This window comes from Homo sapiens, chromosome 13, assembly GCF_000001405.40.
Source record: "Homo sapiens chromosome 13, GRCh38.p14 Primary Assembly".
NCBI classification, from domain to species: domain Eukaryota; kingdom Metazoa; phylum Chordata; class Mammalia; order Primates; family Hominidae; genus Homo; species Homo sapiens.
In genome coordinates, this window is record NC_000013.11 from 67,355,625 (window position 1) to 67,427,713 (window position 72,089).

Sequence of the window (72,089 nt, forward strand, 5' to 3'; positions counted from 1 at the left end):
AAAAGAAAACCCCTGACCTAAACTTAATAAATTATTTTAACCTATTATTTTTATATTGGTGTTTATTATAATGTTGGAGTTAGTGGAAATCATGTCTGCTTTATTCTGGAAACAGGAATATATAGAGATAGGGATACATACAGAAGAAAGAGAAAGCTAGAAGAAAAAAGTAAAAAGTACTGGTTTTTAGCAATGATGAAAAGCATGTTTTAGGTGACAAAATGAGATGCATGTAAATGACAAGAAGGCTCTCTGTATCCTGAAAACATTCAATTCAGAGTGACCTGTGGCCATAAATTACCAGAACGAAGCTTCAGATCCCAGTCTTGTAATTTCATCAAGGCCAACAAGATGCAATCTTGAAAACCGTTTGCATGGTGTGAGGACGAATTGATGCCCTTGTTCTTTCAGACGGCTGAGCTTGATGCACAGAGTCTGACTACTTTTGTGTCTCTGTGTAGCCGTATATGGTCATTGTAAATAATTAAGTAGAAATTTGTTACCCTTTTGTCAAATGTATTTCTGATGTTGCTCTTCCTAGCTTCCATTAAGAAATCCCTTGATTAAATTTTAAAGTCTTAAACAATTTGAGCGTCTGAGAGCACTGGATACAAACTACAATTTAAATGTTTTGCAGGGGAAAGTCATATTCTCTTTGGGAGTAGGGGAAATAATGTTAGGTATTTAGTATGCAGCCCCATGATTCCTTTTCAAGACACAATATTACAGATTTGATTACCAACCCTGTAGCTGGTCCTTGTAGGTCATTTATTTTCTCAACTACTGTCTTGTAGATTTTAAAAATATGTTGCTTAAAATATTTGAGAATATTTTAAGTTAAGCAAAATATGCTTGTAACTAGAAATTTAAATTCTTAGTCACTCCAGCTCTTACATAACATGATAATAAGAAAATATGGAACAAATGTGTTTTTTTTTTGTAATTTACAACCGTAATTCTTTTTTACATGTTTATTTACAGTATTCTAAAATAATTTTTAGACAAGGAAACAAAACAAAAAGAAAAGGAACTAAATAGTGAAATACAATTTTCCTTATGCTTTAGAAAATGAGTAACTGTTTAAATTTTAATTATATTCTTCCTCAAATGCATGAATTCAAAACAGATTGGTATGAATATGTGACACTTGTTGTGGTTTTATACCATATTTATTATCTATATTTTGGAAAAAAATAAAACAGCCTTTAAACCTAGAATACATATAATTCAAAAAAACAAAATATGGCATTTAGTTTTCTATTCTAATTAATAAAGAAACAGAACACATTTTGTATTGTGAGGTGATATTCCACAGCAACATAATTAAAAGTTTTCTGGGGATTTTTCACTTTCTTTTACGTGGGTGAATGCTACAAGTCTTTATTCCTTCTCTCTGCATGTCATTTTTCCTTTGCCTCAATAAAATGGATGAAAATGAAATTTATATTTATAGTATTTGGAACTACGCTCCTCAGGGACTTTATTTTCATGGTGATGCATTCCCTTAATAACTCGTCTTCTATTTTGACCACTGTAGTCATGACATTTACATAGTGTATGTGTCTCTTTCATTTTGGGATAAGAAAATTAGAAACCTCGTGATTTCCTTTTTATTCAGTAATTCTATCCGGGTTTTGAATTATGCTTTGCATATTATAAACCCTGGCTCTAAATAGAAAGTGCTAAAAAATTAAATTTGTACCACTTCACTCATACTGCCTCATCCTCACTCCCAAACTTTGCCTTTCATGAACTCTAAAGTGTTCATGTTCATGCTCCATTATTTTTATATTTCAGTGCCCGCTAGTCTTTGACTACTGAAACCTGACAGTGCAAACCAAATTTAAATGTAAGGGTTGTTGATCCAGAGACAGATGCTGGCCATAGCAGGCCGCCACCTCTACTGTTTCTTTTAGGGGAATGCTCTCCACAGGCTGGCTATGGTCACAGCCCCTGCTCAAGCCTATCCCATAGAAATGCTCTCTTGTAACATTACCTCCTGCTCTGAAAGAGAAAGAGGTGGATAGCCTCAGATTTATAGCTGGAATCTCTAATTTAATCAATCATCACAACGTAAGTTTTTTTTTTTTTTTTTTTTTGAGACGGAGTCTTGCTCTGTCACCCAGGCTGGAGTGTAGTGGCGGGATCTCGGCTCACTGCAAGCTCCGCCTCCCGGGTTCACGTCATTCTCCTGCCTCAGCCTCCGAAATAGCTGGGACTACAGGAGCCCGCCACTACGCCAGGCTAATTTTTGTTTTGTATTTTTTTGTATTTTTGTATTTTTTTAGGGGTTTCACAGTGTTAGCCAGGATGGTGTCGATCTCCTGACCTCGTGATCCGCCCGCCTCGGCTTCCCAAAGTGCTGGGATTACAGGCGTGAGCCACCGCGCCCGGCCTGTTTCTTTATTAAAATAAAAAAAGAAGACTAATTTGTGCTTGTACAGTTGCATTAAGGATTGAGATTATATATATGTAAATGAACGTGATCCTGATAAACACTAGGCTTCCAGTAAGTGGTTAACATCTTTTGTTACATCTGTTAAAATCCTAGTCCCAGATCCTTGGATAAGAGAGGTGCTATGGTTTTGATTTGGTTATTAAGTCAACACATCTATTTTAAAGGTGTTAAGCAGGAAAAGAGTTTTGATTACAACATTAAAATCACAGGCATGGAGAAGGGGAGCTTTGAAAAATATCGATGTGTGGGTCTCACCTCCACAGATTCTGATATAATTGAGCTGGGTGCTGTGTTGGGCGTTGGGAATATTAAGAGCCCCCTGAATTATCCTAACGTGCAGCCAAAACTGAGAGCCACTGGTGTAGTGTCCCATGCATTCGTGGTGTTATTTTTAATTTAACAAGTCCTTCATGAGATACAAAGTCTTGCAGTAGTTCTCCAGCTGGGAGGTATCATCCACTTGGGGGTATTTATAAATGTTTATAGGCAGTTTTGTTTTTTATAGTGACTGATGTCACTGGTGGAGGCAGAGAGAATCATTGCTCCTAACCCACGGCCAGTAGTCCTCCTCTTCCCCAAACACATTGAGATTACAAAGGCATGTTTCTCTAATTATCTCTCTTCCTTCCTTCTTCTCTTTCCCCCTTCCTTCCTTCCATTTTTAAAATCTTTCTTTTAATTTAATATTTTTTTCTTTCACATTTGTTTTAACGATCTCATGGTATTATTAGAGAAAATAAAATAAGAGCTTGAATTTGCCTGTGTCCCCTGGAGACAGGCTAGGATTACTTCAGACAAGAGATGTTCAGGGAAATGTGGTAATTTCTAGAGTATGGGATAGACATTTTGGGCAAGCTGTTCTGAAAGTACTCTTTCACCACTCCAGGTAAGTAGGTATCTGTTCTATTTACTCCTTGCCATCCTTACCCTGAGAAGATAAAAAAGCAATCCATTAATGCAATTTGTAATTTCTTTTCATTGATTACACAATGTTCCAAGGCCACCTTAGAGTACCAAAGCAGCAGCAATAATTAGTACTTATTGAACACCCATTGGGTTCGACACTAGCTCTACATAGTAGACCACTGTGTGAATCTTTAATAATTCTGCTACTGCAAAGTTCAATGGAAAATAGACAGACAAACAGCACGTTTATATCAGGTGGGAATTTATCTTTTCAAGTATATAGTCATAATTTAATTCGAATTTACAATTTTCCCTGTGCTGATTAAATTTACAAGGATTTATTCTTTCTGTCTCTCTGTTTCTGTCTTTTTCACTTGGTTCCCTCAGTTACCTACTTATTCTTGGTAACTATAATTGCCAAATGAAAAACAGCTGCAACTTCTTTTGGCATAATTATATAACTAGTAAAAAATAAGACCAATGTTGATGTACAACACTTGGTTTTGACTATGACATTGTTCAATGTTTCTCTGAACTTCTTTTCTTAGAGTCTAATCACTGATATGTAGAACATATATACTAGAAAACCCTTGTTTCACACCCACCGAGAGGGGAAACATGCAGACACATCAAATGTTAAAGAAGCGTGAGAAGCATGCTATTGAACTATTTTCTATCACTGGATTTTGGGTTTGCTTTATTCCTTTTAATGTAAACTGTTCTAAAGTCAATTATTAAAATCCAAGTTAAGTTGAGAAGGTGTGAGAAAGGGGTATTGGGTTGATAAGCAAGTCAATGACTTAAGTATGGCACCTTGTGATTTTTCTTACTCCTTATCCCTGATATCCCTGGATGCAAATAGTGACAATCCATGTCTTCCTAACAAATAAATCCGGCTATGAAACAGTTAATTTTGCCAATGATTTGTATTAATATGAGTATTTGACTGTTATAGATGAATAAGTAAATAAATAACAGTGAAATAATGAACTTGTTCAGAATTTTGTAAGAATTAAAATGATTCAATGCTTTTCTTTATGCTTTGATGTCTTTTAAGTAATTAATATCATAATATATTGTTGCAAGTACAAAAAGCTTGCATTTCCTAGAACACTGCTATTGAAGAGATCTTTTTGATCTTCATTCATTTTTAATTACTAGAGTTGTGTTGATTTTCAGTTTTTGCAATGGAATATCACACAAAGCACACTAGTGCATAAAGGAATGGGTAAAGATCCCAGTGCACTCTTCTTCTGATTTTACAATTGATATTTTTAAGTACTATGTTAGATAAAATACTAAAGCCTCCAGCAGGAGAGTGAATTTACCAAAATAATTCTATATAAAGATATTGATTAAAATTTTTAATAGAGAGTATAAGGCATCAGAACATTTGAGTATTTTATTTAAAGATCCATAGCCAAATAAGTAGAACTTATTTTTATAACTTTATGGCCTTTAATAACAGTATAACTATTTAACTATGAAAACCTGTTCACCTGCCCAGCATGAATGCTATCCTTTCTGCCATAAGCATCTTCCCTTTCCAAAGTTTACACATTTATTCTTTTAAAGTGATTTCTCTTATCTATTATATAATGAGATAAAATCACCTTTGACCTTATTTGGGAGATAAGGAAAAAGAGCATATTCATCTGGTTGCATATGAAGAAATTAATTATGAAGTAGTTACGCCCTGTGCTATATTGCTGATATGTTTAGTGTTTTAACAAAAATATTCCATTTTAGATTCGATTTTTTAAAAACGAAAAAGATGTAAAGATCCATTAAGAAGATTCAAGTGAAATAATTCATTGAAAATATGCAATTATATTAAAATCTAGTATACTATTCTAGCAACCTATTAAAATACTGAAAGTAACACTAACCACAATTCTATTAGGTATGCATAATATAGATAATACTGTAGTCATAATGTATATATATATCTCAATAAGGGGGGACTTTATATTATGATTTCTTTATGTGGTGATATCATATCAATGATCTAGGAAAATACTTATATTTTTATTAACTACAATAAGCTGTTGACTTAAAATGACTTATTAATGTGGCATGCTAATATGTTTTAATATATATCCATATTTAGAAATGGTATATATCTGAGCAGGCTCCCAAGTCATAGAGTTACACTTAATTTAATGAGATGTGTAGCCCATCCTGCCAGAAATTAGTATTAGTATGATCCTTTTATCTAATAGCTACTACTAACCTGCACACCAGAAATATTTTTTAATATTAAGTGACAGTTCATCAGGAATAGAATTTATATGTAATAATACCCTGAGGAATTCTAAAAATTGAGATTTTTGAAAGACAAAAATGTCTTAGAGAACCAGTAAACATATAATAAACCAAAGAGACAATAAGTGAATATGAAATAGGTTATATAGAAGTTTCTGTATGGATGCCAATGACGTTATCACAAAGAAGTCTTCTCATGACCTCAGAAACAAGTTGGGTGGCATATAGAGCAACCATAAGCAAATAAACCTATACAGGTTATGAATCACATCTCAGAGAGCATTTAGGATCAAAAGCTTGAAAGTAGTCCAAAGTGGGCAGATCACCTGAGGTCAGGAGTTTGAGATCAGCCTGGCCAACATGGCGAAACCCCCTCTCTACTAAAAATACAAAAAAATTAGCAGGGCATGGTGGTGTGCACCTATAATCTCAGCTACTTGGGAGGCTGAGGCAGGAGAATTGCTTGAACCAGGGAGGCAGAGGTTGCAGTGAGCCAAGGTTGTGCCACTGCACTCCAGCCTGGGCGACAGAGCGGAACTCAGTCTCAAAAATAAAATAAAATAAAATAAAGCTAAATAACATAAGTCACATTTACATTTGTAACCAAAATACACTGGATTTTTACTAGGCATTATTCTTCCTTCCATTTCATAACATTAACATTTGATTAAATCCAGTATAAAAAATATGATTCCAAAAGTGCTGAAGACATTCAGCTAAAATTTTTGGGTCGATGGAAACTGGATAACATCACATATAACACAACATACGCCTTTTAAAATCTGTCTCTCTGCCCAAAGTTCCGCGCCCAAATAGCAAATTCCTTGTCAGCATATCCATTTATATGATTCCACTTACCTTTCCTATACCTCCTTTCTAAAAGTCTACCTAGGGTCCTATAGGAGTTGGCAAGACTAAAGCTATTTAAGCCCAACTGACGGTTGCTCCTTGAGAATACCTGAAGTCTTTCATTTTACTTCAGTACACAGAGATTAGATGAAGTAATATGAAATCAGTCTGTGATGTGGTAAGTAGAATAATTCTTCCCCCACCCCCAAAATGTCAAAGTCCTAATCACTAGAATTGTCTCAGTTGTTTTGCAATCTTAATTTCTTTTTGACATGTAAGGTATCATATTAACAGGTCCTGGTAATTAGGTTCCACAGGCTGTACAAGAAGCATGATGCTGACATCAACTTGGCTTCTGAGAGGTCTCAGGAAACTTACAATCACAGAGAAAGGTGAATGGGGAGGCCAGCACTTCACATAGCCAGAGCAGGAGGGAGAGGGGGCGAGGTGCCACACACTTTTAAACAACCAGATCTCATGATACCTCTATCATGAGAACAGCACCAAAGGGATGGTGCTAAGCCATTCATGAAGGATCTACCCTCAGCATCCAATCACCTCCCAGCAGGCCCCACCTCCAACACTGGGGATTAAAATTTGACATAAGATTTGGGTGGGGACACAGATCCAAACCATATCAGATACTATCATCTTTGGGTTATTGTGTTAGTCAGGGTTCTCTAAAGGGATAGAACTAATGGGATATATATATAGAATGTGTGTGTGTGTGTGTGTGTGTATATATATATCCCGTTAGTTCTATCCCTTTAGAGATGTATATATATCATTATATGTATGTGTGTGTGTATATATATATATATATATATATATATAGGAGTTTATTAAGAAGCATTAACTCATGTGATCACAAGGTGAGGATCCACTATAGGCAAGCTGAGGAGCAAGGAAGCCAGTTCGAGTCCCAAAATCTCAAAAGTCAGGAAGCTGACATTGCAGCCTTCAGTCTGTGGTCAAAGGTCCAAGAGTCCCAAAGCTGAAGAACTTGGAGTTTAATGTTCGAGGACAGGAAGCATTCAGCACTGGGGGAGAAAGATGGAGGCTAGAAGACTCAGCTAGTCTAGTCTTTCCACGTTCTTCTGCCTGCTTTTATTCTGGCCATGCTGACAGCTGATTAGATTGTGCCCACCCAGATTGAGGGTGGGTCTGCCTTTCCCAGTCCACTGACTCAAATGTTAATATCCTTTGGCAACACCCTCACAGACACACCCAGGAACAATACTTTGCATCCTTCAATCCAATCAGTTGACACTCAATATTAACCATCACAGCTATCTTCTTAATTTTCTACCCTTTCACTAAGAGGCTTCAAGATTCTGCCTCCCTAGCCTGCTCTTATGCATTCTGCTGCTATTCCTTGAGGTTCTACCTTTGACCCAATCTTCTAGTTTGACTTCTAATAGCTGAGTGATCTCATCGATAACCAGCATTCATTCATTCTTATATAAAGATGTTTTTCAGATACATATTTTCTACTCAGATATCTATCCTAAGTTTCAAAACTGCATATTTCACTGTCGGGCATGAACCTACATTGCAAGTTGTTAATCAAGCTCATTATATCAACAGTCTTAATCCCTCCTCTTTGAATCAAGCTGACACTCTTTTGTTCCTTAAGTTGTGATATACAAATTTCTGTCTTACCAATCTTTCTTCTATCTGCCTTGCCTCAATTCCTACAATAGACCAAAGATATTTATAATTACTTAAATACATTAGACTATTTCATATCTCCTTTCTCTGGTTGCAGTCATCGTTCTACCTGGGATCCATTTATTCTTATGACACTTCCTAAGTTCACTCTAGCTGGATGAAGTGCCCCTTATCTGTGCCCCCTTCAGACCATGCACAGTCTTTTTTCTTTCTGTTTTAGCGTTCATCAAATGTTATTGATTTTTTATTTTAGCACACATCTCTAACAGCCAGCATGAGCAATGCTTTTCAGAAGAAAGAATTATCTCATTTTGTTTCCCATTGCCCAACCATGTGATAGGCACTGATCAAAATAGGCAATGAATAAGTATTTGTTGAATGAAAGTGAATTGAAGATGTACAGAAGCCTATTAATACAATTGCCATACTTTCTCCAGTAAGGCTTCAAATCCTCAGCCAGAATTAAATAAAATATATAATGGACTTACTCAGGTTTGGCCATCAGTAAATGTGCACAAAAGATATCAAGCAATATCTCTTAGTGTGAATATATTATGGGTTTGGGCTTTATAAGATGACAAATCACATTAGAATTATGTTGGAAAATTATGATAATGGCTGGGCATTGGGAAATAATTAAATACTATAATGGGGAGAAAGAGTAAAGGACATTAGGAGTTGACACAGGGAGTTATACTAAAAGAAAAAATGCATGTTTGTCATCCAACCAGAATGTAAAATCTTGGAAGTACCAAGTGATAGTAGTAGTTCACCTATAACTTTTAATCTAAATAATATATTATTACCTAACTGAAAAGTATATATTAAATGCTCTTTAAGGACTATTTGTTAAGACTTACACGTTTAATTACTCATATTATAGCAAATTGAATTCTGAACATGTTATCTTTGCAACAAAATTTGAACTATAAGACGTATTTTCTCTTTCCAGTTTCTGTATTCTGAGTAACAGACTTTCCTGGGCGGCCTTGTATAACAGCTCCTTGAAAATGCCTGGATGAATTTTCTATAGTACATGATGACCTCAAAATAATTTCTTTTTAAATCCTGAAGGCCGGGTGTGGTGACTCACTCCTGTAATCCCAGCACTTTGGGAGGCTGAGGTGGGCAGATCACCTGAGATCAGGAGTTCGAGACCAGCCTGGCCAACATGGAGAAACCCCGTCTCTACTAAAAATACAAAATTAGCCAAGTGTGGTGGTGCATGCCTGTAATCCCAGCTACTCGGGAGGCTGAGGCAGGAGAATCACTTGAACCTGGGAGGCGGAGGTTGCGGTGAGCCAAGATTGCACCATTGCACTCCAGCCTGGGCAACAACAGTGAAGCTCCATCTAAAAAAAAAAAAAAAAATCCTGGAACAGTAATGAAGTAAATGGTGATAGTAATAATAGTAATATTGATAAGTTATTGCTATCTCCCTCTTTGATATGGCATTTAAGTCCCATGTGGTATTACAGAATACATTTCTTGTTGAATGGAAGAGGAATGGACAGAGAAGATATTTGCTAGAGCAGAAAGAAAGAGGGTCTGGGATCAAGGGCTTCCTCTGGCCTAAGAGGAGTGATATATGAAGAGACAGCTATGTATTAGAATTGAGAGTAGTATGTGTTGACAGGTGTTGGGTTTGTCTGGAGTAAGAAAATTGTGAAAATCACGTCTAATGATTTTAGGCTTACCAGAGAATGAAGAAGCAATGTCACCCGCTAAATGAGACAAGCAGAGATAATATTGAAAGCAGAAGGAGATCTGGAAACTTGGAAAGACCTGCCATAAGGCAGCCTAAGTGAATCCACAAAATAATAAAATAAAATGATTGATAAGTAAAAATAAGGGTTTGATACAAATTATGGTTTGATAGCAAAGATTATAGTGACCCATTCAGTAGAACCTTATGATTTTGTCCAACACTGCTTTAAAGTGCAGAAGCAAATTAGAGGAAATGAGATTAAAATGTTGACCAAAGGCTGCAAATGGCATGGCAAGTAGCGAGGAATGTCAAGAGAGAAAATATTTCAGGATGTGATGGATAATAATGAAAAAACTTGAGAATAACTACATATCTATGATGCAAGGTGTTGTTTATGAATTACTGTAGGTCAAGATAAGTATGGATAATTTTAGAATTTGTTCTGTCCCATTGGGATTTATTACAGTAGAAGTTTATGTGAAGTAGAACGTATATTCTTTCTTAGATGTTTAGCTTTCAATTATAATTAATATCTGTTAATTCTAATTCAAACAATCTATATATTAGAATAGAAAAAGGTATTCTATGAGTAAATGTTATGAATTAGATTCTTAGATTCTTAGCTAAATTTTACACAGTGTAGGTAGAAAAAGTGAACTCAGAGTCATTTTAGCAAACTATTAGAAATGGGACTGAAGTGATACACAGAAGCTTATGGGTGGATATACAGTTTCTCAGTTCCAGAGTGCCTTGGGTTCCAATGAGGTGAATTAAAAATGAAGCCTATAGATAGCAAACTTTTGAGATCACTGATTTTTTTTTTTAACTATACTTGGTGCTAAAGAAAAGAATCAAGCATGTATGTTATCACCTAATGGAATGGGAGTCAACATAAAGAAGCCAACTCTCCATAAAATTGATCCAGCCTGGTGGTTAAGGACCAGGATGTATGGATCCCTCTAAGGCAGACCTGTTGGAGAAGTAAATTTCCTAAAGGAATGAATTAGAAAAATATATGAAGTCACCCATTATTAACATATAAGAATGGAATAATATGCTATGCATACTAGTTGATAGTATCCTTGGGAATGGCTGGACACTTCCTCAGTGTGGTCTTATTTCCAACCTAAAATAGACAGCAAAGGAAAGTTCTATTCAGTGATTTCTCATTTGAACTAAGCAAGAAATAAGAATTATATATCTTTTATCAGCTGACTGTGTGCATGTTTTCAGAGCCCTCTACTTGTAAAAGCAGTAACTGCATGTATACTTGGCCATGCTCCAACTGTATCTAATTTACCACCTTTTTGCACAGTATGAACTTTAAGCCATCCAATCAAAAACTTTTCATTTATAGCCTATGAAATATGAATGCAAATTTTCATAATATATTTTAAAACTTATTGTTAACTGTTTTTTGGAGTTACTATTTCTGAAATGCTTATATATACCATTTAATCCTATCTATTTCTTTTCTGACTGTGTGTGCACAGATGTGCATAACTTTATGAAATGGATACTTCTTTCTTGGAGAGCAGATTTAAAATATATTAAGTAATTATTCTAAATCCTTTAAGACATTTTGATAATAGAGCAGACAGTATAATTTTGAGTACTGAAATCAGAAGCATTTTTTAAAGAATGTATACTCTAGAGGGAAATACTTAATATTGTTTCTTCCCGTTAAATCAAGTAATTTTTAAATAAAATTCCAAGATATCTTTGTAAATTAATGTGCATGGTAATTCTTAATATTTTTCTTTTATTCTTCTTTCTTTCTTTCTATTGCATCATTTTTAAAAATGTGATCAGCTTAATCTGTCTCAAGGCATAATTTAAAAATGAGAAAGGCTTTGATTTTTCTATTTTTTTTCCTTTCCCTTTTTATTGTTAATTTCAGCAACAGTGAGTGCCATGCAGACTCTTAGGAGAAGTGTTAGGGACAATAGTTTTAAGAATGATCAAATCTTGCCATGTTATTGAAGATATTTTAAAGCTGATTCTATTGCCCTTCTTATTCTCTCACTAAGAATTGAAGAGAAGCACTTTGGGCAGCCCCTTATGATGCTATGTGCATTTCTGGTTACCAGGACGACAGATTATGGTCATCTTCTCCCATTGCCATAGAAACAAGGCTACAACAAATGTAAATTGCCTATAATTTTCTCATTCTCATAATTTGCATTCACATTTACATGAGCAGAGATGTACAAAAGCAGGTGTGATTCATAGCTCTTTACAGAGATGTTAAGCCTTAAATCACTATTATTTTCAATGTAAAATCAATTTAAAATGGAAAAACTCTAAAAGATTAATTGCAAGTTGTTTTAAAATATTTCTGAGTATTAAGGAAGGTTGAATCTGATATAGAAACTTTCAAACTAATTTTACACCTTCTAAATTAAACAAAATTGAACAAAGTTCTACATCCTATATTACACTTACTATTTTCCTCATATTCTTGATGTCATCAGAAAAAATAAAAAAATAAATCAATTAAGTACTATTTTATGTAAAATTCAATCCACAATACTATTAACTTTCTCTCATACAGTGCCAGCTACCACAAAACTATTAATGCACTATATTTTGTTCTGTATTATTCCAACAATTGTTACTTTTTGCAAAACAATTGTAACTAACAAAAATGTCAAATTTCCATTTATGAATAGATTACTAATGTATTCTTTCATTCACTCACTAAAAAATATTGTATGCAAACCACCCAGTGGTTTGTGTTCCTGGGTTTACAAAACAAACCACAAAGAACATGAGAAGCAAGCAACATAATGTGAAGTTAAACAATGGGCTTTTAATTTAATAATGTTTAATAAAATATAGAATGGAATAAGTCATTTTTATCACTTTGAGTCTCAAGTTATCACCATATAAATGGGGATAGCAATAACACCTGCTTCATCAATTTTTTCTAAGTCAAATGAAATAATGCAATTGAAATTATTTTGCACTTGGTCAAATTTTATAAATATAAATATTATAATATTTTATAAATATTATTATAACTTTCAGAAAGTTCATAATATATTAGAAGAAGTTAGACAAGTATATACAGTCTGGCCTCTGTATCTGTGGTTCCATATCTGCTAATTCAACCAACCATGGATAAAAAATATTTGGAAAAAAATAAATTCCACAAAGTTCTAAAAGCAGAACTTTAATTTGCAATGCACTTATGACTACATTAAATCCACGCAAATTAAGTGGTGGATTAATTGGCATGGATTTATTGTATTAGGATATTATAAGAAATCTAAACATAATTTAAAGTATATGGGAGGATGTGCATAGGTTGTATGCAAATATTATGCACCTGAAATATTTCCCCTTTATTTAGTTTCTATTGTTGCACTGAAGTCACAATGTGGAGCTGGATCTTATCTACACAAAGAACAGTGATGCAGCTTTGATTTGCCTTGTTCTTTGTAATAACCTCTCTTTCTCTCAGACTCTGGCATTTGATTGAATGGAGTTAGATCAGGAGATAATCTGAGAGGCTATCCAATCAACATGCTTATAGTGTTCCTTCATCTCTCCACACAAAGACTGAAGTGTTCTCGGTCAAGGAGCTGGCTGTGGAGCCACATTGTCACCTCAGTTTTCCTTTCTTACTCGAATGTACTTTGTGCAAATCAAGGAGAGGTGGCAAACTGGTCAAATCTGCTGGCCAAATCCTTTTATTGTCCATGGCCCTAATATGTAACAATGGTCTGTGGCCTACCATGATGATCTTATTTTTCCAAATGACTCCATTTTCAGAAAATAATCACAGGCATTACCTTCTGGGAAGGCATGAGGTAGGCTTACCTGCTTTGTATAATAAATGTAAACATGGATTAAATTATTACCTTACATCTTTTAGAAATGTTCAAAGGAATTTTTTTTTAATTTTGGATATGATTATAAAATGAATGAATTATCCGGGAAGCACTAAACACTCAGTACAGAGAAAAAACATATTCTGGTTTATAGCAGTAAAAGTTTACATAGAATTTAAATGTATTTAGTGTAATATTAATTATCATTATCATTCCCCCACCCAATCATAGTATTGATTAAGTCTCTATTCAGGACTTAGTACTTCTACCCTGATTTTGTTCTCGTGTTCTTTTTTGTGTTAAATTCCTAGCTACGTTCCTTTCAATTAGGTTGACAGCCCCTAAATATCAGGACAAAACATAAATTGTAGAGTATAATCAGTCAGTTAGAAATGTCTGTAAAATGCAATACTTTTTTCATAGCTACCCACTTTATCAACTGTATTTCTGTTTATCTTTTCATCTCAAAGTCTATTCAAAATTATGATTGTAAAAATCTATACAATATGGGAATTGCAAAGCAAACAGCATTTGAGAGAAATGTGTAATGTCATTTCAATATATAAACAAACTCAGCTTTTTACAGGAGAGGAGTTTTTGTGTAAGTTCATATATTCAAGAGGTTACAGAACACTTCGTAAGTGAATAATCTCTCTAGCATCACTACCATTACTAAAAAATTCTTTGTCTCCGGGCTCTTTCCTATCTCACACTAGAAAAATACCACTGAAAGGGAACAGCTTGTCCCTGTGGCTTTTGAACTTAGCGTAGTCAGATGAGTAAGTACATTTTATGCATGCAGTTAGAGGTTAGTAAAAATAAAGATGTGATGAAATCATGCTGGAATTCCAACCTCTTGAATTTCCATCCTAGCACTTCTTCGAGTTTATAAGGAAGATATATGAAGAGCGTTTATAGTTTATTTCTATAGGGATTTGGCTACAATCTCCTACACAAAGTCGTTAATGATGAAAAGCTAGAATGTACCATTATGGACCTAAGTTTTCTTTTGTAGTCCTGGTTTAGAATCAAAGCACTCTTCTGCTCTTTTTATTCTAGGCCATGCCATTCTTTTACTTGAATAGAAAAAAAAACCATATTTTTTCACTTATCACCAGGTGAAATTTAACACTTCCTTCAATTATGACTATGCACAAAAAAACCCACAGCTGTATCAGCAAATCTGTCTATATTTACAAATAGATATTATATATTTTTTCCAGTTGTTATAGATATCCCAAAATATCATTTATCACCATTTTGATGTCATGGTTGATATTAAACCAGCAACTATATCTTATTATTTAATATGTTAAAGAAACAAATACATACCATAATTTAAAAATTATTTTGATAAGTATATTTTAATATAACTGGCTTCCTTTTTAATCCTGCGTATTTTATTTTATGGATTTAAATGGAAAATTCTAAGAGGTTTATAGGCTGCTCTGAACTCTTGAAGGGGTTTACAGAACAAAGAAGTTTAAAAACTCCTGTTCTACTTTCACGTCCTAATCTTGGTCCACATGGGAGAATAAACTCAAAAAGGGATAAAGGCCAATAAAAATTACCTAGGTATGATTGAAAGATATTCTCAGAAAGAGGTTACCGACTGAAAATTTGAACAAAAAATTGCAATATCATCCCACATCACACAAAGAAAAATCCATAACATCATAAATTTGGCTCTGTCAAAGTAAACATTGGCCTAGCCTAAATTAGGCAGGCTTTATTCTTTATTTTCCCATTGCAATAGGGGAGAGAGACAGAAAACCCCACCAAAACAAATGTGGGAAAGGTTTTAAGAGCTGGAATGGAGGAGGAATTTTAGGACAACTATTTTTGCTAATTGGCCTTACCTAAAGAAAAAGCAAGCTTTCTCCTATCTTCGTGAGGGGAGGTAATTTTACAACTTAAAGCAAGGCCACTTACTGACGTTAAGCTTCTGCTCGCTCACAGAAACTGGGAGATGGGAGCGCTTTCTTCCTTTTTTTTCTTTGTTTTCTTTTCTTTTTTTTTTTTTTTTTTGAGACGGAGTCTCGCTCTGTCACCCAGGCTGGAGTGCAGTGGCGCGATCTCGGCTCACTGCAAGCTCCGCCTCCCGGGTTCACGCCATTCTTCTGTCTCAGCCTCCTGAGTAGCTGGGACTACAGGCGCCCGCCACCACGCCCGGCTAATTTCGTTTTTGTATTTTTAGTAGAGACGGGTTTCACTGCGTTAGCCAGGATGGTCTCGATCTCCTGGCCTCATGATCCGCCTGCCTCGGCCTCCCAAAGTGCTGGGATTACAGGCTTGAGCCACAGCGCCCAGCCTCTTTCTTCCTTGATGAATATATTTCAAAGGGATGGCTCCCAGGTCTTTGAGAAAGACATCCCTGGGTTGTAAATCCTGTGAGAGGCTTTTTTTTTTTTTTTTACTTACATCTCAAAGGGGAAAATGAATTTTCAATTCCAAGTTTTCTAACATTAAATGCCCTTAAAAATGGAGAACAGGACCTAGGTTCAGGAAGAAGCTTATCTAATGTTTAGTCAAGCTGAGGGAACTATTATGGCCATCCTTGCTATCTTTATCAGTTCCTCGTAGTGTTACTCTTCATAAAATAGAATGAGGAGAAAGAATTCAGCTCCTTCAAGAGAGACTATTTCTGAGCATAGGTGTGTGTGAAAGAGAAAGTGTGTTTGTGTGTGTTTGTGTGTGTGTGTAAGTGTATGTGTGGCATTTTGCAGTAATGCACAATGCTGTCAAATAAATATAAATTGGAATTTCATATGAACAACAGAAAAACAAAACCAAGAGCAAGTGGATAAAGAGTTCTTGGGATAAGAAAGACTCAATAAAATGTTGCTTTTTGTTTACCAAATTTGATCAAATAAATTACTAAATAAAATAATATGGCTTTGTCAACACATATAGGGTTTTCTGGCAGTCCTTTTTAAGAAAATAATTCCCATTTCTTTTTCAGTCTGTCTTCAAAAGAAAAGATACGCCATCTAATCTCGATGTAAGCTCTTAATGTACCACAAAAAGCAAATAAATCCAATGTCATTCTTGATTAAATAATCACCTTTTCAGGGCAAAGCCAAGAAGTGATTTTCCCCCCTCCCTGCCACGGGAACTGTGACCTAATTCTCATTCCTAATCACAGAATCAAAGGTTAGTATTTGAACAACCTGACACTCACTTTAAGTCTTTGTACTTTTCTGCCAAAACTTCAACTTCGTTGACATTCCTTGATTATCCACATTAATGACTGAATCAGCTATTTTTGCCCTTGGATATTTCTTGTTCTTTATATTCTGCGCTACATTTTTTCACACAATAGTAATCCCTGATCACAATGTTAGAATTAATAATAAGTTAACAACTGATACAGACTGAATGTTTTTTATTTTTCTTGTAAACTTATTTAACCTTATAATCCCATTATTGTTATAATGGCAATTATTTGATTCCAAGAAGTAATACATTTATGATGGCTGATGACAAGCAAGTTTAAACTTGAACTTCTTTGAACAAAGACCTTTTTTTCTCCTTTTGTCCAAAAACTAAAATTATATACACTTTCCCAAGTCTTCCCTTTGCATAACAAAACACAGAAGTTTCCTTGAAACTGAAATTTGGCATCATAGTTAATTTTTTCTGTACTTTGAGAATTGCCCTCTGGATAACTTAAGAGAGAAGAGGGTGGGGAAAGAGAGCCATTATGTTTTGTGTCTCCTCAGTGTAAATTAAGTTGCTGGTTTTGGGTCTAAAGGGGGCATGCATTTCCATGATAAAGGGAGAGATCTGTTTCGATTCAGGAATACAAATGGTTAAAAACAAGATAAAGCTATTACCTACTCTAGGACTCTACTTCTGCAGAGAAAACTCCTGGGTACTTCTAATAAGAAAGATACACTGGAGCTTCCTGACAGGAACAGAGTGAGCCTTTGTTAGTCCTGGACTTTTCTGTCACTCACTTATAGATAATATCAAGCACTGTGGCAGAGACAAGGTATATATGACTGCTACTTAGACAGTGGGAATGCTAAGCCTCTAATTGAATTTCTCTCTGAGAAAAAGACATTTTCTTGGGGGAAAAGTAACATTTTGTCAAGTAAAAATGATCTGCTAATTGTTGTAGAAAATTTCTCAGTTTTTATATAATTGATCTTAGTTTTATACTTAAGTCTCATTACCCTCTCCACATTATCCATTTGCAGCTTCTTTACAGTATGTTTGTGCTTGCTAGAGTAACAGTAGACTTTTTTTTTTTTTTTTTTTTTTTTTTTAGTTTCTAGAATCTTATTCATGGAAAATCTTCATCTAAGTGGTGGAGTTTTCACATTTAAAATGCCACCTAACAAAATGTTACAAGTATTGTTTTACTGCTGTCTTCCTAATTATTCATGTATGTCTATGTGTATAGAATCACAATCACTTATACTTGTTAATGTCAGGTATAAAATGTTGAAATTCTATATTGTCACTCTAGATGCACAGTCAAATGCACTATTTTCAAGGCACACTGAATACACGTAGCTTTTCTTTTCCCTGGAGGCATAGAAGGTACACAGTTTCTTCATCATCTGTTTAACTCCAAACCTTTTCTGAAAATTGAAACTTTCTACTTTGCATATGTGTCTTTATTTCCCTCCTTCTGTTTATTGATATGATTGATTTTACATTCCGGTTACGTTACTTTACAGGAAAATATAGACAGATAAAAATTGCGACTCCCTTGTGTTTGAAGATCGGTTCATCACAGAAGGAATAATGGCTTCTGTTTTGTGTGAAAACTCATGTAAAGGCATCTTGTGCGAGTTTAATATCAGTAAGGGTGGATGAGTCATTTTGTTATATTTGTGTATGAGATAAACACTATTAGGATTTAAGATTAGTGGAAATTGTGAAAGTACAGCAAATAAGCAAGGATTTCTTTTTTCTTATTTTTTTCAAATATTTTATGTTTTGAACAGAGTTACTGAAAAGAGACAAATCCAAATGCCTGTAAAAGTGAGAATTTTCCACATGTTCTCCCAAGATATGGTGACAAAAAATAAACATCCATTAATAGCTAAAGCTTAATTTTATTTTTTCCTCTAGATAGAATACAATGAAGATGATGATTTATAAATGAATATATCTACCATTAATTTTATATGACTATAAAGAAAATTACTAGTTAAATTTAGTACTAGTTGTTTTAAACTCATCTCTCTTTGCAGCCCCAGAAAATGACATCTACTTTTTCTAGCTCTAGTGTGTGTACGAGAATCTGTCAATCATTTTGCAAGATGTTTTATATTTAAGTGTATCTGTCAGGAAGTCCTATTCAAGATCCATTGGAGTTATTCTGGGCAAACAATTGAAGTAAATCCTTTTGGAAATATTAAAAGTAATTACTAAGCCCAAAAATGTCTGTGCAAATTTGAAAAATGAAAAGTAAATTTTGGAAATATATTGTCAAATCACAATCTATTTAAAGGTTAAAAAATATGTTTTTGAGAGGTTATTTTAATATTTTAAGTGGTATAAAAATGATGATTTTTCTTTTTTATTCTCAAGGAGAAATTTATTTCAATGAGCTAGTCTGAAAGAGCTATTTGCCAAATGGCTTTCTTTCCAATACTTAATGAAAAGATGCATTTTGTACTACTTTCAAAAAGGTAAAGATTTTTTAAAAAATATCACCCATTCCTTTGCTTAATATGCCAGAGTGATTTTGATTGCTTTTGAAATTCTAAAAATGATAGATAAATTAGAGTCATGCTTTTTATTATCACGTTAGATGGACCTTAGTTTCTATACTCTTTTCTTCAAGGTAGATAGAAGAATACTGAGGCATGATCAAGAACTTATTAAAAAAAACTTAAATGCTCTACTTAACAAGTAATTAAACTGTTTAAAAAGACAAAAAATGCCTGTAATACTGCTTTTTTAAGTGTGTGAAAACTATTTGTAAAATAAATTACATTTACAATACAAATTTAATTGTATTATTTTAATATATATAAAGCTATAAAGACAGGAGGCAATAACAGGTTATAAATGCTTTAAAATCTCAAAATTCTACATTTTCAACTTTCTTTTTATTAACCTGCAAAGAGGGATGCTTATGTGAATGTTCCGCCTTCAATTTCCTTAACCTCTCTGTGGATTTTGTTTCTCCCTTCTAAAATGTGTATTTTAATAATAATCCTAACAATATTTTATCATTTTTAAAAATAGATATATTTCAAAGTGAATTGTAATCTGCAGTGGTAACTATTTATTATAAGTTAACAATGTATTGGGAGGTCGAGGTAGACAGATTGCCTGAGCTCAGGAGTTCGTGACCAGCCTGGGCAACACGGTGAAACCCCGTCTCTATTAAAATACAAAAAATTAGCCGGGCGTGGTGGCGGGCGCCTGTAGTCCCAACTATTTGGGAGGCTGAGGCAGGAGAATGGCGTGAACCTGGGAGGCGGAGCTTGCAGTGAGGCGAGATCGCGCCATTGCACTCCAGCCTGGGTGACAGAGCAAGACTCTGTCTCAAAACAAAAAATTCAAAAAAAAAAGAAAAACAATGTAGTCAGTCACATATACAACTCTTATTGAGTATGTACTGTGTTTTCAACACTAGTTTAGGACCTGATATTAATGTAATTCTGAATTCAGTGTTTCCGATTCTTGAAGACAATATCAGCTAACTTCAATTCATATTATAATGATGTTGGCCTAGAAGTCACTTGTATTAGTTTGTCATTGCTGTATAACAAATTACCACCTACTTAGTGATTTACAAAAACACACAGTTATTAGTTTGCAGCCCCTTTATCTTTGACACATAATATAACATAATCATGGCAGTGATATCCCATCGTATTTATAGGTTCTATAACACCCAAGGAGAAGGGATTATACAGGGTATGCAGAACAGAGGCAGGAAACTTGGGTACATTTTAGAATTCAGCCTACCTATCGCAATATGCCAGGGTCACTTGATTTGAACTGTAGAGGATGGTGACAAATGTGTCTTATTCACAGAAGGCTATGAGAATAGGCTAGATTTGGAAGGGGAATGAAGAAGAAACAAGTGACATGTTCTCCATGAAGTAGACACTCTAAGCCTGCTATCACTGAAATGTACTACTTTGACTTTGTAAAATTAGCCAGTCCTGACAGCTATCACTGAAATGTACTACTTTGACTTTGTAAAATTAGCCAGTCCTGACAATCAGAATATGAAAGGCATGCTGAATTACCAAATTATATTGAATATGTCCTGTATTGGTGTTACTCCCTGATATCACAAGACAAGACAAATTGCAATCCAGGGATTTGACTAATGAATGTATCAAAATAGTTATGATGACATTGGAAAAGAAATAGGATCTCAATATTTTGAGATATTAAGCCAGAGACACATGTACATTGATAATGGCACAAAATTGTCTGTATTCATGACTCAGTCCTTGAAAGTTTGTATTACAAAATGAACAATACAATCAATCAACTATTTCTAGTCACTTTATATTTGATTCTTCTGTCACAATGGCTTTCCTCCTCACTTCTATAACTCAAATTGGAGAACGACTGTCTGCAGTTGTAATATGTAAAAAATAGTCCACATTTTGATGGATCCTTATTACTTATTAAATGTTTAATAGGCTGCAGGGCTCACGCTAAGATCTGTTTCATTTCCCTTGGTGCATATAGTATTACTTGATAGCGGAAGGATACTATCCATTTTTGGAAAGTTTTATAAATAGTATTAGGGAAAACTTCAAGATACTTATTATTTTCTCCTATTTAAGTTACACTGAGTTGAATTTACAAGTATAATAACTTTAATGGGGAAAATTATTAAAGTTAAAAAGAAAATAGTGGAGAGAAAAATCATTACCTGTATATAGAAAACTAAAGAATTAAAGAAACATTTTTCGTGTGTGTGATTTACACTATCTTCAGTGTAATCGGAATAGGGAAAGGTCACAGGGCTCAACAGGTAACCCCCTGCTGCTTTTCTCATCGCTGGTTTCCTGTTCACTCTATACACGGGTCTCTTCTCTTTTTCTAATACATATTGACTTTCTTATTTCACAAACCCTGTGATATTTTGCACAAGGTTGGTAACCCTGAAGATTTTCTTTCACTGCAAAACAAAGGGTCATTCTTCTGAAGATGTTTCATATATCCTCGTTTTTAAATGTTGTTTAGAAGAGGAAGGAATGCCGTGGTTTAAGGTAACACAATTTTGTATAAAAATTTCTTTCTTTAAAACCCTAATGCAGGGTTGATAAGGCTTGACCATATGTACTGTGTATATGTGTATACAGTTTAATTATATGTAGAATTAATGTTTACCCAACCTAAAGCATGCATGTGCTTGCATACAAATGTGTGCACATGTATGTTCATGTTTGGGCATGCCCTCCCCCACTCCCACACACAGAAACACGTGATCACGCACACATATATATATGTGCGTGTAATTCTGTTCATCTTTCATTCCAACCAGGTTTAGGTATACATATATACAGGTATATATATATACCTATACTTGGAATGAACCAACCAATCAACCATCTATTTAATTTGAATTTCAGATAATAATAGAAAATTGTTTACTACAATTTGTATTTTAGATGAACATCAAACAATATTTTGGTATATTTCCCAAGCAACATTAGAGATTATTGCTTGCATTATTGCTTTTCCATGCAACACATTAGAATATTTTATTCCATAGTTGGATCGAATCTCTGTTTATCCTCACTCACCAAAGCCCTCTCTACTAGTTTAGCATGGTATTAAGTGCTACACAGGAAACCAAAACAAAACAACTGCAATTGCATCATCTTTTGCAAACAACTCAATCTCTTTCATTTTCATTTACCTCATCTGTAAAAGGGGATAATAATACCTGTATATCCAAATTAGAAGTAAAGTAAATTATATGTGTATATATATAGCTTTCAATAAGAATTTTCACATAGAAAGTACTCAGTATTTTGTTTTTATAATTTTTTTATATCTTTTTATATCTTTTTATAAAGATAGCAATGGTACTATCTGTTTTTGTTTTGTGAATATCACTGCACCTTAGCCTTTGATCTCTCTGAGAACTAGACCTTAGATTATGATCGGTCTCCTACTTCTGTTCCCAGAGAGAACTACTATTAAGAGTTACTTTTCAAAATATTGTCTCTGAACATATATGCATATGTACCTAAAATATCTTATAGAAATTAAGTAACGGTATGCTCAGTTGTGGGCCTTGCTTTTTCTTCACTCGATGTGTATCTTGAAGATCTTTCCATATAAGCACACATAATTCTATTATTCTGAATTACTGCATAATATGCCAGTACATTAATATAGCATACTTTATTATTATTATTGAGAGAGACAAGGTCTCACCCTGTTGCCCAGGCTAGAGCACAGTGTGTAATCACAGCTCACTGCAGCCTCAATCTCCCAGGCTCAGGGGATCCTCCTGCTTCAGCCTTCTGAGTGGCTAAGTCTACAGGCACAGGCCACCATGACTGGCTAATTATTTTTTTTCTCTTTTGGTCGAATAAAATAAAAATGTTACCCAGACTGGATAATATACTTTATTTAAACTGATTTGTAATGATGGACATTTAGGTCTTTTACAGTAATTTGCTATTATAAATGTTTTGACAGGAAATATTTTTGTTTATATATCTTTATTCACAAGAAAATGTATCCGTAAATTCAATTCTTAAAGTTTAATTATTGGATTTAACAGTATACAATTTATGTTGTTGCCAGCCAAGTATTATGATAAGATAATAGACACATTTTATAAATCCCTCATTTTCTGCAAATAAAATTCCTTAGCTTGTAGGCTTGTTTTATTACTGCCTCAACAGCATATAAACAAATACACATATACCGTCTTCCTAGTATTTTTGGAAAAGCTACTCAAATGCCGTTAATTATGTGATTGCTTGTATATAACATCACAGATTTTACTTTTATTACTGTTTACTTAATTTAATGGTTACTTAACTAAACACTATTACTTATTTTAAGCATTAAATGTGTATGTCTATTCATTTAATATATATGCCTATATGAAAGGAACAATATAGAGTACTAATGTGCAAAAAGGGACTTGAGTCAATAACTTAAATTCTCCATGCATTCTAAGCCTCAGTTTTCTTATTTTTAAAGGGAATAAGGATTACTTTTCAAGGTGACAGACTTAGCCTTTCCTTAATCTTTGCGTTCTCTTCCTCTTAGTGATATGGACAGGAGACGGAAATACTGGGTAGAAAAGGGCAGTTCCCTGGCAAAGCCTCACCCTCAAGCCTGGATACCTGCTGTCTTAAACGAAAACGAAAACAGGCATTTCTGTGTTCATGCTCCAAAAGTTATCTTTTGGCCTGCCACACCCCCTATCCTGCACCCATATGAATCCCGAACCCCAGACTCCAGAAGCAGACCAGCAAGCCCGCAGACCAGCAGAAGGATGGCAGAACGATGTGGCAGAGAAAGGGAGAAGAGGAGGAACATCTGAATGCCAAAATGAGTTCAGCTGGGGGCAGTCAGAGAGGAGTCCAGCCACTGGGCAGCCAGAATCCAGGGGAGGATCACCTTTCCACTTCATCCCCTTCCTCTGCCTCCCCATCCATCCTGCTGAAAGCCACCTCCACCACTCAATAAAACCTGCCATTCATCCTTGGAGTCCATGTGTGACCTGATTTTTCCAAGACACTGGACAAGAGCTCAGATACAGAAAGCTATCACCTTGGCCCTCTGCCCTTGTGAAAAGGCAGAGAGTTCATTGAGCTGATTAACACTCAAGCCATCTGCAGACGGCAAAGCTGAAAGAGCATTGTGGCTCACTCCTGCAATCCCAGGACTTTGGGAGGCCAAGGCGGGTGGATCACAAGGTCAGGAGTTCGAGACCAGCCTGGCCAACATGGTGAAACCCCGTCTCTACTAAAAATACAGAAATTAGCTGGGCATGGTGGTGTGCAATCCCAGCTACTCGGGAGGCTGGCACAGGAGAATTGCTTGAACCAGGGAGGCAGAAGTTGCAGTGGGCCGAGATCACGCCACTGCACTCCAGCCTGGGTGACAGAGTGAGACACCTTCTCACAAAAAAAAAAAAAAAAAAAAACTCAAAAAAAAAAAAAACCTTGGTAACACTGGGGTTGCAGGCACCCACCCCTAGACACTACCACGGGGCTGGAGGCCAGAGCGCTTGCCCCAGCCTCTGCACCTGCCCATCTGCATGCTTCCCCTCCTGCAAGAGGTTTGAGCAGCGGGGTGACAGAACAGGCATACGTGCAAGGGGAATTAGGGAACTCTTCCATTTCACTAAGTCACATTAAAAGATTCAAAAAGATATTAAAACATATATATTACCGTATTCTTAAAAAAAAAAACCTGCTATGTAAGCCAGTTTTTACTAGAATACAGGAGGTTACATAGACTAGAACTTTCTGAAAAGAGTGGAAAAGTCTGTATCTTTAATGTTGGAGAAGAGAAAGGCAGAACATAGCTTGGGTGACTCTACACTTCCAATATCCAAAAGAATATAGATGTATATAACTTTATAAGGCATACAAACTATTAAAATACTCTACCAGGAGAAACAGTATCATTACTTAGGAAATAATTATGTGGATCAAAAGCATGTTTACTTATTTCCAATTCACAATCCCAAAAGGAAGCCTATCTGTTAATAAGCTCTCTCCATTTGCACTGAACCTACAGTTTAGTACATATTCATCCAGAAAGTACAATGAAAATTCAACAAAATAATGCATTGCGAAAGTGAAAGGAAAGTAAATCTTGAGGCCCCCAAATCATTAAGCTAAAGGGAAAAGTCAAGCCGAGAACTGCTTAGAGCAAACCCGTCTCCCATTTATTCAAAGTCATTCCTCTGCTCGCTGAGATAAATAAGTATCTAATTGCCTCCTTTGGAAAGGCTAATCAGAAAATCAAAAGAATGCTACTGTTTATCTCTCACTTACCTGTGACCTGGAGGCCCCCTCCGTTTCAAGTTGTCCCGCCTTCATGGACAGAGCCAATGCACATCTTACATATATTGATTGATGTCTCATGACTCTCTAAAATGTATAAAACCAAGCTGTGCCCCGACGACCCTGGGCACAGGTCTCAGGACTTCCTGAGGCTGTATCATGGGCACGTGTCCTCAACCTTGGCAAAACAAACTTTCTAAATTAACTGAGACCTGTCTAAGATATTTGGGTTCACACAACTAAGATTATACCTAAATTTCAAAAATAAACAATGAGTTATAAGACATTTGAAGACAGCTAATAGCAAAAAAGAAAAAGCCTAAGGTGAGTAAACAGAACATTTACTCAAAGAAATACATATTTTAAAATTATAGTTACTGATCTTAGAGATATTCTTAAATATATTCAAAAATCAAGAATTGAACAGGAGTAATATGAGTAAATTAAAATTATGATTGCTAAAATTAAAACTTAAAATCAATTAAGAATATGATGATTGGGCCGGGCGCGGTGGCTCACGCCTGTAATCCCATCTCTTTGGGAGGCCGAGGCGGGCGGATCACGATGTCAAGAGATCGAGACTGTCCTGGCCAACATGGTGAAACCCCGTCTCTATTAAAAATATAAAAATTAGCTGGGCGTGGTGGCAGGTGCCTGTAGTCCCAGCTACTCGGGAGGCTGAGGCAGGAAAATTGCTTGAACCCAGGAGGGGGAGATTGCAGTGAGCGGAGATCACGACATTGCACTCCAGCCTGGGTGACAGAGTGAGACGCTGTCTCAAAAAAAAAAAAAAAAAAGAATATGATGATTGAATTAGCTATTTGCAAGACAGACCCATGTATATATTCCAGAATATAAGAAAAAAATTAGATGAAAAAGTTGAGAGAAAATTAAGAGATACAGTTAATTGTTTTTACGATGACTTTAAAGAATTCAATAAAATTTTCGGAAAGAATTAAGCAAGGAAATTATTAAAGAAATTCATGAAGAACTTTTCAAAAGCAAAATTAAAATAGAGTTGTTTGAATTGAAAGGGCAATTCAGTGCCAATCAGTTTGAATGAAAAAATTCAACAACATAAAAGGATTTCAGAGGACCATCCACAGAGAAAGATCTTAAAATCTTTCTTAAAGAAAACACACATCATCTAAATGGAAAGAGAGTTAAATTGTCATCAGGAAGCTTTAGTCAGAAAGAATTTAGGAAGACAATTGAGCAGTAGCTTCACAGTTGAGAGGGATCATGTTTTTGAATCTAAAATGTTATACTCATGAAAATCACAGGGAGAGTTTAGCAATAAATAAAAGGTAACCAGGCTAAGATAAGCTTACATGTACAAAGTTTTATTATTATCACATAGCATATACCTGTTGGAAAATGGCGCCTCCTTAGCCATCATGCATGTCTTCACATCTGCCATATGGGCACAGCTAAGCCACAGGCTTCCCCATCTCTTGGCAGAACACTGTGTGTTGCTTCCTGGAATATGGCGATCTGAGCAGTCTTCCCAGGAGCTGTACACAGATGTTTTACGTATACCTTCCTGTTTCTATTCAGATATGGAACATTCCACCATATCCATCATTTAGCTGAAAACCTCCCTTACTAACTTCTTGGTCTCCTCTGCCATCTGGCCCCTCTGGTTCAGAGACATCCTGTGGGATGTAGGAAGCCAACATGACACTGATCTTGCTTATGTTATCTGTGTAAGTTACAAACTGCCCAAACCCATTTGGGCTCATTGTCATTTTACTGACCAAATCCATGAGAGTGTGGCAAGCCAATCTCTAGCAGCTATGTCAGAGTTAGACAGCACATTTGCTGCTTAGCCACTTGCAAATAGAAGTTTAGCATCTGAATAATGTTAAAAGAGATGCAGGCTCACTGTTTAATTCCTTTCTTTTTTCTTTTTTCTTTTTTTTTTGAGATGGAGTCTCTCTCTGTCGCCCAGGCTGGAGTGTAGTGGCATGATCTCAGCTCACTGCAACCTCTGTCTCCCAGGTTCAAGCGATTCTCCTGCCTCAGCCACCTGAGTAGCTGTGATTACAGGCGTGCACCACCATGCCCAGCTAATTTTTGTATTTTCAGTAGAGACTAAATTTTAGATTTCACCATGTTGGTCAGGCTGGTCTCAAACTCCTGACCTCGGGTTCTGCCCACCTCAGCCTCCCGAAGTGCTGTGATTACAGGCGTGAGCCACAGCTTCCACCTGTTTTCTGTTTGTTTGTTTCAGTCTTTGCTCTATTTGTATTGGCTTCTGTCCTCATTCTTGTTGCCTCATGGTCACATGATGGCTTTAACTGCTCCAGACAGTTTCACAATTAATGTACAAGAGATTAAGGGGGTTGCATAGGGCAGCTTACATGACATCAGCCGAGTTTTTTTTTTTAATTTGCATGTCTTTAGGAGACATTTTTTTTCTTGATATGTCCTTCTGTTAGCAGAATTTCACTTAGGTTCACCAGATGCGATTGTGTTTCTTAGCCATTCATAGCTGTCAGGAAGCTGAGAATTGAGGACTGAGACCGAATTTCACTCTCCTAAGGCTTTATATTAGAGGCTGACAAGGAAACCTGGAGCTGGGAAAGAGTATTAAGTAAACCAGTCATACTCTTTGGAAAAACCAAATTAGATTTAAGGTAAAAAAAAATAAAGACAATTTCAGGCACACACACACAAAAACTCAGAAAATCTACCTTTCACAGACTATGCCTAAAGAAAAAATTACTTGATGATATACATATATTGAAAAAAAAAAACTTTAAAAGGCAAACAACAAAAAGGGGAGGAAGTTCTGGAATTAAAGCAACATTAAACCAAACCCAGGAGTAGAAGTTTTTTAAATGTGGAATGTTAAAAGGTGGCAGAAAATAAGAGGTCTGAAAACAATATTGCCAAAAGTGTGCTGTATTACAGTTAAAGGAAATTTATAATTTTATGATGACTACAAATCAAATATTTTCTATAAATAAGGTGAAAAAGTAATCTAAAACTCTAACTAAAATAAAAGCTGTTCAAAAAGCCTTATTCCATCTATGCCAAAAAATGTAGTGCAACTTTTAAGCAATCAAGACACATATACTTACTGATATAATTTTGTTTTTTTCTTTATGAGTTCAATTATATAATTTGAACTTGAAGTAAAAAGTAGTAACTTAAGCATGATATTGTGAATCTTGTATATTGCTTTTTAGTTTGTTCAATCAACATACAGAAAAAAAAAGACTGAATTGTAATTGAAGCATGTGAATACTATAAACTTGAATAATGCAAAAGAACAGTATATTCAACATAAATCAGGAGACACTAGGAGACATGAATCATGTATAGAGTTTCAATAAATACTTTCTATAATTAACACATCAAGGATGAGTTTTACATATATATAGTCAGGTGAAAGACAAACTAATGAACAGAAACAAAAATTTGGAGGCTAATTTGGAAGGAATTACAACAGGCAGGACAAATTCTCTAATACTCTTATTTCTTATGTTGGGGGATCAATACATTTTATCTAAATACAATCAAATAAGTAGACAAAGTATAGGCATAATATTTAATATTTTCTTGATAGCTATAAAATGACCTAAAAGCATAAATGGTAAAAGTTAGTGAACTCAGTAAGGTCCTGGATATTTTATCACTGAATAAAGTAGCCTACTGAATGGGCTACTTTTTAAATTTTACTGTTTTGTTTCCCTAGTTCATTACATTTAAGATGGTGCAAATCAAACGTATGATTTTTTACAAATTCAAAAAAGAAAATGCTGCAAATTAAACTGTTTTAATTCATTACTAAAATTTAAAATTTTAATTTTATACTTTGAAAGAGTTCTGTCAGGCTTACATATATATATATATATATGGAGAGAGATTATTTTTAAGCATACATCACCATAGTGAATAACTGAATGAAAAACATAAGTGAAATAAATTAGTTTAGGTATTTTTAAAGTTTTTTATATGAAGAGATTGAATCACTGTTCCTCTCGGTTTTACTAATGTCTATGTTTTTTTTCCAAAATATATTCTCTATTGAACTACCAACAGAGTTAAAGATACATAATTTTCTTCAAATATTGCTCTGCTGTGTCTCCAAAACTTTCTTCTATGAGATGGACACTGATTCTACAAGGTTTGTTGCTCATACTCCATTTGTCTTACTGGTGTGTGTCTATGTAAGATTTTTTAAAATATAAACAACTCATATTCCTTTCTTAGGTAGTTCTCAAATAGTTTGTTGATAGAAATCTTGATCTATCAGTTGTATTATAATGTCACAAAGAACAGTGACATCTACTCATGTTCAAGCAGTGATATATTTGTCATGTATTTATTTTTAATTTTTTAAAACTTTTATTGTGGGTTTACGGGTACATGTGTGGATTTGTTATATAGGTAAACTGTGTGTCTTGGGAGTTTGATTTACAGATTATTTCATCACACACGTAATAAGCATAGTGTACTGTAGATATTTTTCCTGATCCTCTCCTTCCTCCCAATCTCCATCCTCTAATAGGCCCCAGTGTCTGTTGTTCTCCTCTATGTGTCCATGTGTGTTCCCATTATTTAGCTCCCACTTATAAGTGAGAACATGTAGTATTTGGTTTTCTGTTCCTGTGTTAGTTTCCTTAGGATAATGGCCTCCAGCTCCATCCATGTTGCTGTAAAGGACATGATCTCATTCTTTTTTATGGCTGCATAGTATTCCATGGTGAATATGTACATTTTCTTTATCCAAGTCTACTGTTGATGGTCATTTAGGTTAATTCCACATCTTTGCTATTGTAAACAGTTATGCAATGAACATAATAGTACATGTGTCTCTATGGTAGAATGATTTATATTTTTGGGGGTATATACTCAATAATGACATTAATTGGTAGAGTGGTAATCCTGTTTTAAGTTATTTGAGGAATCACTGTGCTGCTTTTCCCAATGGCTGAACTAATTTACACTCCATAGGCTCAAAATAAGGAAATGGAGATAAATCAGTCAAGCAAATGAAAAACAGATAAGAGCAGAGGTTGTTGCAGTCCTAATTTCAGACAAACAGACTTCAAACCAACAATTTAAAAAAAAAATACAAAGAAGGGCATTATATAATGATACAGGGTTCAATTCAACAAGAAGACCTCACTGCCCTAATCATACACACACCCAACACAGTAGTACCAAGATTCATAAAGCAAATGCTTAGAGACCTACAAAGAGACTTAGAAATTCTCACACAATATAGTGGGAGACTTCAACACCCCACTGACAGTAGTAGACAGATCATCAAGGCAGAAAATTAACAAAGATATTCAGGACCTGAACTTGACACCTGATCAAATGTACCTAATAGACATCTACAGAACTCTCCATTCCCAAGCAATAGAATAAACATTCTTCTCATCACTACATGGCAAATACTCTAAAATTAACCATATAATCAGACATAAAACAATACTTGGCAAATTCAAAAAACTCTCAAATTATACCAACCACACTCTTGGACCACTGTGCAATAAAAATATAAATCAATACTGAGAAGATCACTCAAAACTGTACAATTACATGACAATTAAATAACCTGCTCCTGAATGACTTTTGGGTAAATAATGAAATTAAGGAAGAAATCAAGACATACTTTAGAACTAATGAAAACAAAGACAAAAAGTACTAGAATCTCTGGATACAGCTAAGGCAGTGTTAAGAGGAAAGTTTATAGCACTAAATGCCCACATCAAAGAGTTGGAAAGATCTCAAATTAACATACTAACATCACAGCTAGAAGAACTAGGGAAACAAGAACAAACCAACTTCAAACTTAGCAGAAGACAAGCAATAACCAAAATTGGAGCTGAAATGAATGAAATTGAGACATGAAAAACTATACAAAAATCAATGAACCCAAGAGTTGGTTCTTTGGAAAATTAATAACATAGATAGACCACTAGCTAGACTAATTAAAAAATACAGAAGATACAAATAAACACAATTAAAAATGATAAAAGAGATGTTACTACTGACCCCACAGAAATATAAAAAAACTATCAGAGATGACTACAAACACCTCTATGCATTCAAACTAGAAAATCTAGAGGAAACTGATAAATTCCTGGACACATGCAATCTCCCAAGACTGAACTAGGAAGAAATTAAATTCCTGAACAGACCAATAACAAGTTCTGAAATTAAATTGGTAATAGAAAACGTACCAGCCAAAAGAAGTCCAGGACCAGACGGATTCACAGCTGAATTCTACAAGATGTATAAAGAAGAGCTGGTACCATTTCTACTGAAACTATTCTAAATAATTGAGAAGGAGAGATTCCTCCCCTACTCATTCTATGAGGTCAGCATCATACCAAAACCTGGCAGAGGCACAACAAAAAAAGGCAACTTCAGGCCAATAGCCTTGATGAACATAGATGCAAAAATCCTCAACAAAGTACTATCTTTGTTGTTTAATGCTATTTGGTGGACAGAAATTATAAGATTTCATCAATCATAGATGCATCTTCACTTTAAAAATGTTAAAATGTGGAAAAAACTATGCAACTTATAATTGATGAAATGCAAGGCTTGACCTATATCTGTATAGCTTTCCTGCTACTGAGTGATATGGCTGTCAAGTACTGACTTCCCAGATACTTAATGTTGAATTGATGCATTAGTTTCTAGCCTCCATTTTAATACATATGTCAGCTACCATAATTTTTCAATGAATAAAACATTATTTTATCCTGACTTTCAATGCATATAGCATAAATAAGAATTTTCTTTCTGCCTTTTATATTCTTCTTTATTAGTACTAAGAAAGAATATATAAATGTGATTTTAGAGGTATACAAAGTAGTGATTGGTTTAATTGGCTTAATAAAATTGGATTGCATATATTCTAAAGGCCTCAGGTAAAAGAGAGACACAGGTGTTATAGATGGCCAGGAAAATCATTTGACCTTGAAGATTGGGGCCATGAACCAAATTATGTATGCTCTATAATTATAAGGCTTATCATCTCCACTCAGAATGGAGCCTATTTTGTGAATTATCAGAAAGCCAAATTGTTTTGTCATATAGTGGGGTAAGTTCTAGATGAGCTTAGTCCGACAGAAATGCAATTTGAACCACATATGTAATTTCAGTTTTTCTAGTACTCACACTGAAAAAGGTAAAAAAAACATATTTTTTATTATATATAACAAAGTCTTAACAAATAACATTATCACAACATATCAATTTTAAAATGTTTATGAAGTATTTTACATATTGTTGGTACTAAGTCTTCTAAATTTGCTGTGTGTTTTGGACTTACCAGCACATCTCAATTTGTGCTAGTGTTCAATAGCCAAATGTGGCTGGTGGCTAACATACTAGACGATACAGTTCCAAATTTTAAATACCAGGGTAGTTCTAGACTATAGATACTATTGTCTTTGAAATAACTATTCCTAGCTTCCATTTAGATCTACCTGCCTATGGCCAAGGAAATATATGTGTAGTGCTATGATTTTAGGTCCACTGGTTTCTTAAGCAGCAGTGGTCACTGAAGTGCTGATGTATATATGAAGAGGGAAGCGTGGCGTCAAGTCTGTGAAATGCTATAGGCCTCAGGTTGTGAAGACATACTGGAAGAAACTTCAAGAAGACCTCTTCACTACTGGAATGACAGTAGAAGGCTGATCTGGAGAGACCGGGTCATTGGTGTATGTGATCTGCCTTGCATCTTAGCCTCTCTTTTCAGGCCTGGATTTTGAGAGTGAGAGTTTCTGTTTTTGTTTTTCTTCTTGACATCCTCTCTGTCTCTCTCTGCTCTCTTCTCTCTGTCTCTCTCTCTTATTTCTGTTGCTAGTCCTGTTTTCCTCTTTCAGATCCAAAATTTTTATATCAAACTTGATTCCTTTACTATTTTGTTCTCTTTTCCTTTCCTTCTTCTCTTTGCTCTCTACCAATGTTTGTTTTTTTCCCCTCTGTGTCTTCTGTCTTAAGACATAAAATCCATTCACTGTTGATCCATCATGAGAGGCAGTAATGTGTTTTCCCTTTGATATTAGTACATCCACATGCTCAAGCACGAACTGCACACTCTATTACTACTGCCTAACCCTGTACTTATGCAGAACATCCGCTACTTGCCATGGTTTTGTTGTGTTTAATGCTTGCTTATAATTTATTCTCCACATAATTTCTTACATTTTATCTGACTGTTTTTCATCAGAATGCCTTCGACATTCTCAGCTGTATTCTTCAAGCTGTGTTTTGCTCTGGTAGGCACTCACAAATCTTTATTATTGCTGTATGCTTGGAATGAAAGATTAAATAGTTATTAGTTTCTACTTGTCTAAAACAGTCTGTTTTTGCTTTTTAATAATACACAGAGTTTTTAAATGTAACATTATTTTTAGGCATTTTAAAAATAAGAATTGGCCAACTGATAAAACTATTTAGCCAATTAATGAAGCCATTGCTTATAAAAGTAGATATAAAATTTAAAAAATACACACACACACATCTTTTGTTAGAAGTTGTAATAAAGCCTCCATCTTAAAAAAATAAACTTATAGAGGCTTGATTTAGTTTCATGTTAGATATCACTGAACAATGTAGGTTTTAAGAAAATAAAATACAAGTCTATAAATAGGCATCAAAAAAATATGAAAAACTAATATATACTATTTTGAAATTCATTATTCCAGAGGAAGAGCCGCCGCATAATTCTCTGGGCTAACTTTATTAAGATCTTATGTACCAAATACTCTTCCAAGTGAGTGCATCCAAAAACATAATAAATATTTATAGTAACCTAATGAAGTTCATTTCCATTTAACAGATGAGGAAACTGAGATACAGAAGAATAGCAAGAAAGTAGTAGAACCAGGATTTAATCAAAGGACATATATTTTCAGAAGTGATTTTCTAGACAGCTGTATCATATCATTTCTTATCAGGTATATATGTTTTAAGAGAATGAGGAGAACAGGGAACTATGACATAGGCATTTTTATTAGGCTGCTAAGATTAATTACTATAAATGTCAGTATTCAACTTACAGTAAAATGGCAAAGTGCTAACCATCCTCTAGTATCTGTAATCATCCAACATTAAGTTTGGCCGGGATCAAAGTTGCTTGGAATGAAGACTATATTTCCCATCATCCTTGAACCCAGATGGGACATGTGACTAATTTCTGACTAGTGTGATGTTAAATGTAACTTAAAAAAATTTGTTAACCTTCAAGGTTGTGTGCTTAAAGAAAAATATGACCGAGTTATACATGCTTTTTCTCTTTTCCCCTTTCCCCTTCCCCAGTGGGTAGAGTGTACACATGGTGGTGAGTCATCTTAAACTCTGATGTCAGGTCATCCCAAGAGGAATGTTTTACAGCAAAACAGAAGGCACTAGCATCATAGACAGACTCATGTCAGAGTCTCCATATTAACCATGATTTACATTAGAGATAAATAATTGTCTATTTTCTTTAAATAACTGTTACTCTGGTTTGTTTGTTTGTTTTTTTGAGACAGGGTCTCACTTCATTGGTCCAGACTGGAGTGCAGTGGTGTGATCATGGCTCATAACGGCCTTGACCTCCCAGGCTCAAGTGATCCTCCCACCTCAGCCCCTCAAATAGCTGGGATTACAGGCACACACCACCATGCCTGGCTAATTAAAGAAATTGTTTTTGTAGTGATGGAGTCTTGCTATGTTGCCCATAGCTCTGCTGGAGAAAAGACAGCAGAGCAGGTAATATTATATTTCTACTATGCCTCTGTTCAAGAATTTTATATCCAGCATTCCTTATCTGCTTATCAAAGACACTGTGCATATATTACCCGCACATGCGCACACATACACTTCAGAGATAGGGAAAACAGTTCTGCCCCAAAAGTATGTCTCTAACAAGATGTGTAGATGACAATGTTTTCAGGAATATTGTAATCTTATAAAAAGGTCTCCTTGGAAAGCATAAACTAACTTGATTTATTCCAATTGCCTGACAGTGACTAAAGAAAAGTCTTAGTTTGCAGAAGTCTGTGAAAGAAACAATCTATTTAGTTCTTTTAGACATTGAAAGGTGTGAGTTTTTCATGCCACTAAATAGTATTAGAAAAACCAGTTAAGTTGATGTTCCAGCTCATAGATTTTTCTCACTATTCCCTGAAAAACTGTGGGAGTGGGAAAAGAATTTTGTTATACTTGGTTTTAACTGTTTCCAATTTTTACCTTAGACAAACTGTGTATATAGAGTCAAACAGTACTCAGTTTGAAATAACTTGACACTGCATATATTAAACTAAACAGAAGGCAATGCAAGTACACTGAAACTGATTTAATATGCAATATTTATCTGTGGGAGAGAGAAACACTATTCAATTGAGGCTGATTCATCCTCCATTTTCTGTGCACAGAATTCCACAGGAGGTCATCTGCTATTATTTTATCCCCATTAGGTATGCTTGAATATATCAGGTAGCAACAGAGTAAAACCTGTGATTATGGCAGACAAGGTAACCTACTCTTCCCCATGTAGCTAGCATGCAGAGCTTAAGTCTCTGCTTTTATCCCTCATCCACTTTGTGACTGTGAAATTACCATGATTGTTTTTGGAAAAAAAAAATGTTGTGTTTTCACTTTGCTGGTCAACCTAGGGGGCCCTTCCATGCTATGTACTGCTTCTCACTTAGGATGAATATCATTTTTGAGTTTGAACAGATCTACTTTTGGTTAATTCTCTTGTCACAACTCATTAATAGAACATTTTATTTTAAAAAATGATCTATTTTTCTAGATTAGAGTGCTTGCTCTCCAAATATAAATAATATTTCTTTCTTCATATATATTTCCAACTATTATTTTTGAAAGCTAGACTTACTCAAGATTTATGTACTCATAGGAGTAGTATTCAGGAAGATAAATTTGAGCTTTAAATATACTTAATTCAATTTTTTTGTTATTACTCCTGCTTCATTAAGTTACTATGAATTCTCTCTAATATTACACTGCCATCAATTTTAGTAATCTGCTGTCATAAAAAAGACAGCCATCAAAGTTTGAGTGCTTTTAATAACCTTCATTTAAAAAAGGTATGTGTGTATATACATACCACACACATATTAACACATTAAATATCTGTATTTAAATACACAGTAAAGCAAAACACACACACACAAACACATATATATGTGAAGATTGGCAAAAAGCACAGAACTTATTTTTCTTAGTGTATACACTAGAATTTCTATATTCAAATGGTAATTCTTTAAAATAGTTATTTTGGAAGGGCATCGCTTACTTCAATAACATTATTGATGCTTAAAACTTCTACAGAATGTTTTCTGTGAATCTTCCGAGCTACTTTATGTTTTATAAAATGGCCACTTTTATTACTTGATAGCCACATGTGGTTTTGAAACCAGAAGGGGCTTTTTTCCAGTTTCATTGCTTTCCATATTTCCATTCAATTTAAAGAAATTTTGGCTTTTTAAAAATATATTAAATCCATACAAGATAAAGTATCGGCAAAAATAAAAATATTCTTATCCAATCCCAGCTTGTAATTTTCCTAGACTACTAATTGCTCTTTTTAGTGTTCCAGTTTCTCCTTAGTCATTTGGGACTAAAATATGGCAAATATATTTCCTTTTGTCTCTTTATTGTCCGTAAATCAATTTTTGAACTTCTTAAATCTGTGGAACCCAACCATTTCGCTTATTTTCATAAATGCCACCAACATTCAGGCTTTATTACCTCTTACATTATAACTGGTTTACTTCCCCAAACTCTAGCCTCCACTTCGTTTCAGTTCTTAAATCTTTCACATTGTAACTTGAAGGCTAGGGAATGTGCATCTTGTCTAGTTTATAACTATAGGTTGCCCTTGACTCATAATTTGGTGGGGCTTCCACAGGGCTGGTGTGTGGTCATAACAGGAGATAACTAGTCCTTTCTCCCCAGGATGACAAGGTGACCACAGTTCTCTTCAAGCATTGTAGGTACACGTAAGAGCGTAAGTGTATGTAAGCTGGTCATGTCTACGTATATATTTACTTAAGAAAGATTATAAATATTCTTTACTTTTTAAAAATGCAGCTTAGAATATAAAACAGCAACATGACCTTGTTCCAGGCTAGAATCTGAAAGCTCTGCTAGAACAAATGTCAGGCAAAAGAAGCGAGGCCGGTTGTTTATTTTGCCTGGGACATATCAAACACTTGTTGCAGCTATATAACGAAATTCTCTAAGTGATGAGTGGAGGAGGCATTCCAAAATAAAGAGCATGACTATGACCATCTACCTCTCTTAATATGCTTTTTAAAATATATGTTCTAAACAATAGTCTAACATAGGTTTTTCTAAAAATATATTAAAATTCATGATTCAAAAATTATCACTGCTAAAAATTTCATCACTACAGCTGAATTCACCATTAATCTTGGCAATAATCACACAAATTAATCATAAATGCTATATCTATTTTCACCTTCTTTTCCTTTCCACTTTTTTTATTTCTGGAAGAGGGGCCATTTGACTTTAACACTTTATTAGCAAGAATGTACACTTACTTGCTCAAGGGAAACCTGTGCTATTTTGATTTCGTATCTCACTAAAAACTATAAAGAAGACAAATTCAAAGGCCTACCTGTTCATAAAGTGCATTACCCCTGTTCTTCTGTTTCTAAGCCTGTGGAGTGGTGTACGTAATTATCTGCTGACCAGGATCCCAGATTGAATCTCTCTTGCTTGTGAAGCATTTACTTTTCCTCTTGGAATTATTATTCCTAGTCTTCTTCCAGCATATTCTCTTATTCTTCACAGATTTGTGAAATTAAACCTGAAGTGTTTGATCATGATTTCTCCAGAAATGAAAATATTTTGAGCACAATTAGAGAGATCCTTAGCTGATATCTACTTAGATGGCTGACAGTACTCCTCCATCACGGGGACACTGTCCCAGGAAAAGAGAATTAAAAAAAGAAAAACGGATAGGAAGAATGGGCTGAAATGCTTTTCTTTTACCTTGCCCTTTTGTTAATAATTATCAGCCATTAGTTTTCCATTTTTAACTGCCATTTGACATGGCAAGACAGAAAAGAGATTTATGGAAAAAAATGTTCTTACATGGTCATTGCTATTCCTTAGTTTGTCACTTATTTCTTTGGCAAATAATATTATTAATATTGGCTGGTATTTTTTTGAGTGCTTACTATGTACTAGGAGCTGTCTCATAGATAGAGCAACTCATTTAATCCTTAAGACAACTCAATGAGTAAAATATGTTATTATCTCTACTTTATGGTGATAAAACTGAGGCATTGAGAGATTAAAAACCTTGTTTTCTTACTGCTTAGCACTTCGTAAGGGTTCATAAAATGTAATTTCACTGAAAGAATAAATGAATGGGTAAGTGAAAATCATGTTCTCTAGAGTTAATTTAAGGAGCAATCATTAATATACAATGGATTTCCAGTATGTATTTCTTATACCATTTCACTAGATACTGGAAGAAATCTTGTATCAGGATATTTAGAATTTCTGAGCTTTCTCTTTTCTGTCTTGGTTTGGTTTCTCTTACTCTTGAGTCTTCCAGATACTGATAAACTTCTTTTGCCTTCCTGATATTTTGCTTAAACTCATTCCATACAGGATTGGTTATCCCCTTTTGTTCAGGATTAATATTTTCAAGCTTTGCTTCTGTTCTTATATCAAGATTGCCTGAAGCATGGGATTTTTATCAAGTACTTGGCTGAGTGACTTTTGCATCTTTCCAATAAGTACACCAAAAGATTCTGATAGTTGGCTGGGCACGGTGGCTCACACCTGTAATCCCAGCACTTTGGGAGGCCGAGGCGGGTGGATCATGAGGTCAGGAGATCAAGGCCATCCTGGCTAACACGGTGAAACTCCGTCTCTACTAAAAATACAAAAACATTAGCCCAGCGTGGCGGCGGGCGCCTGTAGTCCCAGCTACTCTGGAGGCTGAGGCAGGACAATGGTGTGAACCCGGGAGGCGGAGCTTGCAGTGAGCCGAGATCTCGCCACTGCACTCCAGCCTGGGTGACAGAGCAAGACCCTGTCTAAAAAAAAAAAAAAAAAAAAAGCAAAACAAGATTCTGATAGTTATTACCAGGCATCATCTCACTTACTATGTGTGTGGTGTGTGATATTATGCCTTCAGCCTTTCTCTATTTGAATAATCTGTATTCCCTGGCTGGCAGCTTCACTGCTGTGTCTTAGCCTTCTTCATGTTGCATGGGTTGTTACAGAAGGTATCTTATAAAGGATTGCATTTAGGAAGGAGTAAACTGCAAATCTCTGGGCCAAGAGTGTACAGTTATACTTCATGAGTAATATCACTAGAAAGCAGAACAACATTCAGTGGTTTGAAGTGTAGTATTGAAATGCTGAATGGGTTATAAAATTCATTTGTTAAATCACTCATTTATTCAAACAGCCATTAAGAACATGCTGCATGTCAGAAAAAGCTTAGTCGTCAGAAACATAAGGAGTGTGTGTATATGTATATGTTTTGTGTGTGTGTGAAGAGCTCACAAAATTAAGCAACTATTACATCACAACAAAACTTATTGTACTGAAAGAAAGATATTATTGCCATCTGCTTTCTCAATAAATTCAGGGGATAGTTTTGAGCTACTACTATATATAAGCTAGTAGGAGGTAAAGATAAAGGAACATGTGTAACAATAAGAATTTAAATGAAAAATTGTGTTTTAATGCTATGAATTAGAGATTGTTAATTTGTAAAGGTTGCCTATGTATATGCTGTTTTTTATTATTACCACTTCAATTTTTTCACCTACTTTCTACTATCTTGGTTTGCTTTCCTTAGTCTTTAATTAAAACCTTAATAATTCCTTAGCGAAGGTCTTTTGATGGTAAACTCTCAAAGTTTTGTGTTGATATTCATGAATAATTGCTTTGCTCTGTATTCAATCCTAGGCTGACAATTTTACACTTTTGAACTTAGAAAATGTTATTTCATTATTATTGTTGGTACGCATCCTGCCATATTAATTTTTTCTTTTATAAGTGATTAGGGTAGTAATATTTGAAAAAAATATTTTAAGACAGAACATCAAGAGAGAGAGCCAGTAAGATATTTTACACCTAATAATGAAACTAATAATATAGCATTGAAATAAATGAAATGAACATTGAGAGAAATATAAAGATAAATAAACACATATCAATTTAGTATTGAAAACTGTAATATACTATTTTCAGTACTATTATCAATATAATTGGCAGAACATGCAAAAAATGCCAGGAAATATGGATATTTTGAACAATAAGACTTGCAAATTAATAGAAATTGATTTATATATCAATTCATCTATATTATCCTTGCACACAAATGTGTAATAAATATTTACTTAAGTGCTCCTTGAATATTTCCCAAATTTGACCATATATTGTCCATGTAAAATGTTTCAAGTAACTCAAATTTTGTTACCAAGTGCTAAAAAACAATCAAGTACTAGCCAAAAGAATAAAAAGTGTTAGCAATGAGTAAATTTGCCTTGAAATGACTCGTGTTAGAAAAAACCCTCAAAATTGAAATAAGTATTATTTTGAACTGAATTATACTGAAAATATTATACATAAAACTTGTAAGTAGAGATATAACTACTTAAATGGAGAAGGAATAAAATTGACAATTAATAGCTTAGAATTCATTTTAAGCTATAAGAAAAAGAACATCAATGACCATTAAATTTAAAATGAAGATGGTAAACATAAAAGCAGAAATTAAAAAGTATGCAAAGACTTATTAACAAAGAGACATTTGATTATGCAGACATCTAATAAGAATGATACACATAGTAAAACTGATATAAAAATATAGAAGACACAAATACATTTAACAAACTATAGATATTTAATATGTAAAAATGCTGAATGATATAAAATAATTTTATGCCTATAAATTGAAAAATGTCAGAATAAGGGAGGAGACCACCCCTCATATTGTCTTATGCCCAATTTCTGCCTCCAAAGAAAGAAGAAGTAAAAACTAAAAGGCAGAAATGAAATCCACAGGCAGACAGCCCGGCGCCACGCCCTGGGTCTGGTAGTTAAAGATCGACCCCTGACCTAATCAGTTGTGTTATCTATAGATTACAGACATTGTATAGAAAAGCACTGTGAAAATTCCTGTCCTGTTCTGTTCCATTCTAATTACCCGTGCAGGCAGCCCCCAGTCACATACCCCCTGCTTGCTCAATTGATCACGACCCTCTCATGTGGACTCCCTTAGAGTTGTAAACCTTTAAGAGGGACAGGAATTGCTCACTTGGGGAGCTTGGTTTTTGAGACGTGAGTCTTGCCAATGCTCCCAGACGAATAAAGCCCTTCCTTCTTTAACTCAGTGTCTGAGGGATTTTGTCTGCGGCTCATCCTGCTACATTTCTTGGTTCCCTGACTGGGAAGTGAGGTGATTAATCGAAGGTCGAGGCAGCCCCTTAGGTGGCTTAGGCCTGCCCTGTGGAGCATCCCTGCGGGGGACTCTGGCCAGCTTGAGCGACACGGATCCTAAGAGTTCTCCCAGGTAGGCAATTGCCCCAGTGGAATGCCTTGCTAGAGCAGCACATGGCAGGCCCCCATGGAGAACTTGTCCACTCCATTTGAGTGGAAGTTTGGCCTGATCACCCATGACGTGCCTGTACCGGCACGTGGTTTTTGTTTTTGACTTGACTTGGATTGCTTGATACTTTGGTTTTGCTTTTGATCTGGCTTGGATTTCTTGATACTCTGATTTTGGTTTTGATTCTGGTTTGGTGTAAACTATAAAAGTGTGTGTGTGCCCTCTTTACCTGTTCTTTGTTTTGTGGTGTGCATGTGGTGTGAGCGTGGTGTTTTTTTCTCAAGGAAACATGGGTCAGGCACAAAGTAAGCCCACCCCACTAGGAACTATGTTGAAAAAATTTCAAAAGGGGATTTAAGGGAGACTATGGAGTTACTATGACTCCAGGAAAACTTAGAACTTTGTGTGAGATAGACTGGCCAGCATTAGAGGTGGGTTGGCTATCAGAAGGAAGCCTGGATGGGTCCCTTGTCTCAAAGGTATGGCACAGGGTAACCTGTAAGCCAGGGCACCCAGATCAGTTCCCATATATAGCTTCTTGGTTACAGCTAGTTTTAGATCCCCTACATTGGTTAAGAGGACAGGCAGCAGCAGTACTAGTGGCAAAGGGACAGTTAGTTAAGGAAAGGTCTTGCTCCACCCACCAAGGGAAGTTGGCACCAAAAGTCCTGTCTGACCCAACACTAGAAGAATCATGGCAGGAATTGGTACCAGCAGTGCCCCCTCCTTAGTGAGAGGAAGGGCTCCCCATTCCTAAGCCCACAGCACCTACAACTCCACCTCCACCAGATATCCACACTCCTAGACCACCCAGAGTAGACAAAAGAGGAAGTGAAGCCATAGTAGAAACTCCTCCCTTGGCAGCTCACTTATGGCCCAAGACTGGAATCCAAATGCCCCTGAGAGAACAACAATATACTGGGGTAGATGAGGAGGGACACATGGTGGAAAGGCGTGCCTTTGTGTACCAACCTTTCACCTCTGCTGACCTCCTCAATTGGAAAACTAATACTCCATCTTACACCAAAAAGCCTCAAGCTTTAATTGACGTGCTCCAAACTATTATACAGACTCATAATCCTACTTGGGCTGATTGCCACCAGCTGCTCATGTACCTCTTTAAAACAGATGAAAGGCAAAGGGTGCTCCAGGTGGCAACTAAGTGGTTAGAGGAGCACGTCCCAGCCGATTGCCAAAACCCGCGAGAATATATAAGAATTCAGCTGCCTGGAACAGACCCCCAATGGGACCCGAACGAGGGACCAGACATGGAGAGGCTAAGACGGTACCGTGAGGCATTAATAGAAGGTCTAAAGAAAGGGGCTCAAAAGGCTACATATGTAAATACGGTTTCTGAGGTCATCCAAGGAAAAGAGGAGGGTCCAGTGCTATTCTATGAAAGACTGTGTGAGGCTTACCGTATGTACACTCCTTTTGATCCAGATAGCCCTGAAAATGAGCGCATGATTAACATGGTCTTAGTCAGTCAAAGCGCGGAAGATATCAGGAGAAAATTGCAGAAACAGGCTGGGTTTGCGGGTATGAATACCTCGCAGTTACTGGAAATAGCCAAGCAAGTGTTTGTGAATAGAGATGCAGCAAGCCACAGAGAAAGCCATAAGGAAGGTAAAAGCCAGGCCAGGTGAAACACCGACTTACTGGCCGTGGCCATTAGGGGAATTCCCCCAAAAGGAGAGGGAAAGGGGGGTTCTGGGAAGAATACCTAGTCTAATCGCCCACGCTTGCAACGTAACCAATGTGCCTATTGTAAGGAAATAGGACATTGGAAAGATAAGTGTCCCCATCTGAAGGAAAAGCAAGGTTATTCAGAACAAAAGACCTCAGGTAAAGACGAGGGAGCTCTGTTCAATCTGGCTAAAGGGCTATTAGACTGAAGGGGACTGGGCTCAAGTGCCCCCAAGGAACTCATGTTCAGGATTACAATTGGGGGCAAGGACATTAAGTTTTTGGTCGATATTGGTGCTGAACATTCAGTAGTGACCACACTGGTCACCCCCTTATCCAAGAAAACCATTGATATAATCAGAGCAATGGGAGTTTCCATTAAGCAGGCTTTCTGTCTATCAGGGACCTGATCGGTGGGGGGACATGAAATAGTTAACCAGTTCTTGTACATGCTTGACTGTCCCTTGGCCTTGCTGGGAAGAGACTTGCTTAGCAAGCTGAGAGCCACCATCTCCTTTACAAAACAGGGCTCTTTACAGCTAAAGTTACCAGGAACAGAAGTTATCATGGCCCTTACGGTCCCCCAGGAAGAAGAATGGAGACTTTTTCTAACCGAGCCAGGCCAAGCGATAAAACCAGCTCTAGCTAAGTAGTGGCCCCAAGTATGGGCGGAGGATAATCCTCTGGGACTGGTGGTCAACCAAGACCCTGTACTCATAGAAGTTAAGCCTGGGGCCCAACCAATTAGACAAAAGCAGTATCCGGTTCCCAGAGAAGCTCTTGAAGGAATCCAGGTTCATCTCAGGTGCTTGAAAGCCTATGGAATTATAGTTCCTTGCCAGTCTCCATGGATCACCCCTTTCCTGCCTTCCCCCAAGCCAGAGACCAAGGACCACCGGCCAGTATAGGACTTGTGTTTGGTCAACCAAGCTACAGTGACTCTGCACCCAACAGTTCCTAACCCTTACACATTGTTACGGCTGCTGCCAGCTAAGGACAGCTGGTTTACCTGTCTGGACTTAAAAGATGCCTTCTTTAGCATCAGACTAGCTCCTGAGAGCCAGAAGCTGTTTGCCTATCAGTGGGAAGACCCATAGTCAGGTGTCACTACTCTGTACACTTGGACCCGGCTTCTCCAACGGTTCAAGAACTCCCCTATTATCTTCAGGGAGGCCCTGGCTCAAGACCTGCAAAAGTTTCCTGCTAAAGACCTAGGCTGCATCTTGCTCCTGTATGTGGACGACCTTCTGCTGGGATACTCCATGGCAGTAGGGTATGCAAGAGGGACAGATGCCCTGCTTCTGCACCTTGAGGATTGTGGGTATAAAGTGTCCAAGAAGAAAGCTCAGATCTGCAGACAATAGGTACGCTACCTGGGATTCACTATTTGGAAAGGGGAGCGCGGCCTGGGGTCAGAAAGAAAGCAGGTCATCTCCAGCCTACCAGAACCTAAAACCAGAAGGCAAGTAAAGGAATTCCTAGGAGCTGTGGGGTTTTGCAGATTATGGATTCCAAACTTTGCAGTACTAGCCAAACCTTTGTATAAAGGGGGACTACTGGGAGCTTTTTGAATGGGGGCCTCTACAACAGCAAGCCTTTTGTAAGTTAAAGGAAAAACTTATGTCGGCCCAGCCCTAGGACTACCAGATTTGACAATGCCCTTTACACTGTGTGTGTCAGAAAGAGAAAAAATGGCAGTTGGAGTTTTAACCCAGACTGCGGGGCACTGGCCAAGGCCAGTGGCCTAGCTCTCAACACAACTAGACGGGGTTTCCAAATGCTGGCCTCGTGTCTAAGGGCCCTGGCAGCAATGGCCCTATTAGCACAAGAAGCAGATAAACTAACCCTTGGGCAAAACCTGACTGTGGTAACCTTGATGAATACCAAAGGACATCATTGGCTAACAAATGCTAGATTAATCAAGTACCAAAGCTTGCTATGTGAAAATCCCTGCATAACCATTGAAATCTGTAACACCCTAAATCCCGCCACCCTACTCCCAGTATCAGAGAGCCTGGTTGAGCATAACTGTGTAGAGGTGTTGGACTCAGTTTACTCTAGCAGACCTGACATTCGGGACCAGCCATGGGAATCAGCAGACTGGGAGTTATATGTGGACGGGAGCAGCTTCATCAACCCACAAGGAGAAAGATGTGCAGGATATGCTGTGGTAACTTTGGATGCTATCATTGAAGCCAAACTGTTTCCACAGGGCACTTCAGCCCAGAAGGCTGAGCTCATTGCTTTAACTCGGGCTTTAGAATTCAGTGAAGGTAAGACTGTAAACATCTACACGGACACTCGATGTGCCTTTCTAACCCTCCAAGTGCATGGAGCATTATATAAGGAAAAGGGCCTGTTAAACTCTGGGGGAAAGGACATAAAATATCAACAAGAAATTCTACAATTATTAGAGGCAGTGTGGAAACCTCAGAAGGTAACAGTCATGCACTGCAGGGGATACCAGCAAGCCTCCACCTCAGTGGCCTTAGGAAACTCTCGAGCTGATTCAGAAACTCAAAAAGCAGCATCTACCCCTTACCGGGCATCGGTAGCAGTGCCCTTACTCCCTCAAACACCTGACCTGGTACCTACCTATTCTAAGGAAGAAAAAGACTTTTTCCATGCAGAAGGGGGGCAAGTAATAAAAGGAGGATGGATCAGACTGCCAGATGGAAGGGTAGCTGTGCTGCAGTTGCTGGGAGCCACAATCATATTGGCCGTGCACAAAACCACTCATCTAGGTCGAGTCACTTGAAAATTCATCAGGCTAGGACTTCTACATCTCACACTTCTCAGTCCTTGCCAAAGCAGTAGCACAACGGTGTGTTACTTGCCAACAGCACAATGCTAGGCAAGGCACCTCTGTTCTGCCCGGCATACGAGCTTATGGAGCAGCTCCTTTTGAGGATCTTCAGGTAGATTTCACAGAGATGCCAAAATGTGGAGGTAACAAGTATTTGCTGGTTCTTGTATGTACTTACTCTGGGTGGATGGAGGCTTATCAAACATGAACTGAAAAGGCCTACGAGGTAACGCATGTGCTTCTCTGAGATCTTATTCCTAGGTTTGGACTGCCCTTATGAATCGGCTCAGATAACGGGCCGGTGTTTGTGGCTGACTTGGTACAGAAGACAGCAAAGGCATTAGGAATCACTTGGAAGCTCCATGCCGCCTACCGACCTCAGAGTTCTGGAAAGGTGGAGTGAATGAATCAGACTACCAAAAATAGTTTAGGGAAAGTATGTCAGGAAACAGGATTAAAGTAGATACAGGCCCTTCTTATGGTATTGTTTAAAATTAGATGCACTCCTTCTAAGAAAACAGGATCCTCCCCTTAAGAAATACTATATCATAGGCCTCCTCCTATAATACGGGGGCTTCCAGGCACTCCCCGAGAGTTAGGTGAAATTGAATTACAGCAACAGCTATAGGCTTTAGGAAAAATTACACAGATAATCTCAACTTGGGTAAATGAGAGGTGTCCCATCAGCTTATTCTCCCCAGTTCACCCTTTCTCTCCAGGTGATTGCGTGTGGATCAAGGACTGGAACGTAGCTCCTTTACAGCCATGGTGGGAAAGACCTCAGACCGTCATCCTGACCACCCTCATGGCTGTAAAGGTAGAAGGAATCCCAGCCTGGATCCACCACAGCCGTGTGAAACCTGCAGCCGCTGAAACCTGGGAGGCAAAACCAAGCCTGGACAACCCCTGCAAAGTGACTCTGAGGAGACGACAAGCCCTGCTCCAGTCACACCTCTAAGCTGACTGGTCCACGCATGGCCGAAGCATGAGGAGGATCATTGTGGGACTCATTTTCCTTAAAATTTGGACTTGTATAGTAAAAACTTCCACTGATTTTCCCCACGTGAAGGACTGTTCTCAGTGTATACATCAGGTTACCACGGTAGGGCAACAAGTTAAAACGATCTTTCTGTTCTATAGTTATAGAATGCCTAGGAAGTTTAAAAGGAACATGTTTATATAATGACACTCAGTACAAGGTATGTAGCCCAGGAAACGACCAGTCAGATATGTGTTATAATCCCTCTGAGCCTCCCATGTCCACAGTGTTTGAAATAAGATTAAGGACTGAAGACTGGTGGGGACTCATAAATGATACAAGTAAAGTATTAGCCAGAACAGAAGAAAATGAGGTGCCCAAACGCATAATCTTGAAATTTAATGCGTGTGCTGTCATTAATAGCAATAAGTTAGGAAAGAGATGTGGCTCTTTTAATTGGGAAAAAGTTTATATGACTGAAAATAAGTACATTTGTCATGAATTAGGACTGTGTGGAAGTGAATGTGGATACTGGTCTTGTGTCATTTGGGCCACTTGGAAAAAAAATGAAAAGGATCCAGTCCACCTTCAGAAAGGAAAAAATGGCCCTTCCTGTATTAAGAGACAATGTAACCCCTCAGAGCTAATGATAACCAATCCCCTTGATGCTCACTGGAAAAAAAGGGGAGCGTGTGACCTTAAGAATCGATGGGGCTGGACTGGATCCTCGAGTAAATATCTTAGTTTGAGGAGAAGTTTACAAACGCTCTCCTGAGCCAGTGTTTCAAACTTTCTATGATGAACTAAATGTGCCAGTACCAGAAATTCCAGGAAAAACTAGAAATTTGTTTTTGCAATTAGCCGAGCATGTAGCCCAGTCTCTCAATGTCACTTCATGTTATGTTTGTGGAGGAACTGTAAAGGGAGATCAATGGCCATGGGAAGCCCGAGAATTAGTACCTACAGACCCAGTTCCTGACAAATTCCCTGCTCAAAAGAATCACCCTGATAATTTCTGGGTCCTAAAAACCTCAATTATTGGACAATATTACATAGCTAGAGAAGGAAAATAATTCACTCACCCCGTGGGACAACTTAGTTGTCTGGGACAGAAACTGTATAATGGTACCACAAAAACAGTCACTTGGTGGAGTTCAAATCACACACAGAGGAATGCATTTAGTAAATTCCCAAAGTTGCAAACAATGTGGACCCACCCGGAGTCCCACCGGGACTGGACAGCCCCCACTGGATTATATTGTATATGTGGACATAGAGCTTACACCAAATTACCCGACCAGTGGGCAGGTAGTTGTGTTATTGGCACTATTAAGCCATCTTTCTTCTTACTGCCCATAAGAACAGGTGAACTCCTGGGCTTCACTGTCTATGCTTCCTGCAAAAAGGGAAGCATAGCTATAGGAAATTGGAAAGATGATGAATGGCCCCCTGAGAGAATCATACAATATTATGGGCCTGCTACTTGGGAACAAGACAGCTTGTGGGGATACCAGACCCCCATTTACATGATCAACCAAATCATACGGTTACAAGCTGTCTTAGAACTAATCACTAATAAAACTGGCAGAGCCTTGACTATTCTGGCCTGGAAAGAAACTCAGATGAGAAATACTGTCTATCAAAATAGATTGGCTCTCGACTACTTGCTAGCAGCTGAAGGTGGGGTCTGTGGGAAATGTAACCTTACTAATTGCTGTCTACACATAGATAATCAAGGGCAAATAGTTGAAGACATAGAGATATGACAAAACTGGCACATGTGCCTGTGCAAGTGTGGCATGGATTTGATCCTGGGGCCATGTTTGGAAAATGGTTCCCAGCACTAGGAGGATTTAAAACTCTTAATAGGAGTTATAATAGTAATAGGAATCTGTTTACTGCTCCCTTGTTTGCTACCTGTACTTCTTCAAATGATAAAAACTTCATCGCTACCTTAGTTGACCAAAATGCTTCAGTACACGTGTAATGTATAAATCACTATTGATCTGTCTTGCAAGAAGACATGGGTAGTGAGAATGAAAGTGAGAACTCCCACTAATGAGTGAAGTTCTCAAAGGGTGGGGGGAATAAGGGAGGAGACCACCCCTCATATTGTCTTATGCCCAGTTTCTGCCTCCAAAAAAGAAGTAAAAACTAAAAGGCAGAAATGAAATCCACAGGCAGACAGTCTGGTGCCATGCCCTGGGCCTGGTAGTTAAAGATCGACCCCTGACCTAATCGGTTATGCTATCTATAGATTACAGACATCGTATAGAAAAGCACTGTGGAAATCCCTGTCCTGTTCTATTCTGTTCTGTTCTAATTACCGGTGCATGCAGCCCCCAGTCACATACCCTCTGCTTGCTCAGTCGATCACGATCCTCTCATGCGGACCCCCTTAGAGTTGTAAGCCCTTAAGAGGGACAGGAATTGCTCACTCGGGGAGCTCGGTTTTTGAGATGTGAGTCTTGCCGATGCTCCCAGACGAATAAAGCCCTTCCTTCTTTAACTTGATGTCTGAGGGGTTTTGTCTGCAGCTCGTCCTGCTACAGATAAATTTCTAGAAACACTATAGCAAGATCTATAATTAAAAATTAATAGTTAAACATTTCTCAAAACAAACAAGCAACAGACCCCAAGACCTGATATGCTCACAGAGGAGTTCTCCTGAAATGTTAAAGGAAAACTTAGATTGTTGTGGAATATAATGTTCTCAGGAGAGAGAAAGGATTTCTTAAACAGAGTTTACCAAAAGGGCAAAGGTTGATAGATTCACATAAGCTCTATTTAAGATTCTTTTTTCATCAAACTATACCACCGAAAAAACAGAAAACGAATCATAGCATGGGGAATAATACTTTCAACACTTTAATCTCACAAAAAAACTAGTGCTCAGAATATAGTTTAAGAACTCTGAAGCAGAAACCACCCTTAGGGGCCTGTTGGCTCCCCCAAAACATGGACATAAAGGAAAATCTTCAGTTTTTTCAAGAGAAATTTTAAGCACTGAGCTGTCCCTGAGAAGTAAATGAACCACTTGATAAGCAACAGGTAATAGTAGCTTAAAACAATAGCCAAAGAAGTTAGTCATGCAACATTTGGTTTCATACAGAGACAAAAGATAATATCTTAACATGTCCCTGAGTTGTTTTTCAGAAACCTGGATCCCTTACCGAAAAGGAATCCTCTAGCACATAGACTTCAGACATGGGACAGCTGAGGAGTAAATTCTGGCAGCCATTCTTCATTCTAAATTTATTTCTGAGGATCCTGGAGGAAGTCACACCCACAGGCCAGGCCTAATATTCCTTTTGACTGACCCCAAGTGTTTAGACAAAGCTTTCCTTCCTTAACCAATTGCAGATCAGGAAATCTTTTAGTCCACCTCTGGCCTATGAGCCCCTGCTTCAAGATATCCTGCCTTTTTAGGCCAAAACAATGTATAACCTCCATATATTGATTTAAGATTTTGCCTGTAACATCCTTTTCCCTGAAATTTACTTCTGCCTTTAAAAACCCTTGCTTGTAAGCCATTGGAGAGGTCGAGTCTTAAACATGAGCTGCCTGATTCCATTCGCTTGGCACACTGCAAATAAACACACTCATTTCTCCTGCTGCAAAACCGTGGTATGGATGTTTTGCCTTATTGCACTGGGCAAACAGACTCTAGTTTGATGCAGTAACACTAAAAATTATTAGTGTATGAATACAGCAAAAATTAGCTTCTCAATCACACTGCATGCTTGTCACAGGTGGGCTGTATCTCTGCTTTGTGGTCTCACTTAGGGGACCAGGTTCCTGAAGCAAATCTATCTGAAATATTACTGATCTCAGGACAGATGATAAGGAATCATAAAATTCACAAACTGGCTCTTAAATATTGTGCACAGACATGACACACACCTTTTCCATTCATGTTTCATTGGTGACAGTAAGTAACTGACCACCCCTGAGTGCCATAGAACAGAACAGTATAATTCTCCTACAGGGAGGAATATCACTGGAAGTCAATCTCAGAAAGGGATGGAGATTTTAAACATTCATACAATCTCTCAGGGGGCATGTCACAGACAAGAAACATATTAAATGACACTCATTCTCATTACCAGTCATGAAGAAGGCAATCAAAGCCATAGTAAAATATACATTGATTTGCTGTGTTGGAAAAATGAAAAAAAAGATGCTGACAAATTTGGTGAAGATTTGGAAGAACTAATGGGATCGTCATATGTCGTGGTGGCAGTGTTAATTTCTAAAAACACTGTGGAAAACAATTATTATCTAGTAAAGTTAAAAGTTTAGCATCCCTATGACCTAGTCCTCTGTTCCTTGGAATATACCCTGTGGAACACCATCGCAAGTACTCTAGGAGCCATATACAGGAATATTGTGGCAAAATTATTTTTTATATAAACAAATTACTTTTAATACTACTAAATTAAAAACATCTTAAATTTGTATTAATAAAACGGGCAAATAATATATTTATTTGTTTTACTTATTAATGTGGCCCAAATAATTATATAGGTTTCATTCCTTTAATAAAGTAATACATAATAATAAAATATATAAACTATAGTTCACATAAAATCACAGATGTTTTTAACAAACTTACTATGTAATGAAGAAATATAACTCATAAATAAATATATGATATGATTCAATTAATATAAAACTCAAAATAAACCATTATAAACTGGGTTTTGTAATTATAATTACATTAGTTTGTATAGTAATTATAAGGATGTGTATATAGTTAATAAAATCATTTATTCAGACCGGGAGTGGTGGCACAGGCCTATAATCCCAGCACTTTGGGAGGCCGAGGCGGGTGGATTGCTGGAGGTCAGGAGTTTGAGACCAGCCTGGCCAACATGGCGAAACCCCCATCTCTACTAAAAATACAAAAATTAGCCGGGTATGTCTGTAATTCCAGCTACTCAGGATGCTGTGCACGAGAATCGCTTGAACCCAGGAGGCAGAGGTGGCAGTGAGCCGAGATCACGCCACTGCACTCCAGAGTGAGGACTCTGCCTCAAAAAAAAAAAAAAATCATTTATTTAAACAAGAAACTATTTTTGAAGACATAATAGAAAAAAAATACAATATTTTGTGGGCTCTTAAAATACCTATACACTTTCCTCCCAACCTCATCCTCCCACTTAGCTTGAGTTAATGTCAGGAACTTTTTAGGAATTGAAATTTTCTCTGCTTACATCTACAAAACACAGTAAAGATTTTCTATTTAGTAATGTCTAAGATGGATTTGGGTTAAGTTTAATGGCAAAATAAATTGCCTTAAAAATAATTATTTTCAAAATATCAAGTGGGACAGGAATAAAGATATAGCAAATATGAAATTTCTAAAGTATGTGAAAAATATGTTCTTGGGTTTAAGAAAAGAGCTGAGTCTACTCCTTAACGAAAAATCCTTCTTACAGCAGTAATAGTATTTTCTTAAAGCAACTTCTGTTGTTTTGGCCTTTGCCAACCTGACAAGATTTCAGGCATACAAATTGCAGTCTGCTTAGTTTAGCCAAATCAACTTGAAAAGTTCTGCCCATAAAAATCTCTCACTTCTCTAGCTCTCAAACAGATTTAAATGAGGAAAGTCTGGTACTTAATGTTCTCCTGGTTAGGTTGCTTAGCGACCACTCCACCCTGCAGCTTACACTGTGGGTTAGGTGTGAAGTTCACTATTGCAACACTTACTGGAATACAAGTGAACATACAAACAAATGTAATGAAATAACATACCTCCAAAAATCATTTGGCATGTCTTTTGCCAGGAAAAATGGAGTTCACTCCTTAATATTAGCTCTATTTTCTTTTTCATAAATTTGATTTCTAAAAGCTCTGTATACATAATTCCAGAATTGACTGAATGTCTACCTATTGTTTTTTTAAAAGATTTATTGTCACTGATTTAAAAGGGTTCACCTTAAGATAGTCTATATATATAAGGTGACTTATACAGTCATCAATAAACATGTTAAACAAGTAAATATTTTAATTCAGAATTTTTTGTGTGTTTGTGAGCGGAAGAGATATGGTTTGGAAACAAAGTTTAGATGTTTAGATTATATTAAGATTATGAACTTAAAACGTTTTCAAAGAAAATGCAAAACACTCTATAAATTGCTATTCTTTAAAATATATTTTTTATGGTTTTCATTCTTTGGTCATATCGTGAGTGTCATGAATATGACTAACACGAGTTGTGATCTCTAAAACTGTAATGAAAATGGTTCTTCTTCAAATGTCTTACTTGAATTTACAACCAAATCTTTATTTGATTGATGTTCTATTTTGGATCATTCATATTTATAATTTTCATCTTAAGCATGTCACGAAACTTATCATCAAGGATTTTCTTTTTTTCAAAAAACAAATGAAACATATTCTTACCTGTTTCTAACATACCTGTAAAATGATGGGCCAGATATGGTGCAAAAACATCTAAACCTGGGTTAATATATTGCTAGCATATAAATATTATTTCTTGTAAAAGATTTTTGATGCATTATTGAGGAGACATCTAATCTCTATTTTGTATTCCTGCTATACATAAAACAAATTAAATTTTGAAACCAATTATGGGTTTATGTTATAAGTCTTACAGTCCAGTTTGTTGCCTTACATCATAAAGATATCTTTGGTTTTTCCCCTTAATCACTAATTAAGTGAAGATAGTTATAGTTAATATCTAATAGACGTGTTATTGAAATGCATTGTGTTTAACATGGGAGTAGTTGTATTACTCATGAAAACTTTTTTTATGTTTAACATTTTCCAGTAAATTGCAATGAATTGACTTATTTATGAAGAAAAAAATTATATCAGAGATAAATCATTTTCAAAAATTGGCTGTTTTGGCTTTCTATCAATTTTCTCAATTGAGCTTCATCTTTTCCCCAGGAAAAGAAAATGATTTTAAGCATTTCCCAAGCTGATAAGCATCATCACTGAAGTATGTTAAAGGCCTGATTTCTGTTGGTTAATCCTATTGTTACCTTATAACTAAACTTAGTAAACATTTTCATGTATGAGATGTCAAAAATTTCAGAACCAGCAGGTAGCAGCAAAATAAAAAAACAAGGCTGAACAACTTGATGGGCTACAAGGCTGAGATTAGTGTGGAAAACAAAAACAGAGAGTTCTGATCTTGAGTATAAAAATAGTACTAATTTGAACATGCATGACAGCATTTCTGTGCATAAAATCCTAGAATGTCTTGTGTGATGATGTATGAGAAGTAAATTCTTGAAATTGTAAATAAATGCATTTTTCATATGTATTATTTCTTTTTAGATTGATCAGTTCAATAAAGGAGACACAAAATAGATCACAGAATTTCCTAAGTAAGAATTCAGTGCCTAGAAGTTGTCTTTAAATCTTCTTATTGTTGTTGACCTCATGGTCCCTTGTTCTGCTGAGTGTGCCCAAGGCAGTTCTTCCTGTCAGTGCCTGAAAAGAAGCATTGATTCTCTCCTAACTATTCAGTACAGCACAGACCAGCAGATTAAGGGAGGTGCTAATGGCAAGATCGGGAGTAGGGAGAAAAAGAATTCAGAGACATGGAGAGGCATATAAGATTCAGAAATGAAGTTATTGCCTGCATTAAAAAACATACACATAGAAATAGACATTTATTGAAGAATATAAAAATGGATATAAAAAAGCATAGCTGCTTAGTTTTGTTGACAAAAAACTAAAAAAAAAAAGAAAGAAAAAATAAAACGAGGTGTTCTTTGAATAAACAAGTAACATTTGGGTAAGGAGGGTGGTGGAGAGGACAAAAGTGAGATGACAGATGGAGCTAGCTTACCAAAGTAGAAGATTAGAATAAAGAACTTCAACTTAGCATTGAACAAAGGGTTAGAAGTTTCTCTAGCACAGACTGGAATACCTTTCTCTGTAGTAGAAAATGAAATATTAAAACGCTTTATTATTGCACTGGAGCAGATAATTAGGCAATTAAAACTATTAAAATTTTATAGAATATCAGAACTATAAAGCATGCCTGCCAAGTTTTAACTTTTCAAACTAATACTCGGTTTTTGAAACATTACCCTTGCATTTAAAAATTATCAGTGTTTGTTGCTGAATAAGTTTACTTTCTATTATTGGGAAGAAGAAATATTGAAGATAGAAGTACAGTATTGTGTCACAGAAAAATAATAAATGTGTAAAGAAATCATATATAGAAAGTAAAAAAAAACAAGGCTGTGCAATGGTAGAAAAAAAGTTTATGAATTAAAGAAAATAGTATTGGCTAGGAATAGTTCTTTTTGAGAGAAAGACTAATATAAAAAATCTTTCATAGAGAGAATGTATACAGAGGAACAAGCATTCTCATGGCAAATTTATAAAATTGTTACACATTTTTATGATTTCAACTACCTGCAAATGTATTACATACAATAACCTAAGGCACAGAAAAGATTTTAACAACAAGAAGATGGAAGTTAATTTAAGATTGGTAGTACAAATTCTAACAGATCAAGTTTTTTGAAATCATTACATAGTATATAATATAGAATTATTAAGGCCATTCTAATATTTTACAAACAGGAATAGAGCAATTAGGATTTGACTTTTAACTAGGACAAAGGTGGAAATATAATCATTCTGAGCAAATTAAGTCTGTTTTGTTATTCTGCCTCAAAAATATCATTCTCTGTGGTTGTCATTTGACCATTGCTATAGCAATATCAGGGCCTGGTTTGTACTAGAAAAATAAGCCTAAATATTTAAAGTTAGAAGTATCCTGAGAGCCTAGTAAATTTCTGATTGCTGTATTAAACCACTAATAAGTCACAATTAAAATGTGAAGAACATCCAATTTTATATTTTGGATTTTAGATAAAAGTTGGATCACATTTTAGGAGAACATTGTAGTGTTTCGAAATTTCCAGCAATATATTAATGTATATTTCTGAGTAAAATGTGTTAATTTATTTTCAGTTTTATTAAGAATCTGTTTTATCCCTTTAAGGATAACATTGAGGTTTTAGTTCATTTGTCAAGAAAAGCTATGACTTTCAAAAATAAAATAAAAATATATTTATTTTTTACTAATCTAAAGAACATTGTTTCAGAGAAGTATATTATTATATTTAAAGAGTCAGAGTTTAAGATTTTCGGTCAAGATGACGAATTAATGGCATCTAGGAAATCCTACTTTCTGTTGTAAAGGAATATTCATTGAAATTTTCCTAGAAAGCCACGTTCAAAAATAAGAAAAGGAAATCTCCAAGTGATCAGAAATAGGATGGATATCCAGAATTGTGAGCAGGTGTTAAATTCACAGGGACCGCAAAAGGACAAGGAGCAAATACGAAACTTAAAAAGCAGGACTTAAAACTCACGGAGAACGCATCGTTAAAACAAGCCTGAATAAAGCCTGAAGCCAAAAAGGTATTACATTGCCTATGAATAAGGACCAGAATATATCTCTCTGCTCTCTTGGGGCTCAGATAAAGATAGTACCCTATCCAAGCTGAAATATAGGAGAATCAACCACTAAAAGATCAAAAACCTAAATCTCACTAGGTGTCAGCTTTAGCAAAAAGAAAATGGGAGTTAAATTTAAGACAAAAGTCTCTTTAATTCACAAGGGCATTTGAACTTCTTGTACATTCACATAGGTGAGCACTGATCTGGAATTTACCAGAAAAGGGTAACAGTGGACACACCCTACAGAGAAAAGGTGGAAGAAGATTACTGCTGAGAGTAAATTAATAAGCAAAAGCTATAGAACATATATATATATGGAAAGTATTACTACTACATGGAAAACCATCTACAGACTCAAGCTATGGAAATTCACAATAGAGTTCGTAAAGAATGCATAGCAGGCTGAGAGGGGTTGTAAAAAGTCTGTATTGAAATTGTGGCTTTTAATCTTTATTAGAATCTTTGGCAAAGTGTTTGAAAACCAGAGTTATCCAGGTGACATGCTTAGAGGTTTTAGTAGAATCTGAGTTTGTAAGTTGACTCTAAGATACTGCCAGTGGTTTTTAATATTCAAAAAGTTTTGGGAAACATAGATTCCATGAAATGACCATAAAAGATTATAAAAATCTGAAAATAAAAAATAGGGTTATTTTAATTTAAACATTTGTCATGTTTTTAGAGTGAAGGAGCTCAGAGCTTCCTAACACCATTGTTCTTTGAGTATGTTATAGTTTACTGCGAGATATAAATTATCATAAATTTTAATTTCAAATGACTTTAAAACCATTAAAAAGCCTATAGTTGAAATTAATGTGGAACATTTTTGTGTTTCTCTTCTAAAATTTCTGAATTCAATGTACATGTATAATTGTGTGACTTTATACTTAGTCCTTGACACTAGAAAGAGCTTGGTACTGGCCACACTACATGATCCCCTCTTCAACCTTCCAGTTTGTCTTACTTTTGGCTGCTATGACAAGATACCATTAAGTGGGTGGTTTATAAACAACACAAAATTATTTCCCATAGTTCTGGAGGCTGAGAAGTCCACAGTTAAATTTCTGGCAAATTCAGAGTCTGATAAGGGCGTTCCTCCTGGTTCATAGGTAGGACTTTCTCATGTTCTCACATGGTAAAAGAGGCAAGACAGCTCTGGGACCTTTCTTATGAGGGCGCTAAACTCACTGCTGAGGGCTCTGCTCTCATGACATAATCATCCCCCAAAGGCCCCATCTCCTAATACCATCACATCGGTGATTTCTTTCAATATATAAATTTTGGCAGGACACACATATACAGACCACATTGTAGTTAAATATTCTACTTAGATGATTATTTATTACAATTTTCCTTTTCAATGGCATTTCTTGTTTTGTAAACATATAAAGTATATTTAATTCTGTACATATTTTTCTATAATCTAGGATTATTGTTGAATTTTTCTAGAAATTGTGATTCTCATCATCTAATCTCAGCCACAGTTTGAAATTTGATGAAATGTCATAATGAACTGTTTTTTACAAATTGAAAACATTATTTATTTAAAAACTAGCTATTAGTATATAAAAGAAGCATCTTAAAATTGATTTTCTAAGTACTTTGTCACACATAAATTATATATAATTATATCATTTATCTATTAAATTATCATATAACTCATGATTTCATAGGACTCTACTTACTGAATTAAACAAAATGTCTGTTTTAATATTCCCTACTTTATTTAAAAGATATTTAAAAGATGCTAGATTTTTTCCAACATTTTCATTGCAATTTTTGAAACATTATTTAAAAAATGAATTTTGAAGCTAAAATGTTTGTACTTAAGTGTTTGACATTTAAAATAATTTGATATGTATGTACTTTATGGTCCAAGCATAATAAATGATGTTTTTTATTTCAGTCATCAAAGTCATACGTAAATATGATTTAAAAATAAAGAAACAGAAAAGAAGGAAAGGAAGAAAGAATGAAAGAAAGAGACAAAAATGAAGAAAGTAAAAAAAAAAGCAAGGAGGGAAGAAAAAACATTAACATACACAAGTGTATTTTTGTGTGCCTCAATAATTCTTCTTATTCTTAAGCTAAAAACGTTACTGAAAATTTATAAAATTAAGCAATGATGTAATGGATTGAATAGTTACATCAGCAATGCCACTAAGAATTATACTATTATACTTAGAAATTACTACAAAAATATTCATCATGGGCAGAAATAATATTGAAACTATAACCTTTTATGAGGACATAACAAAAGAATCACACTGAACTCAATAAGCTAATCACAATGTCTTGCAGCTAATATCTGAAGACAAAGTAACACTCATAAGTGCAGAACGATTCTCTTACCTAGCTTGTAAGGCACTTATCAACATCATTTGATGTTAATAAAACAAGAGAAATAGAAGGATATGGTTGCTGAAGACTATGATTAATAACTACAATGATAACATGTCAGTTGATATATATAAACCACAAAAACCGATTGTCGAAGAAAAAATATTTTCATTAGAAACTGGTGAATCTGACGATATTAATGACCGTGCTTGATGAATAACACTAGCTATAAATCCTGGAGACATTACTGAAAGAACATAAATTATCCTACTAAATTTAAAACAAACAACTGGAGTGAGCAGACTTGCCATTTACTCAAGGGTGCCCTCTAAGTATTAATGTTTTCTATATATTCTATGATGAGATGAAGACTTGGAAACAGATTAAAATTTCTGTGCCAATACTTAATGAATTAAAAGGTAGAGCAAAAGCATGCACCAAAATGCAAGACAGAGGGGTAAAAAGATGGCAGACAAGAAAGAGAGAATGGGGGCATGGAGATACAAGGAGGCCCTGTAGCATACTGATAGTGACAGGAGACAGAGAAATTCCTAGGCAGACAGGGACAGGTCCCTGGTGAAACACCCGATCTTCAAGCCAAATACAGTTTAAAGCTTGAAAACTGAGCTGCTGCTTATGGATAGAGTCCATGACCTGAGTGAGAACTTCTATCCCTGTCTTACTCTCTGTCTCTCTCAATTGGTTCCTTCTGGATGATGCCTTTTAACCAATGGAATGGTGCTTTTTCCAGGACCACCCATTGACCAATCAGCATGCACTCCCCTATTCTAAACCCATAAAAATCCTAGACTCAGCCACACAGAGGGCTACCCACTTCAGGTTCCCTCTCTTTGTCAAGAGCTTTTCTGTTGCTCAATAAAATTATTCTCTGCCTTGCTCACTCTCCAGTGTCCACATACCTCATTTCTCTTGGTCTCAGGACAAGAACCCAGAATACACCAAATGGCAGGTGTGAAAAAACCTGTAACACTCCTGGCTGGCTTGCTGAGCTGCAGAGAGTGGGAATAAAAGAGCTGTAACATGCTCAGCTCCCCAGACTATGAGAGACGAAGCTGTGAGATGCTCCCACTCCCTGAGCTATGGGAGTGAAGAGCTGCAACATTTCCTGGGGGCTCAGACCTCAGGACACCTCAAGCAAGAGCTGTAACACCTCTTGGGGCCACACAATTGCTGGCATCTCCTAGTTTTTGGGTGCCACCACATTCCTCTCTTCTAGAAACCTGCGCCCAATGTAGAAGCTGCTCGAGGCATGCCCTGTCCATCCATGGGCTGAGCTCGGAGCCACAGTAGGTGAGGGATCCAGGCTGGAGTGTGGGCACAGTGCCGCCTGCTGGGCTAAGTGAGCGGAGCGAGCCCAGTGGGCTGAGTGAGGCCTGAGCAGAGGTGGCTACGGCCACAGAGATTTCCAGCTGGCAAAACAGCACCAAAGGAATCCTGTAACATTTTGTCCAAGAAAGAATAAGCAGAAGGAAATAAAGTAATGGTGGAGAGACAATATTTGAAAAAAAAATATTATCTGAGATTATTCTGAAGTGAAGAAACATAAGTTGTCTAACTGAGAAGCCCTCTGAGTGTGGAATGGATACATTGTAGTAAAATCGCACCTCTTCAGGCAGAGAGAAAATCCTGGAATCTACCAGAGATGCAAAGTAAGGTTATCTACAGAAGAATAATATCAAGACAACAAAGTTTTCTTTTGGCTATAGTATCTAAAAAGGGAAATTTATATTTCTTAGATTATTCCCATAAAGGAACTATCAAAGCATGGGCTTCTGCAAGTAAAGAAAAAAAAAGAATGCAAAAAAAAGGACAAAAAGTTAACAAAGATGACTATTGGTAAAGCATAGTAATAAATTTACTAAATATTGACAATAGGAAATAAGAAAAAGAAAAAATTGACAGAGTGTTTATTGTTAATACATTTCTACTAAACATTATGCAACAATAACATGGGAATCAGGAGAGGAAAATTTCAAAGAAACTAAAATATACCATGTTATTTGTTGTGTTCTGCATAAAAAAGCCGGCATTGATTCATATTTAGGAAAAAAGTACATTTTTAAATATTAACAGTTAAAGAAAATATTAGAAAGAAATTTGTAATATGTGTCTCTGAAGATGAAAATTAAGGGAATAAAGAAAAATTAACCTAAAAAAGTCAGAAAAGAGGGTAAGAACAAATATAATTATGTCAAAACACCATAAAAGAGTTCAAACTGTCAGTAATTATGACAGATGTAAACAGGCTTAGCTTCATATTAGATAATTTAAACATCTTTGATCAGGTAGAAGCTATAATTTAGATGTATGTTGTTTTAAGATAAATACCTAAATCAGAGGACACAACAAAGTTGAATGCAAAGGGATAGAAAAATGCAAGCCAGAAAATACTATCTGTAAATCCTGGTGAAGCAAAGTTAACCTTGGACAATTGACAATGCAAGGTAAATAGTGCAAAAAAGGGCAAAGATAGTCTCTCCTAAATATGTTTTTAAAGGGCAAAATGTACAAAAATGAAAGGAGATGAAAAATAACAATTGAAACCTATTAGATGGCTCTAAGGCTCCATTGTCAACAAATGAGATGAAAACAAGTAGCAATTTGTGTTTGTGTTCTTTTCCAATTTGTTAAAATTATTAATATGTGTTTTAGTGTAATAAATAATTACTTTATACACCTTGGTTTGATATAGAGTTATTGCTACAATATTTTTTGTTCAGTATTTACATATTTATTGAGTGCCCTCCAACTTTGAAGAATGATTTCAGAAACGCTAAGGAAGAGACTTGAGATGAAGTTCCCACAATTGAGTAGGACCCTAGACCTCACAAACTCTCTGTTCCTTAGATATTTGAGCTACTTGTTTTCTCAGAGCAGACACTCAAAAACTTAATTTTAAAATTATGTCTAATATACAGAAAATCTAGGATAATACAAAAAACTTCTTTATACTCTTTTTTAAAAATTTACTAATCATTAACATTTTGCCAGTTTTTTTTAAAATTATACTTTAAGCTCTGGGATACATGTGCAGAACGTGCAGGTTTCTTACACAGGTATACACGTGCCATGATGGTTTGCTGCACCCATCAACCCATCATCTACATTAGGTACTTCTCCTAATGCAATCCCTCCCCTAGACCCTTACCCCCTGACAGGCCCTGGTGTGTGATGTTCCCCTCCCTGGGTCCATGTGTTCTCATTGTTCAGCTCCCACTTATGAGTGAGAACATGTGGTATTTGGTTTTCTGTTCTGTCTTAGTTTGCTGAGAATTATGGTTTCCAGCTTCATCCATATCCCTGGAAAGGACATGAAAGCATCCTTTTTTATGGCTGCTTAGTATTCCATGGTGTATATGTGCCACATTTTCTTCATCCAGTCTATCATTATGGGCATTTGGGTTGGTTCCAATTTTTTACTATTGTAAACAGTCCCTCAATAAACATACGTGCACATGTGTCTTTATAGTAGAATGATTTATAATCTTTTGGGTATATACCCAGTAATGGGATTGCTGGGTCAAACGGTATTTCTGGTTCTAGATCCTTGAGGAATCACCACACTGACTTCCACAATGGTTGAACTAGTTTACAGTCCCACCAACAGTGTAAAAGTGTTCCTATTTTTCCACATTCTCTCCAGCATCTGTTGTTTCCTGACTTTTTAATGATCGTCATTCTAACTGGTGTGAGATGGTATCTCATTGTGGTTTTGATTTGCATTTCTCTGATGACCAGTGATGATGAGCTTTTTCTCATATGTTTGTTGGCTGCATAAATGTCTTCTTTTGAGAAGTGTCTGTTCATATTCTTTGCCCACTTTTTGATGGGGTTGTTTGTTTTTGTCTTGTAAATTTGTTTAACTTCTTTGTAGATTCTGGATATTAGCCCTTTGTCAGATGGATAGATTGCAAAATTTTTCTCCCATTCTGTAGGTTGCCTGTTCACTCTGATGACAGTTTCTTTTGCTGTGCAGAAGCTCTTTCATTTAATTAGATCCCATTTGTCAGTTGTGACTTTTGTTGCCATTGCTTTTGGTGTTTTAGTCATGAAGTCTTTGCCCATGCCTATGTCCTGAATGGTATTGCCTAGGTTTTCTTCTAGGGTTTTTATGGTATTAGGTCTTATGTTTAAGTCTTTAATCCATCTTGAGTTAGTTTCTGTATAAGGCTTAAGGAAGGTGTCCAGTTTCAGTTTTCTGCATATGGCTAGCCATTTTTCCCAACACCATTTATTAAATAGTGAATCTTTTCCATTGCTTGCTTCTGTCAGGTTTGTCAAAGATCAGATGGTTGTAGATGTGTAGATTTCTGAGGCCTCTGTTCTGTTCCATTGGTCTGTATATTTATTTTGGTACCAGTACTACACTGTTTGGTTACATTATTTTATACAATAAAGAACTCAGAGTTTATTAATCCTATTGGGTTAATACTGTTGGATTTTTTTGAATTTCATTTTAAAACACTGTTTTACTTATTACTCCTACAATTCATGGTTTTTCAAAGAACTGGAAAACATGTTAAAAGTATTATATAAAATGATCAGACTGAACCCCAACATATAGAGATAAGATATTGTTATTACTTTGGCTTATGTTCTTTCAAACATGATGATGATGATGATGAAAATTATAATGATGATTATAATTCTCATTTATTGAATTCCTACACTAAGTATGGGATGAGTGACTGTTTAACACATGTTCTACTAGTACTCTCAATAATATTATTTTTACTTTCATATAAATGAGGACGTAGAGGCATGAAGTTAATATGTGGCAGAATAGAATACAAACCAGTCAGTCTTGATATAGCAGGAATCCCAGCTAGAACCTAAACTGGAGCTTAGAAATGACTATATGTTTCTTGCAAACAATTAATGCCATCTTGCCAGAGAATCATTAAAATCTTGCCTCAGTTAACAAAGGGTTTGTTCTTGTATGAATTACCAAGGATTCTGCTACTTAGATACTTCTCCAAACTGATTGAAACAGAGAATTGTTGGAAGTGATAGTAGGAGAGAGGAGTCCAGCCTATTAATAAAAAAAAGAACACAGAAGAGCTGTTTCACTAAAAGCATTGTCACTTTGTAACACCCATTTTATCTTAGATGGTGCTATTTTCTTCACCAACTACCATGTAACTAGTTATTTTTGAATATCAAGCTAAAATAGGTTTTAGTAAATGACAATTACACTCCCACACATGCACACTGAAAAGCATATTACTATAAGACACAATATTGATTCATAGTGCCTGTATTTTCAAGTGCTATTGTAGGGTTAATTACTTTAACAATAAAAAGAAGAGAACACAGTATAAATAATACATTTGTACTCATGTAATATAAAATATACTAATACAGCTATCTGACAACATGCTAATATTATAGTATATACTATCTATGTATTATACCTATATGCATATATTGTTACAATAATACATATACTATTTAATATAGTAACATACAATAGTATAGATAATATAGTATAGATTACAATATAATAGATTACAACAATCTATAATAGAATATAATATAGCTGCTATATTGTACAATATAATATAATGGATAATACAATACAATATATCAATATTACAATAATATCTATATGCCATGAGTTGAATTGTGTGTCCCCAAATTTCTATATTTAAGACCTAAACCCTAGTACCTCAAAATGTGACCTTATATGGCAATAGGGTCATTGCGATGTAATTACTTAAGATGAGGTCTTACTGGAGTATGCTTCCTAATCTAGTATGACTGGTACAACTATAAAAAAGGGATATCTGGATCTGGATATGCACACAAGGATAATCCTATGTGAAAATGAAGGGAGAGATTGGGGGATGTTTCCTGAAGTGAAATTATGCCAGAGGTGGCCAGCATACCACCAGAAGCTTTGGGAGAGGGAGGGAACAGGTTCCCCCTCACAGCCCTTAGAAGGAACCAACCCTACTGATACTTTGATTTTGGACTTTTAGACTCCAGAACTGTGAGACAATAAATTTCTGTTATTTAAGGCACCCAGTTTGTGGAACTTTGTTACAACAGCCCTAGCAAATTAAAATACTGTATAATACCATGCTACAGATGATAGGTAATGTATTTACCTAATATACTAATATATCTATATGCCTATCTAATGTAAAATGTAGTGCCCCCATTCTGAAAGACACAAGACATTCTAAACTAGAAAAAAAATGCAGTTGGTAAATTAGGCAGAGCTTTATTGTATTTAAATCCCTTAAATGCAAAAATGTCAGTTGTAACTGGTCTTGTTGATGTGGGTAATTTTATGCAAACATAACTGTTTGTAGAAAAGTAATGAAGAGCTGGAGTGACCTTTGAGGTTATTTAATCTAGCACCTGTCTCAGTACTGGAATATTCTCCATAAGATCCTTGAAGGACAGCCAATTACTTCCTTTGGTGGGAGCAGACAGAGGGCTATGACTGACTGCCTAACGGCACCAGGGAAAGGTTTAAAAGAGGAAGTGATAATTAGACTGAGTTGAAACATGGACAAGAACAGCAGATTTCCCTAAGGCTGGGGTGTAATGTGTGGGAGAAAGTAAAGTGGGAGGTTTGCTGGAAAAGCTAGCCTAGCCAGATTGTGAAGTGTCTTACATACCATACAAAGGAGCATTGACTTGTGTCTTAGGTATTAGGGAGTTTGGGGACACTTTTCACCTAAGGGTAATAAGATATAGAGTAAATGCTCCTATTATTAATAGCTATTTCATGAAGTGCCTACTTATAAAAGAATGGAGGTACTTTAGAGATCCAGTTAGAGTGCAGATGTCTCTATCAATGGGATAATGCTACTTTTTTGTTTAGTATTAAGTAATTGGCAATTCCTTATTTGATATCATTTGATGACTGGACCTGTCCTATCATCATATTCCATCCCAATAGTATCTTCCATCCCTCACTACTATGCCTCCTATGTATTGGCCACATTGAAATTATTTAATATGATATAAATACACATTTTCTTAACAGTATTGTGCCTTTACACAAGCTACTCTAATTACTTGAAATAAAATTGTTCCCATTACTTGACTAACAAAATATTATTTATCTTTCAGATACAACTCAACGACTACCTACATTTTGAAGTACTTCTAAGTAGCCAAAGCAATATTATTACTTCCCCATTCTCCTCTCAGGGCACTTAGAAATTGACTCTATAGCAAAGCTTACTTCATTTCATTATTCTTATTTGCATGATTTTGTAACCACATACTCAGTGATATATGCCCTTTGTGATTAATAATAGTATTATATTTATTTCTGTATTTTCAGTCTACAAAGAGTGTTTTGTACATAATATAAAATTAAAAATTTTTGGTTGCATAAAAAAGAATGAATGTTATATTTGGTGGCTTTTGTGTTGGAAACTGGAGGATAAATAAAATATCCTAAGATTAGAAAGATGTATTAGGAAATCTTTCCTATATATCCATTACGAAAAAAATGTAAACTCATTGAAAAGCACTCTGTATAACCTAATTTTACTTTTTATGTTTTGTTATGGCACTGGCCTACAGAAATGAATTGAAAATTCCACTAAAGTTTTACAAAATATCAGTAACTAATGTGAGTATTTCAGGTTAAACTTTGAGGTTGAACTCACAATCTAAAACTGCAAAATGAACTTACAAAAGTTCTAATAGATGAGTGTAAGTATTTATTTATACAAAGAAACTGTGGCTTTTAAATTTTTGACTTAAAGTAATCTTATCATTTTTCTAAGTCTATAAATATCATTTAGAAGAAAAAGATTTAAATTTTAGTCTCATACGGTTTGAAACATAGTGAACTAATTTCTAAAACAATTTTATATGAAAAGGAAATAAAAGTTGGCTCCTGGATTTCTTTGTCTTTCACTTGTCCTCCCTAGGTACATTCTGCTTCAATGTTTGGGTATATTAGAGGAGCTCCTTGGCTTACGCAGTTTTGTGATGGGGGATGAGCAGAGTACTTGGCAGGGTGGGGACATCTGGACCTCTTTCTCTCTAGGACTATCTGTTGGCCACCAAGTTGTTGCTAGATATGTTGGCAATTGCAAGTAAAAACCTCAGCAGCTGTAATTTATGAGCTGGTCTTTCTTGGCTTCACTTCAGTTTCTGGTGTCACAGAAGACCTTTCTGGCATTCGGCAGAGACTCCCAATCAGCTGTAGCCTGATCTATAGAAATCCTCTTTGTTCCGGCTATGAAAATATCTAGGAAAAAAATAGAATTTGGGGGAATAGAGACATAAATTCATATCACTCATCTAAATTACACATATGTGGATTTATTATAATTTTATCCAAAATCTATGCTAGGGTTTCAATGGAAGTCTGTTTCTCATACCAGTATTTAACAGGAGAAATTGGTCATAAATACATTTTACAGTGACCTTTCTTCAGCCCTTGTTTTTATAGACAGATATTACTAAAGCAACCCTCATAGCCACACACACATTAGAGACTTCCAGTTATTGATTATCATTAGAATCACATCCCTCTTTGCTGCCATGAGAATGCAATTCTATAGAATTGCCTCTTGATGAATTGTTTCAAAAATACTTGTGAGTCGGATGATACTATTTAATGTACTTCTCCATGATTTAAAATTACAGATTGCCCAAGAACTATGTCTAAGTAGGCCATCCTGAAGAGTAATCATATATATATAAATGATTACATTTATATATGATTACATACATATAGTGTGTGTGTATGCTTGTGCATATGTATAGATTTTTGTGACTTCCCTTAATTATAGCAGTTGGATTAATTGAATGTTCCTGTTACTAATTATCATATATGGTATCTAATTTATTTACATTAGAGTTAAAGATAATTTTTGGAGAAGCTACTGTCCAAACTTTTAATAAGTTTTTAGCTAATGATTACTAACCAAGTTCAGTACTTTCGTTATCTTGGTGAAAAAATGTTTTAAAATGTAGCCTGAATCATAGCAAAGTGGTCAGGAGCAAGGTCTCCAGAGTCAAATTATGTGAGTTATCTCCAAAATGGTAATAATAATAGTGTCTCTTTCACACAATTATTGTGAGGACTAAATGAAATCATAGTTCTTAAAGATTATCCATCATCTGATGGCCTGAAGAAAATGTAAACTAATATCATGACATGAGGAAGAAATTTGAGTCATTAATTATAATTTATCTCAGTATGAAAGCAGAAGTTGATTCTACCAGCTTGTACTTCTTCATCTCATTTTCCAACAAAGCAGAGGAGACCATATATATTCAATCAAGTCTTGTTATATGGAACTACAATCCACCCCGCCCCCTACCACCTCTCTCTCTCTTTTGCTCTCTCTCTCTCTCTCTCTCTATATATATATAAATTTATATATATATCAATTTTTTATCTATATCAATTTTATATGTATCAATTATATATATATATATATATGCTGAATTAGTCATGCATGTGAAGATCCAGCAATAAAGAAGAGGAAACACTTGTAACAATACTAAGCTATACTGAGTTTGGCTCATTGGAAAATCAGAAACCGGGTAGCATTTAAGAAGCTTGGTAAGAAAAATAGAGAAGATGCTATTACAGCTGTAAGATGCTACCTGAGACTTAGCCAAGAACTAGTTCATATAGGGCCTTGTAGAAATCAGGAGGTTACACTTTATTCCAATTTCCGTAAAATACCATCAGAGGATTTGGGGAAGAAAGGATTTGATTAATATCTTATAAAGACCTCTCTGACAGGCAAGAAGAGAGAGAATGGTCCAGGAGTATGAGAGCAAAGAAGTAGATACTTTGTAAAACGTTTTCACTGCATGGCGATTTGATCTATTTTGGGAATCACAAAATCCTTTTTAAAATGTCTTCAACAAAAGAAAAAAATTTCTGATTTAAATAAAAAGAAGTCAAACTTCTGATGAGTAAGTAGTTTGTATTTAGTTGATGGATGATTAAAGATCATTTTACCGTATTGGTTTCCTGGATTACACTAAAAAATGTAGGCAATCCCATCCACTTCATCCAATATCCGTATTAGCATCATCATTAGCAATTTTAAATTTAGGTTTCATTATTTTCTCCTTTCCTTACCTTTCTTGTTTATTTGCAAACTTAAATTACATTGTATAGTGCATATCTGCATAATGTACATACAATATGTAGCTGTAGAATCAGCCTTCAATTATTTGTTTGGGTTATTTATTATTTGAATAAGTGAAAGTAGAGAAAGCCATTGTGGGATGATAAATAAATTTATTAACCTTTAAAAATTAGATACATGTACAAATATCCTAGGCATAATATCAATGCTTATTCTATGAGTCACTTTAATTTAAATAATCGACAGATTTTTTGTGTGTGTTGTATAGTGTATTAGTCCATTCTCACGCTGTCATAAAGAACTGCCTGAGACTAGGTAATTTATTTAAAAATGAGGTTTAATTGACTCACAGTTCTGCATGGCTAGGAAGGCCTCAGGAAACACAATCATGGTGGAGGGACAGGCAAATATATCCTTCTTCACATGATGGCAGGAAGGGAAAGAATGACAGCCAAGTGAAGGGGGAAGCCCCTTATAAAACCATCAGTTCTTGTGAGAACTTACTCACTACCATGAGAATAGCGCTGGGGAAACCATTCCCATGATTCAGTTACCTCCCACCAGGTCTCACCCATGACTTGGGGATTTGGGAAACTATAATTCAACATTTGGGTGGGACACCGCCAAACTATATCATACAGTCAAAATCTATTACCAAATAAATAAACACAGTGACTTTAAAGAGAAAACAATGAGATAATAATATACATTATCAAAGAAGGTTAAGACAACAAATGCTTAATTCTGAATATACAGAACGTTGAAAACCAGAAATTTTAGGTCAGTATTCTTTGTCACAATTATAAGGAATATTATTTGTATTTTATAAGTATTTTTATATTTTATATGCATCTGCTTGATTCTGAAATATCTAGCTTATGTTATAAGCTAGATATATTATCATCAATGATTTATAAAGCTTTTGTGACTTTCTTTCTTTTCTTTCTTTCTTTCTTTTTTGTTTTTTTAAGAGACAGGATCCTGCTCTGTTGCTGAGGCTGGAGTGCAGTAGCACAAACATAGCTCACTGCAGGCAGCCTCAGACTCCTCCACTCAAATGATCCTCCTACCTCCGCCTCCCAGGTAGCTAGGAGTGTGTGCCATCACACTTGGTTAATTTTTTATAGAGACAGAGGTGTTTCTATGTTGCCTAGGCTGGTCTTGAATCTCTGGTCTCAAGTGTTCCTCCTGCCTCGGCCTTCCAAAGTGCTGAGATTACAGGCATGAACCACTGCATCTGGCCTAAAGTGACTTTCTTAATCTGCTGAAATTGTATGACATTTGTGAATTTTATTATGTATGCATATAGGATATCTACATACACAAATGTGCTTATATATTCAATATCATGACTCAATTTTAATATTTTATATTAAATAACTTTTGCAAATACATGTAATGATTGCAATTTTTATTAGTTTTAGAACTGTTAGCGTCCCATGAAGACAACAGAAAATGTACTTAATAGAAATGCTAGATCAAACTTCAAAAGTAAGAAAAAAAATTGTCAGGAAAATCTACTGGGATTGTTCATAAATCAGTGTGTGTAGAATTAAAAATGTGACAGTATTCTTAGCTAGACTTCATGAAAAACCTGTATTATCTTGAGAGTATGTCTTGACATTTAAAGTATGTGTAGCAACTCACTGTATCAGAAATGTCCTAGATTCCAAGACAGTAGCTCAGATAAACTTTAGAAACATCTCCTGAAGCTGCTTGATTTTTGGAAAATTTTGTGTTTACCAGTGAAACACAGATAGAACTATTCAAAATACAAGATATTCCTAAAAGACAGAAAAACTTGATTATTTTTTAGTTTTTGTGGGTACTTAGTAGGTGAATATATTTATGGGGTATATGAGATGTTTTGATACAGGCATGCAGTGTAAAATAATCACAACATGAAGAATGAGGACCCATCCCCTCAAACATTTTTCCTTTGTGTTACAAACAATCCAATTACATATTTAGTTATTTTTAAATGTGCAATTAAGTTATTATTGACTATGCTACCCCCCACCACCCTTCCCAGCATCTGTGAACCATCTTTCGACTCTCTCTGTCCATGAGTTCAATTGTTTTGATTCTTAGATCTCACAAATAAGTGAGAACATGCAGTTTGTCTTTCCATGCCTGGCTTATTTCACTTAACATAATGACCTCCAGTTCCATCCATATTGTTGCAAATGACTAGATCTCATTCTTTTTTATGGATGAATAGTACTCCATTGTGTATATGTACCAGATATTCTTTATCTATTTATGTGTTAATGGAAATGTAAGTTATTTCAAAAATCTTAGTTATTGTGAATACTGCTGCAAGACACAGGGATTGCAGATAATTCCTCAATATACTGATTTCCTTTCTTCTGAGTATATACTCAGCAGAGAGATTGCTGGGTAATATGATAGCTCTATTTTCAGTTTTTTGAGAAATCTTGA

The 72,089-nt window shown here is 35.7% G+C and overlaps 1 long non-coding RNA gene across 1 annotated transcript; it reads left to right on the forward strand.

Annotated features, from left to right (window-relative positions):
• Positions 1–16,762: 16,762 nt before the first annotated feature.
• LINC00364 (long intergenic non-protein coding RNA 364) lies at positions 16,763–24,370 on the forward strand. The gene is made up of 3 exons (NR_130792.1): positions 16,763–16,846; positions 19,241–19,341; positions 23,927–24,370. It is a non-coding gene; the product is annotated as a long intergenic non-protein coding RNA 364 (long non-coding RNA).
• Positions 24,371–72,089: the final 47,719 nt, after the last annotated feature.